Raw genomic sequence first — 70,449 nt, 5'->3', positions numbered from 1 at the left:
CTCTGAAAATGTTACAATTACACCAGAGTTAAAAGCAACTTCCCCAAAAAAATGAACAACTACCATTTTAACACTCCAGATTTTGCTGTTTTATTAAACTGCAATAGAAAATCTCCTTCTCTCAGTGCAGCCGGACTATGTTTAGACTGGCTAGCGCTCTCAAGGGCTAGCATGGCTAAAACTCTCACACTCTTGTCTCTTGTGTTGGTGGAGAGACGTATAAGCCCCGCCCTTCTGCCACCCCCACCTCCGACTTGGCAAGTGGCAGCCAGTCAGCTGATTTGTGCCGCTGCCGCCGCCGCTGCCGGGGGATTTGGTGTTCCACATGGGCTATTTAAAAAAGCCCCCCGCACCTCCCTGACTTTTCCACTCACTCACTTTTGCATCTCACAATTCCAGAACGTTCCCCCTCACCCATTCCCATTCCCATCGATTGCTCTGCGCAATTGGACGCAATATCATCTTGATCAGAGGTGGCAAATCTCGGTCTAGAAAGAAAAAAAACCCTGCCACAATTTGGCTAATTTAGCTAGCTCGCTCCCTAGCAGGAAAAGGAGCACCATGGGAGCTAGCTCGGGAGTTAGCTAGCTCGTGTTAGAGTAGACAACATTAAGTATTGTACTCTTTGCGTGTTCAATTAACTGAATGGTGAGATTCTGGTGAAGAAGTCCCTTTGCAAAGGTATTATAATTATCAGAAGCTTCTGATGACAAAAACTGACGACACTGAAGCCGTGTTCCGTTCAGATTGTGTGTCCTCCACTCCAGCACATCATTATTTATTGAAAAGTGGGTGAATACGAAAAGTCTCCTCCCATCAGCCCACAGTACATTTGTTTACAACTCAGTGAATACAAGAAAATCCCCCCTTCTGTTCCCATAGCTATAAATCAGATTAGAGAAAAACAATAATCAGCCTGTGCCTCCCCTCTTCCGACAGAGACCGGTACCAGACTTCCTTCAAGATAGCAGTGGAAGAAACCCGTTGCCCTTCTTCTGAGAGTGAGACAGATAATACAATTCTATTCATTGAGCCATACTGCTATAACTAAATCCAAAACGGCTAAAATATAAATTGAAACTGAAAAACAATGTTAATAACTCATCACTAGCAAACTGTGGCATAGTTTTTACTTTCTGGACCTGGATTTGCCACCTCTGTCTAAGATCAGGGTGACCAGGTGTCCCGTATTGGCCGGGATTGTCCCGCTTTTTTAGCCTTGGGTTCCGCGTCACGGCAGATTCCGCCAACATCTTTGTTTTTTCCCATTGTTATGCAGGTTCCGTCCCAGGGTCCGGTATTTTGCCATGTGTCGAGATTGATGCGCATGTCAGCCGTCTTTTGCACCCCAACGCTGACGATGAAAAAGGGACTAGCGGTGAAATTTGGTGAAATTTATTGTATATTATATAACATCCCGTTTTTAATCTGGTAAGTCTAAATGTAAAATGGCTCGTTGTGAATGAGTTGTTTTCAAAATAAATTTGGATGCTCTTTGAATGGTTGAATCCACATGCCATTATTTATGGACGCCATGTTATTTACCCGCGTCTCTATTTGCGCTTTCGGCCTGCAGGAACTTTGGTCAGGTTTTTTTGCCAAAAAGGTTTTCTCAGTGGCTGTTAGCGGAAGTGTTACAATTCTTCTCTCTGTCTTGTCAGTAATTTATATTTTGAATGTTTTAATTACACGGCGCTTTGAGTTGCATTTTTTCTTGTATGAAATAAGGTTTGATTTGGCCAATAAAGTAGAAGAAGATCAGAGCTCATTAAAAGGCGACAAGTGCGAGAGCCATTCATCCGTTTCTTCAACTGCTGCGGGAAGATTCGAGTTGCTTCGAATCCTGGCTGCGGCTGGCTCGAATGTTCCCTTTCGCTTCCGCGGCTTCAAATCGCAGTCCAAAATTGCACGTTAATTGAAGACTCCAAATTGCAATGCGGGACTGACTCGAGCAACAGAACATATTATTGCTTGTCATCTTCCAGACATGCGAGACAAACCCAAATTGATACTTGTGTCCTTATTTTCTGTATATTTATATAACTATTTTGATATGTTAATTGTGTAAATGACAGCAAAATGGTAGCTGGGGAGCAGCTGTCAGATTCCATCCTGAAATAAAGATGTGAAAGTCCCCACAAGTTGATGTCAAACACATCATTTTATGGCCCAAACCGAACCAGATTGGTTTGTAAACTATGAGGGACTCATGTTGATAATGGCCAGCAATTATTTTTATTTTTGGGGCAATAGTTGAACGGAAATGAATGAGGATTCGTAAGATAAGCCCCCCGTCTATTATTATTATTATTATTTAAAAAAAAAAAATTCATTGTTTTTTTTTGTTATTTTATTTTTTATTTTTTTTATTTATTTATTTTTTTTTTTTTATTTATTATATATATTTAAAAAAAAACTTTTTTTTTTATGGCTTGTTTTCTTTCGTGTCCTGTCTTGCTCGTTAGGTCTTTAGTTTCCACCTGTGCTCGTCAGCCCGGTCCCTTGTGTCTACCAATCAGCTCCCTCAGCGTCTTTCCAGGTGTTTCTCGTCGTCTCGTTAGTTGCCTTCTATTTAAAGTTTTCTGGTGATGTTCATTGAGTGCTTTGTTTCCTGGTGCTACTTTCTTTTTCGAACTTTGTTGTTATTGTATTTCAAGGTTTCCCCTCGTTGCTTGCTCGTGTTTCTGTTTTGTTCAGGACGCCTGGCATTCCTGTCTTGCTTTTTATTCCTATTTTTAATTCAATTTCGCCACATTAAAGATTCACTTAAATGTCAATTTTCCTGCTCAAATATTCTGTTTGTTATCCAGCATAATGGGTTCACCTCAATGGGACTTTTGAGGCTTCGTATGTATTTGTACTGTTAAGTATTTGTAAAAAAGAAGAAAAAAAATAAAGTATTTGAAACCAAAGATCGTTCCATATTCTTTTCCTTTCTTATCACGATCGTCAATTCGATAAGATAGCGTTCATTTACTTTTGCTTTGAAATGTCTGTTTTGTTTGCAAATGCTTTTAAATGTACTTTTCCATTATGCTAAGCACGCGGAGCGACCACGCGTATGAAATGCGCTACACAAATAACGCCACCTTGCCTTTTTACGTCGATTCTTTTTTTTTTTGTCAAAGCATGGCCGCGATCTTTTCAAAGGCGAAAGCAAAGCTTTCACGAGTCGCGCAAAAAGACATCGGATCGTCTCTTCGTGCAAAAAACGCGCTGTATTTTTTTTAACGTTCGCGCAGCGCTGCCTCGATTTCTCCGTCATCTCGCTTTTTGGGGCCGAGAAGCTTGAATGAGCTCATTGTCAGCCTGTGCATAGTGCAGGTGCGCCTCTTCTTTTTTTTTCACCTCCGACCCTCGGCCCTCGACCCCCACAAAGCCCTTTTGTGAACTCTATTTACTCGCGACTCCAATGAAACTGCAGTCCATTGCCAACATTTCGTCTCTGCCTTTCTCTCTCTCTCTATTTTCTCCTCCTCTCAAGAAACCAATTAGCAACAATACAAGTAGGTTAGAGCCCCCCCCCCCCCATTCAGGCGGGGCATTGTTGAACACAATACCAGGAAGCATTGTGAGCGAACAATTAGCAGCGGCCAGGCAGTGTCGAATGTCACTGACATTGTTGGGAGTTGCACAAGGCGAGGTTTGTTCCCAAAAAAAAAAGGGTGTTTGGCGAGGGCGGAGGGCGCGAGCTCGGGGGCTTCCCAGGTGATCAATTAGCCAGACTCGACGCGTTTGCTGCTCCAAAAATGGCCGCATTTTTTTCAAGTGACCAAACTAGAGTCGTTAATCATCTGATATGATTGTAAGTTACTTTTGATTTGTCATGTAAGTGACATCAGTATTTGCGAGAGTGGACCCCTTTTACCGTCACAGGTATTTTTGCATTTATTAGCTGCCTGCAAGAGGAGCCAGTGAGAAAAGAACACATAAGAATCGGGGGGGAACATCGTGAAATGCATTGTGGGAGTTATTCAAATTCACATTCACGTCTGAGGGAGCGACATCGCTTTTATTGGCACCTTGACGACTCATAGCGATGCAGGAAGTCCCCGAATTGAATTCTTATATTTATAAATAGTGCACATTATAAACGTTGACGTTCTTTTTATTTATTTATTATTATTATTATTTTTTTTTTTAGGTTAAATATGTCAAGTAAATACAACTGCCTTTATTTTGTTTTTGTTTACAGATTCTTTAAAAAAAATATATATTAAAATCAAGTAGCAAATTTGAGTGAAGTTAATTATAAGACAAAAGTATGCTATCTTATTTTTAACGTCACTGTTAAAAACACACTTTCAATTAATTGGCGAAGCAGGTGTTGTTCTGTTAAATGTAACTATTAAAGTAACTTGAATCTAAGCTAAGATACTTTTTAAGCCAAGTAATCAATAAAGAAACACAAAGTAAGCTGTAAACTAACTAAGTTACTTGAAAGAAGTAATTAAGTTACTTTTTAAAGGAACTCATCAGTAAAGTAACTCATTTACGTATTATAGAAAGTTATCAGGAAAGAAACAAAATTACTTTATGGAACAAAATAATCAGTAAAGAAATTAAGTTATGTTACAAATCACTTATTTACGTTCTATAGAAAATAATCAGTAAAGTAACTAAGTGACTTTTTCAAGCTAACTGTGCTAACGCTGTGACACGGGACAAAGAAAAACCTCCTCAAGAGGTTTTGCTGTTTCCTTGGCAGATGTTTGAGTTAATGGTCGCCTAACCGTACCTGGATAAGGATTATCTGTGCTTGCTTGCCCGGACGGACGGACGGACGGACGGACGGCTAAGCTGAAATATGCAAATGACGTTACCGTTGGCGCTTTCTGCCGTACGTTGTGCACAAGTGCCATTAGTTTTGTTCTTTGTAAGCCGTGTGAAGATTCCGACAAAGGAGGTGTTGGCTCAGGGTCTTCCCCTGACCCCCCTGGCCTGCGGGTCAAGACCCCCCGGGCCATTAACTTATGCTAATGCTAACGGCAAGCTAGTCGCCACGTGAAGGGTCCCCCCCCCCCCCCCCCCGCTGCTCCGTGGAGGGGCGTGCCCGACGAGTGACTGCGTGCTCGAAGGTCACCAGCGAAAGGTTAAAGGTTCAGTCATCATTGTTGTCCTGTCCTCACGCCGTCCACTCAAAACGCACCTCCTGACACGTCCCCGCTGCGCGATGACATCATACATTCAGTTCGTTCGGGGAGTTCGGGGGAGGAAGGCTCGACACGGAGCAGCGATTGATTCTTTTTTTTTTTTTTTATATATAAACTGTCATCAGCATTGTATGACGCCGTATTCGGGGATAAAAATAAAAAGAGTCATTTTGGACCAAATAATCGGACGGCCAAAATCAAAACATATAAATTGATAATTTATATGGCATGATTTTACCTGTCCGACCCACTTTGTCTTACATTGTCCTCCATGTGGCCCCTGAGCTCATATGAGTTTGAGACCCCCGATCGAAACGCTACCAACGTGTGACTTTTGCTCATGTGACGTTCGCAAGTTGAGCCTTCGGCACTGTGATGTCATTTTCAGGCAACAGCGAGTGACAAAATGGCCGCCCCCTACAATAGATTAAAGCAGGTGGATTTGGTCGCTTAATTCATATTCCACAAATACAATATTCATCAAAATACTGTCTTTAGACGAGTGGGATGCATAGAACGTTTTTTTTTTTTTTATTAAAAGAGAAAAAAAAAAAATTTGACTCGACATCAACTTTAAGAATGCACATTGACTGATTCAGCGCAAAATGAGTATTTAATTAGTGATGCAATAATATGAGAGCCAACACGCCCACGCGCACATACATACACACACGCGCGCGCGCGCGCACGCACGCACGCACGTAATCCCTCCCTCATTAGATGCATTGTGGGGATGCTGATGTAATGCAAGTTAATCTGTTGGCCTCTGGTTGGCTCGCCGGCCCAGCCGGAGCTCTTTGTGCAGGACATTACCCCGGTCCCGCCCCCCTGGAGACAGATTCATTAAGACTGACGCTGATACCCAAGTACCCAGGTCTTTTGTGTGTGTGTGTGTGTGTGTGTGCGTGTGTGTGTGTGTGTGTGTGTGTCAGTTATACCAGGAACAATGCAATGAAGACGCAGGCCATAAAGGCATTACTTTCTCAGCATGTGCCCGAGAGCACGTAGGCCAGACGTGTCGTGCGTGCGTACGTGCGTGCGTGCGTGTGTGCGTGCGTGCACCGCCTAAAATTGTCAGATGGAATAAAATAAAATAAAATAATGAGTAACTACAGTTTGAGGTAGGAATTTAATATTTAAAATTCCTTTTTAATTGAAAAAAAAAAAGACACCCCCGAGATCGGACCTGCAACAACATAAGGTTCTAAACCCGGTCCAAACAGGATCTCGCGTCACCCTCGGAAAATCTTTGGTGCTCAGCTTTTCATTCTGTTTTAATGAGATGCACACAATCCACATTTTGAGCCACAGTATATAAAATAGACTTTTCAGCTCTGGCGCGATCGAGTGGATGCGCAAATTTGCATATAAATGTTCAGCTGGGAAGAAACTTTGTTGCAAAAAAAAAGGGGGATCCATGCGGTGTTGGGAAAGTAACGAGTAACGCGACAGAGTGCGATTTCTGCAGCAATTGCGTTGGAACGCTACATGCTAATTAGCTGAATGCTAATCTGAATGCTTATGAAGTAAATTGAAAGATATGTTACGCGAAAATGACAAAGTATGAATTGTAGTTAAGAGATAAATGAATAAAACGAACACTTGAAGTGCAATCTGTCCAAGGTGTGATTCGAACCATCGCCTCCTGTCAGATTTGTAAGTAATTATTTTTTTCAAGCAAGATATTACTGATCTTGAGTAATCCGAGTAACCCAACACTGTCCATAAGTGGCGGTCGTGGGGAAAAAAATACAAAGTTGCGGCTGACAAGTTACAACGCAAGCGACGTCCGCTGAGCCCAACAAAATGAAAAATGGAAGCCAAACGATTTGCAGGCCGACCTGCGTGCTTCTCGCGTGCGAGACGACAGCGGCACGCTTGGCGCGATGCTGGAAATAGCGACGTCGAATAAAAGTCGGAGGAGGAGGAGGAGGAGGCGGCCAGGGATCAGAGGCGGAGCTGCGCGAAAGGCATTCCCCAACGGAAGCCGGCATTCGGATTTACAAATACCGTCCCGTGCGATCGCAATTCCAGGAATGCCATCTTGCCGGCGGCAGCGAGCGGCGGCCGTGAAAAGCGATCCGCCAGCTGCTGCCAACAGAAAACGCAACAGGAAGCTCAAGCGGAGGTCCGCTGTTGTGCCAAAGTAGTTACCCCCCCCCCACTCCCCCCCCCCCCCAATAAATGGTATCCCCTACCATGAACCATCAACTTCAAACATGTGGAGGAAAACCGAAAGACATTAACATTCATCAGAGCTTTTTCTGCGTGTTCTTAGATTTCCTACTGCGTGCGTGGTCATTGAACGCACCTCGAGTCCATTGCGGAATGCGACTGTGTTCTTGCTTTTCTTTAGTTTATCTGCGATAAAAATGTGGGGATGCCAAAAAAAAATCGGAGGTAACACCTGTTTTTGTTCAGGGGCAAAATGGTGGCACGAGGATGCGAGTCTTCTTCCTCAAGATCTTCGCTGCAAAAATTTTGAGCTTCCAAAAAAGAGACTTTTCACGTTTCCTTTTACTTTGCCTGCTCTTTTTAATTGCCTGTTAAATGACTATTCTTTCTCATCCTTTTAACTTTTTGGACGGCCTTCTTTGTGTGCAGGCTGTGGGAAAGTTTCCTGAAATAGTGAGGTCATCCACCACCGACACCCCCCCCCCCCCCCCGCCTCCCCCGTCACCGTCACCCCCCCCCCCCCCAGCCCCTTCACACACTCTCACAGCATCGCATCGCATCCCCCCCCCCCCGGCCCCACCCCACCCCAAATTCACATGCTGTTCCCCTTTTTCCTGACCTGCGTCTCTGTCCTATTTCCACTTCCACATGGCGGATGTTGAATATAGATAATAGTCGGATTATCTCTCCTCTCAAAATGTCAAGTATAAGAGATAAAGGCCTTTTTTCCCTTGTCTGCATCTTTCTTACATCTTGGAAGTTATTCCAATTTTAAATGTCTGTCTGTGAACTGAGTTTTTCTTAAATCCGAGGGCCATCAATTTCACAACGCATCTGAATTGAGTCGTCCACTTCCATGTTGTGGAAAAAGTGACTCTACTGCCACCTATTGGCAACAAACCTGTAAATCACCTTGATAATGTTTGAAAGGCAGGACGTTTTGTCCACGTAAAAATGTCTTCTTCTCTTTTACTTCTGCCAAATGTTGTGTCTATCTGGGCATTGTTTTGTTTTATAAGAAGTGCATAAATGAAGTTCAAATGTGTCAAACAAGCTAGTCGAAATGAACAAATCAGAAAGTTTTTCTTCTTTTTACATCGAACTTGACAAAGACACAAATGATTTTCTTTAGCATGTTCCTCTCTCATTATTTGCAAGTGCATTTTACAATGCATTTAAAGTAGACACGCAATCCAAGCTTGAAAAGTGGAGCTTAGAATATTTTCATTACGAGACGGAATGCAAAATAATTTTTTTCTCACTATGACTTGTGACGCTTAAGTTTCAATAAGATGGGCAAGAAAATATTTTGCTAATTTCTGCAATCCTGTAACGCATTTCACATGAAACTGACGACTGCTGTATACAATAAAAGATGAAATCCAAAACGGGCATCTTGTTTGTGTTTTTAATGATCTGCAGAATACATCAGATAATATTAAAAACATGTGACATAGCAATTGCATGAATCCTGAGTTACATTGTCTATTTATCATAATGTACAGAATAATAACATCATAGGCTATATACAAAAATACAGTTGGTGACATAGGAAGAATATTTAGGAAAACTACTTTCAAACATCTGGATAAATATTTTGAGAAGTGTAAACACAAAGAAAAATATATCTCATATACAAGGAGAGAAAAAAATTACAGTTCTTTTTATTAAATACGCATTTTAAACTCACTTGACACATACATTTACAGACACATTTGTCTTTCATATGATATTTTTTATTGCTTGCCGTGTATATTAATAAGTAACGTATTATATGTAGTTTCCACAATAAGTGATCACGTGTCCCATCTATTTAGCAACGATGCTAATTGCTAACGCTTCATCCAGCTGATGAGTTTACAATACACATGATAGCGTTGGCGCCCTCTAGCGGCAACATCGGGAAGCACACTCAAAATTTGCATCAGTTTAAGTTTGAGCTCTGAAGTCCTCGTTAGCTGCTTGTGTTATTGTTCATGTTTTGCTTTGTGAATTTCACCAAGCGGGAATGTTTCATTTTTCATTCCATACATTTATGATGCTTAGTTTCGCCTTCACTTCTTGTGTGACCCGATCATGACCTTTGAGACAAAGTTGACGATAGCGCTCGCCGGCTGCTCGGGGTCGTGCTCGGCAAACAGATGGCAAATATTTTCAGTCTCGCTCTGAGATTTCCTTGCTACAAAGCCAAATATCCTGGGAAAAAAATAAGGATATTCAAATATTACAACAGCGTTTTTGAATCAAGCTAAATGATTGTGAAAGGGGGAAATGTGCCGTATGCACAAACACATAACGTGCACATGCAGTAATTATAATAATAATAAAAATAATATATTTATGGTACGCATTCAGTCAAAACGCTGTACAGTTGACAAAAAAAAACAAGTACAGATAAAAATGCAAACAATAAATTTTTTTGTAGTTTTGTAGATAAAAGACGACACAAATAAAACACCGCATACTATTAAAACAAGGCACCGCGTAAGAAATGAACAGAGTGATCGCCATGATTTGGGGCACAAATAGAAAAGGCTCATTTACAAAAAAAATGGATGTCAAAATCCGAGTAGAATTTCCCACCGGGTTCCAGGAACTATTTGATCGGATTTCCGATGACACCCCATTACATGTTGAAATTACGCATTTGTGAATGAAAAACTTACTTTGCAGTGGAAGCACTTCCTCTTGTCCATCTGTGTGGAACAAAATATATTCATTAGGGACAGCCATTCGAAAATATCAATGGCAAATTGTCATAAGATCTTCTTAGGATGTAAAATGTGGGTGTGTATATATATAAGCACAAAAAATGTATATATATATATATATATATATAAATAAATGTCGAAATAAATCCCAAAATAAATAAATACTGTTGTTTTTATTTCCATTTAAATTAATTTTTTGGATTTAATTTTTTTTATTGAATTATTTTTTAATATCCATTTTTATTTTAACTTTTATTAATTAATTAATTTATTTATTTCTAATTTCGGCAGTTTTGGTTCTCCATAAAAAAAACTCCCTGAGGAAATATTGTACTTATTCATTTTATAGAAATACAAAATGACTCTTAAATGTTGAATGACATTGCAAAATACTATCAGTCGCACGAAGATGACTGTTTAATTAGTCATGCGTGTGATAAATGTCAACTCCATCCATTACTCTGCTCGTTCCTGAACTGAAATTGTGAACATGTGGCGTCTTGTTGCACGCACACAGTAAATGTCACATGACTCACCTCCTGCCTTGCGGGTCCAAGGAACAGAAAATGACGGTATTGACTGCATAGTGTCGTCTGAAAAACAGCCTGAGGGGGACAACACAAGATTTGTTTTTTATGTTTAGGCGTGACAGATGTGATGTGATTTTTCAATTTGTGTATTTAGTCACTACGATGGTTCTTGGAGTGAGTTGGACGGAACCCCAGGGGTTCAGTGAGTCCGTCTCGACACGCCTGACTCAAGCGATTCCTGATGAGACATCCTTCGGTCATTTGCTTGGTTTATTTCTATCCTATCTCATACTATGTCGAGCAAAAAAAAAGGAAAGTGGTGGGACGAATATGAATTGACGTATAACATAATGTATGGTGTTCCACAGGGTTCCATTCCGGGGCCTCTGCTCTTCTCATTGTATCTGCTGCCACTGCCACTCAATCTTAAGAAAACAGCAGCTTTGGTTGTTTCCAAGCGCTCTCTCTCTCTCTCTCTCTCTCTCTCTCTCTCTCTCTCTCTCTCTCTCTCTCTCTCTCTCTCTCTCTCTCTCTCTCTCTCTCTCGCAATGGAGGTCAAGAACGGCCGCTGTCCAAATGTAAATACTCACTTCCTCTGGTTATCTGTGAGCGTGATGCCCTGCGCGGACACTTTGAAGTGGACGACGGTGGAGGCCGGCGGAGGGTCCATGGCGAGCGTCACCGTGGTGGCTTTCTGAACGGCCTGGTGTCCCGTTAGAGACTCCAATTCCACAGAGCCGAGGTACCACACGTTACATGCTAACAAAAAGTGGTTGTTTTTTTTAATTATATATAAACAAAAAGCTATCATGACTGAAATGCACTTGTAATATTTGGTTATTGAGTTAGATCAGAGTTTGGGGGGGGGGGGGGGGGATACGTGTTCAACTGCACAAACCACAATTACAGTTAATTACACTCCAATTGAATTGTAATTAAAATGACATTTTTTTTGTTGTTGTTATTTTAGTACCTGCTCCTTGCTTGAGAAGCTCAGCTGCCGAGTTTGTTGCCGTCTTTGCAGGAGAGTCACTCATTTCCTCAAACGGGTCTGACAGAAAAGAAAATGCCGCATAAGAAGTCAACGACTACATTTTTGGGAGAATTTCAGCAAGCGCAGTTAAAACTCTTGTATCGTCTCAAACAAAGTCAACGATCCTCTTCACGCCGTTATGATCAATTTGACATTCCATGTAAGTTCAAATTGTTACCTCTGTCTGGCAGAATAAGTTTGCAGGGTAGAGCCAAAGGTGTGATGGAGTGCTGACACACCAGAGCAGTGAGACTCCCTGACAGGAAAAAAAAAAAAAACAAGCAAAAAGAAGCACACGAGAAATGTTGAAATGAGGCACTTAATGGTTGCGCTGGTTAGCAGTAACCAGTAGGGGGCAGCAGTGAGACACGTAACGGTACAGCACGGTTGCTGGTCGTAAAGTGGTTCCCGTAACTGATTTGGGAATGGATGGATAGGATGGAAATGTTTGTATGAAGTATCAGTGGAGATATAATGTCCAGTACATGTGATTTGGGGGGGATATTATTTTTCTGATCTCATATCAGTCTGGCGGAATCTTTCCTCAAAAAAGCAGAAATGTGACCATTGTCAGTTCATTTTGCATCTTGTGTTAGACGATCAATAAGTATTTGACACATATCATTGTTGTAAAATGGCAGGCCCGGGTAACAAAACGCACCTGTCAAGTCCCCCCCCCCAACAACAAATGGATTCTCACCAAAGAACGGCTCATCGGGGCAGCCTTTGAGACGGACTCCTTTCTGCGTACACTCGATCAGGAAATGTCTCACCAGCTCATTGGACGGATCGACAACTGCAAAGACACAAAATGGACGTTGTGTTTACATTCATTCATACGGTCACAAAAAAGGCTTTCATTCAACTTTCATTGAACTTTGCCCTATATCACAATTCCGCTTTGCTTCCTGTCGTGACAGGAAGTAACGAGGTAACGTGTACTCATGTAACAAATCGGATCATTTTTTGTTTTTGATTTCATTTCAATCATTTATTTCACTCTTTTGTAAAAGAAAAAAAAAGACAATATAAAACAATATTCTTCATCGTTGAATGAAAAGGAGCAGAAAGAAAAGACAAGTCTTGTTGTATCTGCCCCGTTTCTACCCGGAGTTCATTTACAAGGTAAAGTAATTTTTAAAAAAAAACAAGAGCAAATAAATACAATTTATTAATAAATAAAATGTATTAATAAATAAAATGTATTAATAAATAAAATGTATTAATAAATAAAATGTATTAATAAATAAAATAAATAAAATAAATAAATGAAATAAATGAAATAAATGAAATAAAATAAAATAAAATAAAATAAAATAAAATAAAATAAAATAAATAAAATAAATAAAATAAATAAAATAAAATAAATAAAATAAAATCACACATCTGTACTCGGTTTACAATATGGTTTTGTGACATTCGTAACAACAAAATTGACAGTGGCAAAATGTTCATACTGAATCTGGTTTTCCTTGTGAACGTACCTTTTTTACTTTGATGCAGCACAGACGCCGGCGGAGTTGCGACTTTCATCGCCAAGCCGTAAGCCCCGCGGAATGAATGACTGTCTCTGACAATAAAAGAGCCGGGTTCTTTATCCTTTAACACGGAAATGGCTAGGAGAAGGTCAAGGGTGAAGGGGCAGAAAGATAAAACCCTCGTTGGAATCGTACGCTTCGTGCCTGACATGGCAAAACGCTTTTCACAAGCGCGTACGATCTGTTTGCACATGACTGCCAAAAGATGAATATTTACTCACACGCACACACAAAGATGAATATTTACCTTGATCTCTGGAAATGTCGGGCTTGTACCAGAACTTGGAAGTGTCCTGAACGAACTTGACAGTGTCCTGCTTATTGCCAAACTCTGAAACAAAATAAAAGTGAGACGTCAAGGGTTCGTAAAATCCCATTCAAAAAGAAAATGTTGATTCATATATGGAAGACATCACGTGAATTCAACCAGTATTAAAATCCACAAGCGATTATCATTATGGACGGAGACACCATTTTTAGGTTTCTTAGGTTTTATTTTGAGCTACTGAGTCCGAAATTGACATCCATTACTTTGAATGGCCTCCATTTTTTTTTAGATATCAATATCTTTGACCATTAATTGATTGAGAATTCATGTGCTTTGACTGTTTATGAAATTAGAAACAGAAATGAGTGTTTGTGCTTTGACGTCAGCTGTTTTCTCATTTGTTTACTGCTATTATTGGCAACATTTTGGCATCTTTAGTTTGTATTAGTTTTTGTGTTAGCTTTTGTTTTTTCTTTAAAAAATACCGGTATGCAATATTTGTCAAGTACAAGATAACTTCTTTTTTTTTTTTAGTTAACCGAGTACTGCGTAATAAAGTAATTTAAACTATAATTCCCAAATGAATGTTGGACCTTCTGTGTGGCCCAACAGTCATAACGAAATGAATGCATTTAATATGAACCTGAAAGCTCATGTATGACATTATAGACAAAAAAAGTGAAAACGGTCATTATAGTTTTAGTTAGTTTAGTTAGTTTTACTCAGTTTTATAAACATAACATGTAGTTTCAGATTTTGTTTTTTCGTTATTTCATTTTTGTGTGTGTTAATTTTCGCTCACTTTAAAAATATTTTCTTAGAAAGATTTTTACAGCCTCATCAAGAGAATAACAATGCGATTCATTTGAGTGTTATCATCACTTTTTTTAAGCAAAAAAAAAATAATGGAATATATTAAAAACTAAAGCCATCAAAGTCATCTTTGGATTCAGGGACTTGAAAATACCCGAAAAGCGTTGAAACGTTCTCGGCTGGCACCAAAATGTGCGTTGACCACTGCTATCACTTGTGTTTTCTAAAAGCTAAAACACTGTAAGTGCTCTCAGTGATATTTGTACCTGCTCCAGGTGATGGCGTCCCACTTAAACCTTTGAAGGGGTCAGGGGTCAGCGATGAGAAAGAAAGGCTGATGTGGCTAAACCCACTCGGTGACGGAAAGCAGGAGCCAAGGTCCCCGCCTTCGCCCACTTTCCTCTTTTCAGGCAACAGCGGAGGAGGGACGTCCCCGTCCCCGTCCCCGTCCCCGCCCAGGCTCAGGACCCTCAGGTCGCCCGTCAGGTCCCCCCTCAAGTCCCCCATGGCCTCCAGCAGGCTGCGCTCCAGGGTGCCGTTCACTGTCAGTAAGGAGGACAAGTCCGTCTCCGGCACGAGGACCCCCGGACGCGCAGCAAGTCCTTTGGGAGCCGCCCGAGGTGAACTGTGGGCATTCGGAGTGCTGCACTTGACGGGAGTCGACGACTGCGAGGAGGTCGGCGTCTGCTGCGGCCACATGGGAGGCGGCGTGGAGCTGAACATTGGGAATGAGGAAAAACACTTGACAACAATCCGAGTTTCTCAAGTTGAGCTTCACCTCGAACCCAGATCCAATTGACAATTACATTTGAAAAAAAAAAGGTTCTTTCTATCTGTTTCCGTTTTGCAGTAATTAGCGTTAGAATATAGCTACACTCTAAAAACAGTTGGGTCAAAAGTAACCCAATTATGGAGCAAAAATGGACCGATCCATTTTATGGGTCAATTGGACCCAACTTTCTCGGGTTGTTTTATACAAAATGACCCCATTTTTTGACCCAAGTAAAAGATCTTACCAATATTTAAGAGTTGTTTTACACTAAAAGACCCATTTCTTGACTCAAAGTTGGGTCAAATTGACCCAAGTAGAGGATCGGTCCATTTTTGACCCATAGTTGGCCTTTTTTTGACCCAACTGTTTTTAGAGTGTCAGTTTCATCGCAAGTCTTTTTAAAACACTGGGAAAAAGAGCTTGTTGCAACATGGCTGATCTCTCATACTCTACTGCTACCTGCTGGCCGTTTTTTGTAATAACTACCATTGCTTTAAGCATCCTCTTCAGGTCATAGGCTGCATCAAAGCCTTCTGTATGCTCTAGCATTTACAATAAAAATAAAATAAACAACGTATAAATACGTTTTGGGGACCATGGCAATATTTAAAATAGAACGTTTTTATACGTTTTTGGGAGCAAATGAGTTCAAAATCTGAAAATGAGCAAACCTGTCCATGTGTGGGACGGGGCTGCTTGATGACACAGAACACATGGAACCAAACGTCCGCGGACAGGAAGCAGAGCTCACGGAAACATCGGATCGGAACAATTCTCCGTCAACAGAGCTGCCCGTATGGTTTGCGCTGTCCAGGAAACTTCGGGAATCTAGAAGAGAGAAAAAAAGAAGACAGCAAAGGTCATTTTTTACCATTTTTGGTTCTTTTACTCAAATGCTAACTGGGCATAAATACCGCAGAACTGCAAAGGATTGTCACTTTTCTATGAATAAAAATGACTTCAAAATAAATAACCCCAATTTTTTTCGGTTTGTCTCAATGCTGCGTTATAAGCAATCAAATGCAGTGCAATGGTGACATGTTGTCTCACCATCGGGTAAGTTGTCACACTGAATTTTACAACATGAAATATCATGACAATGTGACAACTTAGCCACGTGACAACAAGCCCCAGTTGCCCCATATTACTCCAGCTCAACTTTAATCAATTAAATTCAATGCCATCATAAAATATTTAAAACTTAAACAGCCTTTTAATAGCCAAAAGAATCTTGACTGACTTTGAAAACAAAATTTGTTTACCTCACAGTGGAAGCGCGACGTAACAGAAAGAAAGTGTTCGGTCCGCTCGAAACGTCTTTTTAGTACAGCGGCTGACAAAATCTGCTCGTTCCAAAATCGCCTGCAATTGCACGGCAACATCGCGCGCTGGTTCTGGTATGACATCATCGCGAGCGGCAAGCAGGCTCAAACATCCAATCTGACAATCTTGACATTCAAACAATGTGCGTCATGCAGAAGACACAAATCCAGGCGTCCTCAGGCCACAAGCGGGCCTGGAGTACTATGAGTCACTGCAAAGGGAGTCAAAGGGGCTCCTTGTTCTGACAGACGAGCGGACCCCCCCCCCGCCGTCCCCCCCCCCCCCCCCCCACTTACCACTCCCACCACTCATTTTATTCAAGGAATCCGAGATGGAGGAATTTGCTTTTGAGACCAGCCTTGTTTCAAAAGAGCAACAAGTGACAATGCATCACCTTGAGTGGATTTTTTTAAGCGCACGTGTGCCGCGCCGGAATTCCTTCTTGAGAGCGTCCGTCAAGCGCAAGGCGGCTTGAAAGGCGTGACAAGCAAACACAACATATTTCATCACTTTCGTATTCTCAACGTTTTATTGATCCTTTTTGTCACATCCAGGCAAATGTTTCTCCCGGCATCTCTTATGCTCGTCTCTACTACTTTTCGTCTTGCTTCTTGTTCGAAGCTGTTCTAAACCACAGAACATCCATTTTTCCTTGGTCAATAACCAGGGGTGGCAAATGCAGGCCCAGAAAGTAAAAACCCTGCCACCGTTTGGCTTTAGCAACCTGGTGCTAGCTTGCTAGCTCCCCGGCTAGCTCCCATGGTGCTCGCGCTGCTTGGTTTGTGCCGACCGAGTTTTCGCTAACCCGCTTGCAGATGGCAAAACCAAAAAGGGCCCGCTCATCCAAAATGGACCCAAACATAAACAGGAATCCAACAATACACAGAAAATGTCAAAATATCAACCAAATTGGTGTCCATGTATTGAAATGAAATAAAAGCAGCGTTGAGGATTTTAGCCTGCGCCACTTGAGACAGCGATGGTCCAAATTCAGTAAAAGTCAATCAAGCTCAGGGCCCGCCGGGCCTTCCCGTCCTGCTGCTACCCAAAGTGTTGCAACTTAGCAGTCCAGTAAGCAAGCGTGCATCGGGTTTCCGCTTTGTTACAGCGCCAAGTTACACACGCAGCTGAGGAGGGAGGGAGGAAATCGTACGCGCGGGACAGATGACGAACGTGGCCAACGGTGACGCGACACAAAAAGTGAACAGAAACTAAATATTCACGGTCGCAGATGACGAATCGCTTCTCGAAATTCGATTCCAAATATCAACCGTCAAGAGGTTTGGTGTTGCGCAATGCCGTGCTTTTATTGATGTCACGTTAGCTCCATGAGATGGACTCAATTTATGACGTGGGGAAACGGTTCCAGACGTTTGAGCACGTTTTTTTCAGCAGGGTCCAAATTCCACAGTCGTTGCCCATCTGCTTAGGTCATCATGGCGGATGGACGGGGGGGCCTTTTAGCATTGGGCTCTGCAGGCGCCTCTTTATTAGGGAAAGCCGAGTATTTTTAAAGCTTGGATCAATGCGGATTTCAAAGCCGCAAAATCAAATCAAAACTCACGAGTTCCTTGAAAACAGTTTGGATTCCGTAACAAGCGGTAAACTCAAATGAAAACTTTGACTGGATGGATTTACGGTTACAGTTCGTTTCTGCTGTCCGGCGGTGAAATGGAAAAACAATAAATCGGCAAACGACGCTCACTTAGTTGGACGCGATTGTTTTAACATTTCAAAATAGTCTTTCAATGTCACTGCAAGAAATCCAAGCAACCCTCGCGGCCCAACACGAGCGAACTTGACAATCTCCAACAAATGACAGTCAGCTGCCAATCGACTCACGCAGAACGTCGGTGGGGCCGCCTTCATTTTCTCCATCCGTCTTCAATTAATGATCCATTTTACCAATCACGACATCTGACACTCAAAAGTTGCTCTTTTGGTGACTCGGAGAGTTAAAAAAAAAATATGCCAGCATGTTCTAGACCAGGGGTGCTCAAGTTTTTATTTTTATTATTATTATTATTATTATTTTATTTTTTATTTTTTATTTTTTATTTTTTATTTTTTATTTTTTATTATTATTATTATTATTATTTTATTTTTTATTTTTTATTTTTTATTTTTTATTTTTTATTTTTTATTTTTTATTTTTTATTTTTTATTTTTTATTTTTTATTTTTTATTATTATTTTTTATTTTTTATTTATTTAATTTTTTTTATAAAAACTGTAGGGAATTTCCAGTGTCGCATCAGTTTTATAAAGTGGAAAGTTGAATAAATCCATCAATTAAAGTTCCCTAAATATCTCAGTGAGCGACAAATGCATGCCAATGTCGCTAATTTGGGGTTTCCGTCAGGGTTTGAAAAAAGGTTTCGAAAAGACGGTGAAAAAAGGTCTGAATATGCTCGGAATGGGTTTTGCAACAAGTAAAAACTGTCTGTGAACAAATCCTGATGAAAACCCTCAATTTGCGACGTTCGCAAGCAATCAGCGCTCAGTGAGATACCAACTTGGTCGGCTTTTATTTCATCATCATCATCGTTCGTGCCCTCAAGTGGGAGAGAGAGAAAAGGCACGTTTGTGTTTAACGTTTGTGTAACGTTGCACAAGAAGAGAATGAAAAGAATACGAAGAATTTTGTAATCTCTGCCAGATGAGCGCGTACATACCAAGCGATGCGGTCATGATGTGACACTACGCCGGTTTCCTGTTTGCTCCCGAACCCCTGCCTCTTTCTCTTTTTGGTCTGACTTCCAGTGTGAACGGAGGATTCCCGACAAGCGCGCTTTTGGTCTCCTCCCGTCGACTTCAGAAACCGGAGCCGGTTCCGCTCGCGCTCTTTGTCAGGGCCCGGATCGCCGGCGACGCCATGGCCGATTCCTTTCCGATCCGCAGATGGAAAAAGAAGCTGTGTGTTCGTTGCTACGTGTTGTGACAGCGCTCCACTTCCATGGAGGACGGCGGGACCGAAGGAAAGGGGGAGGGAGGGAGAAGTGAGAGCCGGAGACGAGAGCCCACCCTCCCCTCCGGCCTTTTCCACTGATTGACCACTGAGCATTGTTCATTCTTGGACACTGTGGGCATTTTCCCCCAATCGGAATGAATTACACAGCCGGGGTCAAAGGTCGCATGTGGCCTTTTATGGGCAAAAGAGAGAAAAGGGGGCGACGGTGCTGGTGAATTGCGAGGAAGGGGGTGGGGGGGGGGGCGTCATCTAGGGGGGGAGGGGGGGGGTGGCCTTCTGCTTACTACAAACACTGAGACAAAGGCATGCAGACACAAAGTCTCCCGCCAGGCGTCAAATCGGAGCACATCATAGATTTCTCTCAAAAGCTCCTGACAGAATTGTCTTATGTTCACCTTTTGTTTTGGCGAACGCATGTGCCTTGGGTTCAAGCCCTTTTGACACTGGTAATGAACTGAAAAGTCCATCTGCCTGAGCGACAATACCGCCACCAACCAGTCAGAAAAAGGTAAAAAAAAAAAATCAACTTATTATTGAGTAATAATATAACAAAATCTCTCATATAGTGGCTAAAAATCACTTTAACTCATTCACTGACTGAAGCAACCCCCTTTGCTCCCGGCTGTTTTGCTGGATTTGGACTGATTTTGCAAGGCCCACACAATATTGTGTTCTATTGCTATAAAAACATGGAACCTACCAAAAGAAAGACTTAAGTCTTTTCTTTCATCAGGAAAAAAAAAGCATATTTCTATCCTTTTCCGTTTTGCAGCAATTAGCAAGTTTTATCATTATTCACATTCCTGCTGAAAACACTGTCAAAAAGAGCTTGTTGCAAAATGGCTGATCTCTTATACTCTGCTGCCACCTCTGGCCGTTTTTTGTAATAACTACCATTGCTTTAAGCCACCTTTTCATGTCAGAAGCTGCATCAAAGCTTTCTGTATGCTCTTGCATAAAAAAAATAAAATACGTTTTTGGGAGTGAAGGACAAAGTATGAAAAAACATGTTTACACGTTTTTGGGTTTGAATGAGTTATAAAAGATTCATTCAATGAATTGTTCAAAGACATCTCCCTTGCGTGCTTGAGCAAATCATTTAATTTGGTGCTGCGTTCAAAATATTTTTTTAATGAGGCTTCCTAAAATATAATCCGTATGCTAATATGCTAAACTCATGTTGCACTTCATTTGCTCAATGTTTATTGAAATAAAAGCCCGTAACTGAAAAGCCAAATTACATTTTCTATAGATCCCACAGTAGAATAACTTTTAAAATATTCATTTCAATTCAATTGTCAGAGTGAGACATGGAAATTAGTGGTGCCGATCGATTGGCAACCGATTGTGATCGAATGGGATTTCCGTGTAAAAGTATGTGATTTGCATATGCCGATCAATGCCTTTCATTGCCAATCACAAAAAAAGCGATCATCTCTGCAAATTTCAATTTGAAAGATTTTGTCTCATTCGTCAATTAACGGGATAGAGAGAGAGAGAGAGAGAGAGAGAGAGAGAGAGAGAGAGAGAGAGAGAGAGAGAGAGAGAGAGAGAGAGAGAGAGAGAGAGAGGGAGAGAGGGAGAGGGAGAGAGAGGGAGAGGGGGAGAGAGGGAGAGAGGGAGAGAGGGAGAGAGAGAGAGAGAGGGGGAGAGAGGGAGAGAGGGAGAGAGAGAGAGAGAGGGAGGGAGAGAGGGAGAGAGAGAGAAAGAGAGAGAGAGAGAGGGAGAGGGAGAGGGAGAGAGGGAGAGAGAGAGAGAGGGAGGGAGAGAGAGAGAGAGAGAGAGAGAGAGGGAGGGAGAGAGAGAGAGAGAGAGAGAGAGAGAGAGAGAGAGGGAGAGGGAGAGGGAGAGAGGGAGAGAGGGAGAGAGAGAGAGAGGGAGAGGGAGAGGGAGAGAGAGAGAGAGAGAGCGTTCAAATGAAACACTTGAATTTGACAACGATTAAAAGCTAACGTCAATGTCCTGATGATCGTACATTGTAACTTTCCTGTCGAGTTGAGTGACGGCTCCTGCCATTGCCTCGGGTCATTATTTGTGATGACAGTAATCACTGTAAACATGACATGGAAATAATTGAAGCGGGAATGTAAGTGTCCTGAAGGGTCACATTCTTTCCCAGACATTCATCTGACTTTCAAGTGGTAAACAGGAAGCAGTTGTCTTTCTGAATTGACGGTGTTGTGGTTTTGTTTCGTCCAATTATTTTTTTTTACAGTGTACAGTATATCTCATTAGATGTCCTTTCAAAATAAATGTTAGTATAATGAATGCTACCATCAAAAGGACATTAAAGAATTTGTAGTTATTTTCACTTTAAAATTTTTTGAAATTATGGTAAAAAATTATGAATTTTTACTGTTAATTTCTCAGTACATTACAGTTTTTTTCTCTTTTTTAGGGTTTTAAAATTGAAATTTACATTTTATTCCATTAAATAACAGACAAATATTTGTGAAATTACGCGACATTTGTGAACGTATAATCAATCAATATATATATTTCTAATAGCAGTTTTTTTTTTTGTAAAATAACAGAAATATTGTGCGCTTTTACAGTTACCGTGATTTCATGTTGTTTTACATTTGACATGCAAAAACAGAGTTTATTTTTGTATTAAATGATATTTTTAAAAATACAGAAATAAACTGTAAATCAAAAAGTAAAATTCTGTTATAGTAAAGTTTTGTTTTTGTTTGTTTACAGTGTATCAAATGCTCTCTGGTTCATTTCTGACATAAGTGAAAAAATTCATACACTGGCCTCTCCGGATGTCCCGGCAACAAAAGACCCCATCTCGCGTCCCCGCCCACAACAGGATGTGTGTGGACATCCTGTCAGCAGTGGTCTTCCTTTATCAGCCCAAACTATTATTAGACATCCAGCGTCAGCTGTTGTGCCCGCGGCCGCGCTACGACAAAATACCCCAAGGATCAAGAATTACAGCACAAAGTAGAACTCAGACAAATTTGAAAATGGAGGTGCGGTCTCAAGTGAGATGAACGCTTTGTCACTCACGGAGACGAACAGACGGCAACTTATCTTAAAGCCGCCTAATTTTCACTTGTGTGTAACTTTCTGTACCGTACGTAGCATCACCAAAAAACAAAACAAACGCACACAAAAACATCATCAAATAAATTCTCACTTGTCAGCAGAAAAAGAAAAAATCTGCCCTGGCATTTTGAGAAACTCGAAGACGGGACGCATGGCTCGCCGAAAGGTCAGAAATGGTGTAAATAGGATGCATGCTAATCGGGGTAATAATAAAAATAATAATAATAAAAGTGGGTGAAATGACGAGTATAATGTAACCTGTTACGTTGGCTTATATTGTACTTCAATCTCGTGCGTTTGCTAGCTGACAGCCAACCAGGGAAAATCTTCGCCCATTTTACTGCCTAAGGAAATCAGCGTGGACGTTCGGCGAAACTATTGTCTAAATTTGGCTGAATTCACAATGCTTTTCTCACAGACACATTTCCATAACTTTACAGTATTTGGTGGTGTCATTTCACACTTAACTCACACTTCACTGAAGCAACCCCCTTCACTCCTGGCTGCTTTACTGGATTTGGACTGATTTTGCAAGGCCCACAGAATATTGTGTTCGATTGCAAAAACATGGAACCTACCAAAAGAAAGATTAGACTCTCTTCTTTCATCAGAAAAATAAAAGTATCTGTTTCCATTTTGCAGCAATTAGCATTAGAATATAGCTAAGTTTCATCATTATTCACAAACCTGTTCAAAACATTGGGGGAAGAGCTTTTTTTGCAACATGGCCCTGGTTGATCTCTTATACTCTGCTGCCACCTGCTGGCCGTTTTTGTAACAACTACCATTGCCTTAAGCGACCTCTTTATGCTCTAGCATTTAAACAAAAAAATACATTTTAGGATGAAACGTATAAATACGTTTTTGGGATGATGGCAATATTTAAAATAAACTGTTTTTGGGAGCAAATGGATACACAAACAATTTCAGTCAATTTGACATATGTTCTTAACAAACCGGTATATACATGAATAAAGTAAGGCAATCGTGACAAAAGGAACAAGACCTTTCCCTGCCTTGAACTCGACCTGATTTACCAAAAACAAAGTCGTGCCCACATTGTCCACCAATAGCAACAACATCCTTGCCAGGTGTGCGCGTGCGTGTGTTATGCCAAGACAACATTCCAGCCATCTCTTGAACCCTGTCTGGCAGCAAAGCGGGCTCTGTTTGAGTTCAAACTTCCTTAGCAGTCAAGCAGAAAATCGTGCCTACACGCTTGCATATATAAATGGTCATGTGCCGGTGAGAAAGCTGACCTTGTGTCCAGCAGCTGCGTTGGGCCCACTGGCCGCCCGTCCTCATATGAGAAAACTCGGAAATGCTTTCCACTGGGAAAAAGAGAAAGGACACGGATAAGATTGCAAAAACGCAGCGACGAGCGCTCCCGCGGTGTTGACGAGACGACGTCGTACCATACGGCGTTGGCGGAGACACTGGAAAAGATGGAGTTGGCGGCGGGACGCATTCAAAGCTGCCACTTTGGCCGCGGCAGTCCACGCAGTTCAACTTCTTCTTACAAGGAGGAGGAAAAAAAGAAGATCAATATTTTTTTTTTTACAGTCTTATGAGGTGATAAATGCACACGTGCGTCAGCAGATATCAGTCTTGTGATGCGTGTGCGTGTGCGTGTGCGTGTGCGTGTGCGTGTGCGTACAGACTGTTTCCGTGTAAACAGGCAGGCTATTCATGCCAGCCGGCAACAGAAGCGCATGAAAGGTCAATTCGCAGAAAATGACAAAAGTCAGCAAAATGCAGTGAAAATGCTAACGTTTTGCAACCTTCGCATTTGTGGGTTTTCATGTATAATCATTCCGGAGGATTGACCGTGCCGCCATTGATGTCATACTCATTCAAAAGAAATGCCGTTATCACCAAAATGGAATGTTGTTTTTTCATGCCTTTTGCCCTACAAAGTTTTATGCAAAACAATGTTTTTGTTTAACCATAGTTTAGGATGGCTGCGATGAAAAAAGATTGTTAAAACGAAAAGGCATGATTTTCTATTTCTACAAATCATGGAGATTTCACGAATTTAATCGAGAGGAAATGATCGCTGACTGTATTCCGTGACATAAATCATCTTTTTGTTTTTGGATCATCGCATTTTGCAACACTCAGGTAAAGTCCAAAATTATTCCTGCTCAAGTCAAATTTGGAGTTAATGGGTTTTAATATTTGGTAAATGACCATCATTTACCTGGAAATTACTCGAGAGTAAAAAATGCTGTCAAATAACACCGGTCAACAATTTGATTACTATTTCTTCTTCGTCTTTTTTTTTTTACTCAAAGATGCAAGTAAACATTTCTTAGATAATTTTTGGGTGTTAGTTCATTCTGAATATGCCCTCTTTTTTTATTATTATTATTTTAGCACATGAAGTTTTCATAATAATAACAATATTATAAAAAAATAAACAATATTACAGTGTATGTATATATATATATATATATATATATATATATATATATATATATATATATATATATATATATATATATAAATATACATATATACATATGTATAATAGATTAAACTTAAAAACAAAAGATGCAAATCTATCTATTAAAAAAACCTAATATGCTAGAAAAAGAGCAAATAATATTTTTTTTAATCAGCGCCAACAATCCATTGAGCTAACCATGAAGCCATCTCTGATTAATTGACATATTCATTAGAACTTAAGAAAACCATAAACTACAAAAAAAAAATCTACCTTTTTTTCCTGAAATGCTTCTCTGAACTTCTAGCTTTCATGAGACAACCAAACATTAATATTATACCAATAAGCACATTTTAAACAATGTGCACACTGTGCTTTATTTCGCTTATGACATCATCAATGCTATTGAAAATCAGCATAATCGCGAGGCTAAAAGTGTTGCAACGGTGATATTGGAATACTGTCAGCTTCCATTTGGTGAGATTTGGTGCTCCTGAACTGTTTACCCGCGAGGACAAATGGGAAGGAGCGCTGACCAGGAAGTCCGCCAAGCTTTGAGGTCCTTCCCCGAGACCATGAAAACCCGTCCAGCCACTCGAGTCGTCGCTCACGTCGCTGATCTGCTTCTGCCGCCGCCAGCCTGAACATGAGCAGAGAGATCAACGTGAAAAAGTGAAGATAGGAAACCGGCAGCGTGCAAGGCAGATGAAGGGGAGTCGCTCAGTCGGACAGATAAGATTGTGAAACGCAATCGCTCGAGAGATCAACTCAGTCATGTGACTGCATTCCCACTAACATGTCTATTGTTGTAGAACTTTGAACATGAAATATCACACTCTAAAAACAGTTGGGGTCAAAAATGGACCCAATGTTTTGAGCTGTTAAAATTAAATTAACAATTCACAAAGCAACCCAGTTTTGGGGGTTATTTTGTGGGTTATTCATTTCACCCAACTTTTTTGTGTTAACTGAGTAACCCAATTTAAAAAATGGCCCAACCCTACTATTTGAGTTATTTGACCCAAAATGTTGGGTTAAATTAAACTAGGTACCCACTGTTGGGTTATTCATTTGAACTCATTGAAACAACCCAATTGAACTGGGTCCAAAATGAAATGACCCAACTTTTTGAGTTATTTAAATTTGCCAAAGACATTAAATTAACAATTCACAAAGCAACCCAGTTTTGGGGGTTATTTTGTGGGTTATTCATTTCACCCAACTTTTTTGTGTTAACTGAGTAACCCAATTTAAAAAATGGCCCAACCCTACTATTTGAGTTATTTGACCCAAAATGTTGGGTTAAATTAAACTAGGTACCCACTGTTGGGTTATTCATTTGAACTCATTGAAACAACCCAATTGAACTGGGTCCAAAATGAAATGACCCAACTTTTTGAGTTATTTAAATTTGCCAATGACATTAAATTAACAATTCACAAAGCAACCCAGTTTTGGGGGTTATTTTGTGGGTTATTCATTTCACCCAACTTTTTGTGTTAACTGAGTAACCCAATTTAAAAAATGGCCCAACCCTACTATTTGAGTTATTTGACCCAAAAAAGTTGGGTCAAATTAAACTAGGTACCCACTGTTGGGTTATTCATTTGAACTCATTGAAACAACCCAATTGAACTGGGTCCAAAATGAAATGACCCAACTTTTTGAGTTATTTAAATTTGCCAATGACAGTTTGTTGGGTTGTTTGGTGTTGGGTCAAAAATGGCCCGACACAATTTTTTGAGCTATTTAACCCAAAAATCTAATTAAATTAATAACCCACAAAACAACCCAATCTGTTGGGTTATTCATTTGAACCAACGTTTTAAGTGGACTGAAATAAACCAATTGAATTGGGTCCACAATGAAATGACCCAACTTTTTGAGTTATTTAAATTTGCCAATGACAGTTTGTTGGGTTGTTTGGTGTTGGGTCAAAAATGGCCCGACACAATTTTTTGAGCAATTTAACCCAAAAATCAAATTAAATTAATAACCCACAGAACAACCCAATCTTTTGGGTTATTCATTTGAACCAACGTTTTAAGTGAACTGAAATAAACCAATTGAATTGGGTCCAAAATGAAATGACCCAACTTTTTGAGTTATTTAAATTTGTCAATGTCAATTTGTTGGTTTGTTTGGTTGGTTCTTTGTGGGTTATTCATTTGACCCAAATTTTGGGGTTCATTGAATTAGGTCAAAAATGAACCGACCCAAACTTTTTCAGTGTATTAACCCAAAAGTATGTGTCAGATAACCCACAACGCAACCATTTTTGGGGTAAATTTTTGAGTTATTCATTTGAGCCAACTTTTTGGGTTGGCCCCTTTTTGATCCAATTTGGGTTATTTTCGACCCAAATGTTTTTCGAGTGTATGATCCACTTTTACAAGCAGAAGCAGCATGGGAAATATACTGCAAGGTGATATTGACGTTTGTATGAAACACACACACACAAACACGCAAATCAATCAGTGTGTTCATAAGATTGCGATGCGCCGTCATCAAGATGACGACAGAAGGCATCACTGTGAAAAGATGGCGGAACATAAAAGAACATCTGTTGGGACAAAAAAAGCCTCCTGGTGAAGCCTCAGCGAGCAAACATATTTTTTATTTGTGGAACATTCTTACATTGGCCTGTTGGGAAATATATCAAAATATGTTCTTAAATAAATTGGCTGGTCCTGATAAAGCCAATCAGATCAATGTAAAGAAGTCTAATAAAGGGCCGATGTTAGATTCTGATGATATGATAATCGCGAGCAAAAATATTGCGGAAGCACGCAATTAAAATCACAGCTCTAAAAATGTCCTTATTCTCAATATTTGCGTAAATGAAAAGAGCATTTTTTTTCTGCACATCAATGTATTTTTTCATGATAAATATCAAACACCCTTGAATTGAATGTCCATACGTACCAGTCAGATGCGTATTTCCTTGATTACGGAGGCCGGCGCTTTGGACGGAGGTGGATCGTGACAGCGGGGCGCAGCCGGTCGGGACGGGGACAAAGGTGGGATCCAAATCCAGAATCAGTTGGTTCAACTGCTCGATGGAGTCATCGACGTCGACAGACAACAAAGCAAATTCTGCTTCTTGGGAAACGATTTCATTTGCGAAATGCGCTGACCGCACGGCGTCGAAAATGTCCGACTTTTGGGGAACGCCGCAAGCATGAGCTTCTCCCCGCAGACCTCGCTGCACCGCTTCCTCGCTGCTGCGCCCTCTGCTTGGCGTACGAGGAGCCACAAATGATGATGATGATGATGATGATGATGATGATGATGATGGCTTTTCTGGCCATATTTTGTCCGAGCTGCGCTCTCCATTTGATACGAAGGTATTTTGGGATTCTATTTCCTGTTGAATGCCGCCGTGATTGAAGTCAGCGTGGGCTAATATTGGCTTTCGCGGCTGATTCTCAGTAGGAAGTGAACAAATATGACATGTCGCGCCTGAAGAACAAGCTGCCTCATCGTCCACATCTTCCAATATATCTGTCTCCCTTTGCCCAGGTGAAGACCAGTCAGCAGTCGGCGCGGGTCCCAAGCAAGGTTCATCTTTCGACATCCCCTCCGTTGTGCTCTCGCGTGCAGCCAGCTCAGTCATGGCCGCCAGAAGAGGCTGGCAAATATTGCCACTCGTGTCTTGTGCTGCCAGTTCCCCACCTCTTAGAAGCCGACGCAAAGGCCTGAACGAATGCCGGCAGACGCCGTTTGGTCAGCGCAGCTCAAGGAAGGAACAATCTTCATCATAACTCCTCTTCCTCACCCAGGCAACTCGGCGTCATTCTGTGGCATGAGCTGGAGGTGTTCGGCTGTGAAGACACAAAAAAATGGTTTTCATTGCAGTGATTAAAGGCCAGAGGTGTCAAGTCCAGGTTTCAGAAAGTAAAGGTCCTGCCACGGTTTGGCTTTATCCGCAGGTGCTAGCTTGCTACTGTTAGAGTAGACAATATTTGTATTCTACTCTTTGCGTGTTCAATTAACTGAATGGTGAGATTCTGGTGAAGAAGTCCCTTTGCAAAGGTATTATAATTATCAGAAGCTTCTGATCACACAAAATGAAGACACCCAAACCGTGTTCCGTTCAGATTGTGTGTCCCTCCTTCTCCTGCACATCATTATTTATTGAAAAGTGGGTGAATACGAAAAGTCTCCTCTCCCCTCCCTTCAGCACAAAAAAAAGCATCAAGTTCCCATGAATACAAATCAGATTAGAATTGAACAATAATACATCAGCCTGTCCTCGGACTCTCTTCGACCGACTGAGACCGGTACTAGGCTATACTCCCTTTTAGATAATATAAAAAAGAAACGTGTTGCCCTTCTTTTCTCAGGCGAGAGAGACAGATAAGAATACAATAGACAATACTATTCATTGAGCTATACTGAGTTAACATAATTATACCTACATCTACACAGTTATAACTAAATTCAAAATGGTTAAAATATAAAGTAAAACAGTAAAAATGTTAACAATGTCAACACTACACCACGGGAGCTAGCAACTAGCTTCGTTCACCTGCTCGGGAGCTAGCTCGCTAGCTCGCTAGCTCGCCAGCGTCAATGGCTATAAAGCCAAACGGTGGCAGGGTCTTTGACTTTCTGGACCTGGATTTGCCACCTCTGTCAAAGGCAGACAAAGTGTTTGGTGTGTCGGAGGATGGTGCGCGCATGTGTGTGTGTGTCACGCAAATAACACGTCTGTCACAGAAATCCGCCTGAGGTCAGACCAAGCTGGTTGTTGATTGTTCACACACAGAAAGCGCAGGCACTTAAAGTCACTCCAACTGTCAAACTTTAACAGACTCACACCATCAACACACTTTTGGATTGAAACATGCTAGAAAGTCAAATATAGAGAAAGGCCAATATGTTTTTTTTTTCAGGGCTGATACCGATTAGCCGTGGCCAAATTTAGGCCAATAATTTGGAGCCGGTATTCATTTGCTGTAAAAGGGAAAGTGTTAAGAGTCAAAATGTGTGATAGTGCAAACTCCAACACTTGGTTGAAATTAAAGATGGATCAATGGATTTGGGGGGTTTCCAGGGCCAATACCAATTATTAGTAGTCAATGTGGCCAATAACCCATATTTGTAACCAGTATTTATTTGCAATAAAAGGGAACATACTGGCGGCAAAACATTAGAAATACAAACTCCAAGTCTCACTTTATTGAAATGTCTTTAAGCAGATGTTTATTGAACACATTTGCAAAATGTTGAATTATAAAAAAAATTTTTTTAGATGATTGCAAAAAAAAAGTTCAAGGAGCTCCCAGCGTCATCAGCATGTCTTCAAAATTTTAATGGAAATTCAAACAATAGCTCCCTCTTTTTTTTTTGTTATGTTACATTTTCATTCCGAGAGTTCCCAGGGTCAGCACCATCTTCTATAAAGTTAACAGAAAAATGTACATAAATAGTTTCCACGTGCTTTAAATTGATTTATTATCGGCTGTCAAAATTTTGGAAAAAGTCAAGATGCCGACATTCCTCAAAATACCGATCGAGAATACCACACAGGTTCTTGCGATGAATGCGTTGAAGCTTAAAGTTCATGCACTGCTTGCAACAATACATCGAGTGCATACCAGGACTATATGAGCGCAGCCTCTTAAGTCCAGAGAGGCAATAAATTCCAGACACGCATGGTAAAGTCTCACCGTTGGCCTAATAGATCTCTCACACTTGTTGATGTTCACACAGCACAGTTCATTTTCAAACATCTGTTACAAGATGAAACGTTACATGTGCATCTAATAACAACAACGGCATACTGTACCTGCTGTCAGGAGAAAACGGTCACTATTCCCTCTGCAGACAATCAAAGTACTGCTTGATTTTCCTCAAAGTTGTTGAAACATAAACAGAAGATGACAAGCTCGAAGGAAAAAGACGCAAGGACGTGAAAAAATGCATCGATCGTCTCTTTCCTCGTCCTCTGCCGTCCGTTCGGACTGGCAGGCAGCAAAACAAGAAAGTAACTTACTCTCAAGGTGTTAACGGCCCACCCCCAATGCCCTCCCGTCTGCCTCTCCCCCCCACCCACGTCCCTTCTTCCTCGCCTCCTCCGTCCGTCCCAATCAATCTCCGCCTTCACCGGCGCCGCCGCTTGGAAAAGTCCCTTCCTCTGCTTTGCCTCTTCCTCCCTCTGCATCCTGTCCCACTTGACAAAAGGTATATGCGCTTTTTTTTTGCCATCATCGAACCAGCATTCAAGCACCGTCACATACAAAAAAAGCAGGCACAAAAAGAGTGTTCATACTGCACACGTGATGTCAGCAATCAGAAAATGTGCAAAGGCCTTGAGCTGCTCAAATATGGGGAAGGGAATGTAAACATAGAGGCGGGCACTGTGTACTGAAGGGGGAAGGGACAAATTGCAACCTGCAACTTGAACCTGAAAGGCACAAGAGGAGCACGAATTTACACTCTAAAAACAGTTGGGTCAAAAAGAACCCAATAATGGGTCAAAAATGGACAGATCCTCTACTTGGGTCAATTTTACCCAATTTTCTTGGTGGTTTTAAACGAAACTTTTTTTTTTCCTCAAAATTGGGTCAGATCGTCTACTTTGGTCAGTTTGACGCACCTTTGGGGCAAAAATTGGGTTATTTTCTATAAAACAACCCAGAAAGTTGGGTCAGATGCTCTACTTGGGTCAGTTTGAACCAACTTACTGGGTTGTTTTATAGAAAATGACCCAATTTTTTGCCCAAAGTTGGGTCAAATTAATCAAAGTAGAGGATCTAACCCAATTTTGGGTCATTTGGGGGGGATAAAACAACCCAGAAAAATTGGGTCAGATCGTCTACTTAGGTCATTTTGAACCACCTTTGGATCCAAAATGGGGTCATTTTCCATAAAACAACCCAGAAAGTTGGGTCAGATGCTCTACTTGGGTCAGTTTGAACCAACTTTCTGAGTTGTTTTGCACACACAAAACAGATAATTTTGTATATAACAACCCATACAGTTGGGTCAGATATTTGGGTTAATTTGACTCAATTTAGGTCTTTTTTTCTTTTCTTTTTTTTATAAAACACCCAAGAAAATTGGGTCAAATTGACCCATAAAGTGATCGGTCCATTTTTTTTTTATCCATAATTGGGTTACTTTTGACCCAACTGTTTTTAGAGTGTAGGAGACAGGAGGCAGATAAAAGTGAGACAGAGTGCGCAGCATAGATGGCGAGATAGAAACGAGAGAAGGCGGGCTCAAGGTTAAAGTAAAACCACCTGTGGTTGAAAACAACATTCTTGAAACTGGCTCTCTTGCCGTTTGCCGCACTCATCATGCTTGCTCGTGTGTACTTGACATCATGGCAACGTGCGTTTCCAAGTCCGTATAGGTTTGTTTACATGCTACGCTACTGCGATGCTCTTCTTTGGTGGAAACCGAAATTGCACAGCAGGTCAGAGCAGATTGAGCAATAGCATAAAACAGATGGAACGGCAGTTAAAAGTCATTGTTGCCGCTGACTGTGTGCTTTTGGCTTGCTGTTTTTCTTTGTGAAACTCTGGAGAAAACAAAATAACAAGGTTCTGGTCTTCCTGGCGTCTCGATGAGTGTCACTGGAAACATTGCCAAGGATGTCAAAGACTTTTGTAATCACAACAGTTGTAAACTGTTGACAACACAATTACAGAACGCACAAGACCACAATCCAGCAAAGGCGCATTCATTAATACCAAATAACCAACAAGTCCTATCACGGGTGAATAAATAGCAGTCACTTAAATTGATTTTTTTTTTTTTCACAAGACACAACGTTACATCTACTCACAGCTGTCACAAAAGATCACCTGTTATGCTGTTAAAACATGAAGACACAACAAATGACAGTCGAGAGCAGAGCTCTAAGGCCAAACCATTTAAATTTGGATGAGCAACACATTTGTTGTTCTTCATTAAGTAGCTTCACAATCCAGTATGAGTGAATTATGTCACAGAGGTTTCATGTTCTGACTATTGAACTCGATACCAAAACAGACATTTAAAAAGGAACAGAAAGTGAGAAATAAATGAGCAAAAAAAAGAAAGAAAAGAAAAAAGGAATCATGTTTGTTTCCAGATAACAGGATTCTCCATACCAGCTTTGTCAAGTCACTCCTCTTGAAATGAATCGCGCCGTCCAGAGTCCAAGAGTTCTCGTTCAGTCCAGATTTAGACAACATTGTCTTTTAAACCTCACAAGTTTTGCTCACGCATGCCTTCATCTTATGCAAACGCCAAATAACACCAGTTGATTCGTTGGGTCCAAACAAAAAAAACTATGATGACTGGTTGAACCTGTGCACAGTACCTATATTCAAACACGCTGCAACTTCAATCTCAAGTCCTGTCAAACGTGAATAAGTGTTATTTATATATTTATTCACTACTTCCTACTACCGCCACACTACAATATTGTAGCGCAGCAGTGCCCCCACCTGGGCGTTTGTTGAACTTCATGAATGATTGGTTTACTATAGCTTGCTTGCTTTCTTTCAACATGTTTGCTTATTTTGAACAAGTTCCAATATATTTAATTGAGGATCTTTTTTTTTTTAAATAGATATGTGCTAAAATAAAATAAAAGTAACACAATTCTACTATAGTCTAACAGTAAATGTATCGCACCTTTAGCCTAAAGTCGATTGTAGTTTTTTCTGCAGCTGTATTGGCATCAAGCAGAGTGGAGACACATTTGGTTAATCAATAACAGATTAAGATTGAAACGCACACGGCATTAGTACAGTAGTTGAGACAAGCGCGGTGGAATGTGGACTATGGCTGCGACCTGCAGGTTATGAATGCCTCCACGGGGAAAGTCACATTATGTCTTTGAGAATGTGACTTTTGACAATGAGTTAGTTCCTATCATTTAACATCTGTCGTATGCCAGTAGACAGATCTGGGAAACATGGGAAGGGATTCACGTAACGAGAACATCAATGTTATTCCTTCATGAGTTGAAACAGGACAGTAAAAAAAAATGCAGGGTAAGCAAACGTCAATTACATTTCAGAGAAATGATCATTTGCATTTGGCTCAGCATATATTCAATAACAACAAATGAACAAATGAACAATGTAACTTTAATTATTAGTAGAAAGAATAAATAACAAATAACAATCCTGCATTACTCATTAACACAAAACACTTGGCTGGAGGGCGAGGAAAGCAAATTCTTGTGTGGGTTCTGTTGTTTTAGAGGTTAGAGGTAGGTTCCCAGAACAATACCTGACCTCACAAAGGATTCATCGAACTTACTGTACTCGACCACTCTTCGAGGAGATTTCACCTCACTTTGCTGCAAGTATTTTTTTTTTTTTTTTAAATCACTTTTCCTCGCAGCCAGCGGCTTTGAAACAGATGAACGTTTATTAGGATTTTAAGCACCAGCTAAAGTTAAATGAGGAAACTGGGACGTGTTGACTCGACTGGTTGAAGCCACAACAAGTTTATTTGTTATAAGCATTCTCGAGGTTTAGTTGTCAGCTTAAGGCACATTTTAGTGGCTCTGCATTCTTGGTTTAAATTGGCTGGCATGTGAGCATCTTTTTTCATCTTTGTTTTGACAAAATAACAATCAAGTATATAATGATAATGATAATAATAAATGTATGTTATTATTATTATTATTATTATTATTATTATGTATTATTACTATTGATCAATTGATCGATCGATTGATCGATTGTTTAACCCAGTGCTAATTCCGCCCTTTGGATATGATTAAATTCTGAAAACTCCCAAGTCCATTAAATCGCTCCATGTCCTACCTTGTTTGGACTACAAGCGTAAATTTCGAGCGTTTGTGTGACCCTGAACTCACCATAATTCATACTCAATGAGACCCGCCCTGCTCGGTCGACCGTGACGTCAGTGATCCGTCTGGACTCGACAGGCAGGCGGGACTCGCCTTCTCCCGACTCCCGACTACCGGCGCTGGCTTCCATGGCGACAAAGTAGAGCCGCTTTCGGACCTCTCAGCAAGCCGGTTAGCTCTCGTCGCACACAACAATGGGATGATGTGGCCAAATAAGTCTTTGGAAGAACTACGCAGCACCTTAGCATGCTAGGCTAACGGCGAGTCCCGTTCATTTTAGCGGGAAGGCTGCTAGCCCGAGCTAAAGGCTAGCCGCTAGCCGTGGCTAGCCTCCACCTGCGGGCTGTTGTTGCTAACTGCGCGGCGACGGGGATGGAACGCGTGAAGGAACACGAGTGCGGCGCTCTTTCAACTTCGCAAACACCACAGTGGACGCCAGAGTCGAACCATGACGGCGTCCATGCGAAACCTGTCGGATTGGCAGCATTCTCCGCCGCCAAACGACCATCCATCGGGGAGGACGAGGGCGGAGGCGCCGAGGCGAAACTCTTAGGGAAGGGAATCGCGGCCACCTCCCTTCTCCAGATCGCCATCAGGAATGGGATCTACCAAAACCAAGTTGCTAACGCAATCGGCGGCGCGGCCAAGAATATCAACATGCCCTCGGCGAAGACGGGCAACAGCATTTACAGCATTTCATCCGTCGGCAGCGGCGCTTCGAGCAACTCCTTGCTGAGCAAGCGACGCCAGCGGCACAGGCGGAATCTGTCGCTGGGCTGCCCGCCGAGCAGCTGCTCTCCCGGCGTGCCTTCCTTGGAGGCGGCCGGCGTCGCCCCTTCGGCTTCTCCGCTCAGCACCCTGAGTCTGGATCGGAAAACCTTCCTCAGGCAGAAGCAGTCCAAGCAGCTGCTGGCCTCCGATAAGGGATGGGTGACTTCGGACCTGAAGCGGGGCTGCATTCACGTCCACGACTGGCTCACGCCCTCGTACCCACGCCCGGTGCTGTGCACTGTGGATACTTTGGCCGCAGAGGTGATCAGTAAGCTGCAAGCAAGTAAAGCTGAGGGTGTCTTGAGAGTCACTTGCGATACGAGTGCTGCTATTCATTTTTCCAATGGCGGATCCGATCCCAAAGACCTCAAAGCAAACGAGGCTGTGCTGTTTAACAGCCAGTCAAAACCGTGTTTTGATTCCAACGTCTTGTTGGATGACAACATGGCAAGTAGCTCTTCGTCAGAGGTTTGCCTGAATGACATCGACGTGAACTCGAGTGCGGCCGACTCTAACGGCGTGTACTCCGGATCGGATTTGGAGAGTAGTACTTGTGAGGACTTCAGCCTGGGAGGACCCAAAAGCAGCCTGCAGCAGGACTCGCTCAGCGAAGGCGCAGGTTTGGGGACAGACTCGTCGGCGCTGAGCCCAAACTGTGACAGCGCCGCAGAGGGTCCTGACCCATTTGAGAGCTCGTCCGACGAGTTTGAGCTCACCTCGTCTCCGACACGTTCCCCCGCGGACCCGGCGTACCTCGCGCATGCCCCAAAGCCGGCGGAAGATGCCAGCGGGGCTGCGGCCGGCGATTGCAAAGATTCGCCGCCGCCGCCGGCGAAGCATCGCCACCAATGCTGCAGCAGCTCTCAGACTCGACCTCTGAGCGAGCAAGCGTGGGTGCAGCCCGACCCGGAGATCGATGCGGGGAGCGCACAGCAGATCAATACCAGCCCCACTCGGGCTCTCTTTGTGCAGCTGCACGGCGGCGGCGTGCGCCGTCTGCGAGATGACGAGAAGCCGCTAAGGATATTAAACGAGTACCTCGCCAACCTGGGCTTTGAAGACCCGGGGAGGGTTCAGGAGGAGGGAATGAACCCGGGCATTGGCAGCCTCATTCGCTTCTACTTTGGTCAGTATACCAACAGTGATTTAAGTTTATTATTTGACTTGTGTTATTGTCTGTTCCGTCAGTTGAGTGGAGTCCAACTGTCTCGGAGACGCCAGGTGTGCTTTGGCCTCGAAATGACAATTTTAGGATGTTTTGGTTTCAGTCATCGTCGTTGTTGTTGTCGTCTCGTCTGATAATGACCCTGTTTTGCTGCCGAGCAAAAGATAAGAGGATGGCAAACAGTCATGATCTCTTGTGGGATTAGCACATTTGAATATTGTTTTTGACCTCATTTTTTGCACCCTCAACAAAGATGGAAAATACTTCACGGCGCAATAACGGTATTTTTGTAGTAGGCATAAAGCTGCGGCTCTCGAAAGTACACACATCCCTTTTCCAGGTTTTTGTGGTATAAAAAAAATGAGACCAAGATGAATTATTTACGTGACCTATATTCTATACAACTCAAAGAATATACTTTTTTTTTGTGTGTTAACCAAAACAAAGCAAAACATTATTCATTAGAGATAGTCCGATATGCTTATTTCAGGGCTGATACCGATTATTAGTAGTCAAGGCCACTAATAACCGATATTTGGAGCCGATACTTATTTTCACTAAAAATGAAAATATTGGCATCAAAATTGACACAAAAAAAATTACAAACCCCAGCTCTTAAATTTGTTGAATTTTCAAGCATATGTTTATTAAGCACCTTTTAGGATTCGTCAATTATTGGAGTTCAAAAGTCAAATCAAATCTTAAACATGTAAATTGCTCCCTATTGTTTGACAGTAAATAAAGTTTTCCAAAATTTCAAAATATCTGTGGAACCTTACAGCCAATCACCGGCAGCGCCATTATCGGATCTTGATCATGTGACTGACTTCAGGGTGTGAAAACCTGCCACTGAAAAATGAGGCATATTTCAATACAATCCTGAAACATTTTATTCAGTGCTATAATTTGCACCACGTCATGGCATTCTAAAATATTCGTAGTCGTATCGACAAGTACTCAAATGTACATTTTTGGACTCGTACCTGGTCTGAAAAAAAAAGTGTTATCAGTAGTAATAAAAGTTGTTCTCTTTGCAGGAAAGCCTCGCAGTGTGGGAGGCACGGAGCGCGTGCAGCTTTCCGGGGTGTTCAACGTTCGGAAAGGGAAGCTGGTGCTGCCCGTGAACCGCTGGTCCAAACGCCAGGTCACTCTGAGTGGAACCTGCCTCATCGTGTCCTCCGTCAAACACGCACACACGGGCAAGATCCACATACTCCCGCTTATTGGAGGCAAGGTATGCAATTCCAGGCGTACTCGAACCCATGAATCAAAAATCGTCTGCATCGCAGGTCTGAGGCCGGGGGTTCGAATCCTGACTCTTGTCATTCCTGTGTGGCGTTTGTATGTTCTTCCCACATTCCCGCAACATTCTTGTTGATGTCGTAAAAAAACGGAAATTGTTCGTAGGTCTGCATGCTTGTGATTGGCTGGTGACCAATCCAGGGGCGTGCGTGCCTCTCGCCCAAAGTCAGCTGGGACAGGCTTAGGGAGCACATTGAGGATTTTCATTTTCATTCTGATAAATGGACTGAGGTCAGGAGGTCAGGAGGTCAGGTACCGGTAGTCTTTTTTTTTTTTTTTTTTTTTTTTTTTAAAGTCATCAAATCTCCTGGTCGCGCATACGCAAAGTAGATGAAAAATGTACTTGCATGATCTCAAATTTTAGGGGCAAAATGCCACCTTTGGGGGGGGGGGCGTTGTAGAGCACTGATATTTGTCATTTCATCTCTGACACTATCATATCTTCACATTCATCTACGCCAGGAGTGTCCAAACTGTTTCGTTTGATTGCCGCATAAAGCAAATCAGAAGGATGCAAGGGAATGTTATGAAGAGAAATTGTTTAATCCTAAAAAAAAAAATTTTTTAAATCGTACAAATAATGTGTGTTTACCAAGTTATTTGTAATCTTTTCAACACCCTCCCTTCTTACTTAGACCTCCCAATTTTGAGTTTGGACACGGCTGATGTTCGGTAACCTAAACAATTAATTTCCCTTCTGTGATGCTCTCAATTCTGTTATATTTCTAAAACAAAACTGCATCCAAACTATTCTCAAGACACTTTTTTTTTTTTTTTTTTTTTATGGAACAACACGCCGACTGTCGATGCAAACACTCGCCCGTCCCTCTTCCACATGAATAAGCGCTTCGGTGCTACGAGGCGAGTACAAATGTCACAAAGAAACAGTGAGCAGCAGCGTCGTTTGGACCGGCGGTCTGCTTTCGCCAATTAGGCTGAGAAAGCAGAGAGTCGCATTGTACGGGTTTAGTCGGCGATGTCATCTGCGGGACAATTTACGATGACAATAAATAGTTCAAAAAGTGCATGTCTCGATTTCGCAGGAATCTTAACGCGCGGCTTTAACTTGCTTTTGAAACCGCGTCGAGCGCAGTCGGACGTAACGTTGCTGCGATGCAAAAAGAAACCCGACACCGTGTTCCCTGATCGCAGGTGGAGGAGGTGAAGCGACACAGCCACTGCCTGGCGCTGAGCTCGGCCGGCCCCCAGAGTCAAACCTACTACATCAGCTACGACTCCTACACGGAGCATCTTTGCTGGCACAGAACGGCCTCAAAGGTGTGAGAGGTTTGACCTTCTCAAATAAGTTTCCTCAACGCTGTTGTTGTTTTTTTTTTTTAAAGAGCTCAGTATTGTTCATTCGGAAATGTCATCATCATTGCTTTTTTTATTTTTTATTTTTTATTTTATTTTTATTTTTTATTTTTTTTATTTATTTTTTTTTTATTATTATTATTATTTTTTTTTTGTGTGGGTGAGTATGTGTATGTGCGTGCGTGCGTGTGTATGTGCGTGCGTGTGTATGTGCGTGCGTGCGTGTATTTGTTAGCTCACCCAAAAAAAACCTTGTTTTTAAAATGATCTTTTGGACGTATCGGGTCACTTCTGACTAAACCGACTCGTGTCTGCGCGTGTGCGCCCTCGGCTAAATCAGATTGCGTCCCAGAGGGTGAACTCCGTCGACCTGTCACGCTGCAGCCTGGAGGAATTGCCCGCTCAGCTGTTTCACAGCCAGGACCTCACACATCTGTATCTCCAAAACAATTTCATGTCCTTCAAAGGGCTTCCAGCACTTACCAGGTGACTTTCCAAAACAGCTGACAAACTGCTAGTATGTCCCCCCCCCCCCCCTTCTTCTTTGTCCCTTTCTCTTGGATGTAGAATGTCCTGTCTGAATTTTATAGTCTGTATCTATCGGCGAATTTTTCTGCATTCCGTCATGCCGAGCATTCAGTTTCCTTGTCCAAAAAGTAACGGTTGAACATGCGGCGCTTCACCAGAGACGATTGATGATAGCGCTAGCGGCATTTTGTCGTCCTCATTGCAGGTTTTGTAAACTGAGAACTCTCAACTTGTCCAACAATGCGCTGTCGGAGTTCCCGGTGACCTTATGTGACCTCCCCTCGCTGACTGAGCTCAACTTGTCAGGAAATAACCTTTCATCCCTTCCGGTGGAAGTTGGACTTCTGCACAAGTATGTTGACCAAACACGCTGTGACTTTTCACGCACACACTTTCTACACGTTACTCTCCTTGATGTTTCGATTTATGAGTTGATTTATTTGCCGACACATTTCTATAGCGTGCTTTGATCTTATTTTTTCAAGTCTTGGGTAGTTTTGGACCCGATTACGATCGAAAAGGATCCGATTTGTTTCGCAGCTCACTGTTGATTGTGCTTGCGTTTTGCAGCCCAACATGAGTACAAAATCGTGTGTGGCAGCCTTTGCGGAATGCTGCTCGATAAGCAATCGGGAATCCAGATGAGCTATTTTAATGACGCTGTGACATATTTGTTTGCCTACCAAATTCTGAGTTTTGATTATGGCTATCATCAATAGATGCTTTTTCAGTTATTACTTCTCTTCATCGGTACATCTAAAAACTCCCATTAACACAATGTCGAGCTTTGCCATAAGAAGTTTCAAAAAAAAAATAATCTGCTGGGGGAAAGTGACTCCCATTATTTTCTTGTTGTCAACCAACTAAAAAACAACAACAATGTTTGCAGCCTGCAGACGCTTTTTCTCGACGCAAACGGGCTCCATTCGCTGCCCGCTGAGCTGGGCTGCTTGGAGGCGTTGACCTACCTCGGCTTGTCTTTCAACCGTTTCACGTGCATCCCTCCTGTCCTGGAGAAGATCAAAGACATGGAGAGACTGTGCCTGGCCGGAAACCAAATCTCGGACTTGGACGTGGCCGGGCTGCAGGGGTGGCCCACTCGCCACGTAGATCTCAGGTAAAATGGGGGGATTGGTTATCGATTTAGTTTTAACAGGTGTGCTAGCATTGCTAGAACTAGCTTAGCATCATTTGTTGACAATTTGTTTGTTTTTTGTTTTAAATGGTAGAATCAGAATCAAAATAAGATCACGTTTGCCTGATTGCTATACTGAGTTCCATTTGCATGCTACTACTTCTACGAGAAGATTTTTTTAAATGAAGTAACTCGTGGTGTTCATTGTATGTACCGATAATCAACAACCAAGCGGATTTATTCCCTCTTTTTTTGGTTGCCCACTCGCCACGTAGATCTCAGGTAAAATGGGGGATTGGTTATCGATTTTAGTTTTAAGAGGTGTGCTAGCATTGCTAGAACTAGCTTAGCATCATTTGTTGACAATTTGTTTGTTTTTTGTTTTCAATGGTAGAATCAGAATCAAAATAAGATCACGTTTGCCCGATTGCTATACAGAGTCCATTTGCATGCTACTACTTCTACGAGAAGATTTTTAAAATTAACTAATTGGCGTAACTCGTGGTGTTCATTGTATGTACCGATAATCAACAACCAAGCGGATCTATTCCCTTTTTTTATTATGTCGATCGCGGTGCAGGCTGAACCGGCTCCAAAGTGTGACCATGGGGGACATGCAGCAGCTCGTCCACATTGTGCAGCTGGACCTCAGGGACGCTGGTCTACGGGAGCTGGATGTCCGACCGCTCTGCAAACTGGAGGTTCTCCACTGTGACCGCAACCGACTCTCCCTCGTCAGAGTCGGCGGACGTGCCCTCGAGAGCCTGCATGCCGCACACAATGGTGCGGTGCATCCGCGCACGGCACTTCGCTTTTCGTTAACGCCTAAATGGAATCAGTTCTTTTTTTTTTTCTTGAAGAAATTTATGCTCAGCACTCTATAAAATCAGGGATGTGATTTTTCCGCTAATTCGCGGAATTCCGCCTTTTTTTTATCTCCAAAAATAAAATGTTACAATTTTTTAAGTGGTAAAAAATCCGATTCCGTCTCTCGACCTGCATTCCATTTTAGTGTTTCCGTAACTGAAATGAAACGGATCTTGCGATTGGCCGAAGTCTCCGCGTTGACCAATAAACGCGCTTGTTATAAAGGCATCGGCGTATGCCGTTGTTCATTTCTCAGACGTTTTTGCCGGGTGTTTAAAGAAAGATGTCCGCGATCGAACGCAAAGATGCTCCGCGAGTTAAGGAAATTGACAAGATCGTAAAAAAAAAACAAGTTTCGATGGGACCGGTTAGAGAAGGATATATCTGCAAATGTCGGAAAGAAGACTGTGACGAATTTGTTCGGTGACTTTATTCGGAAGATCGATCGTGCCGGGAAAGCGCTTTGCATTTGGTGCCGTGATACCGTTGACGATGGTGCGAGAGGTTTCAAAGCTCTCGAAAGTCACGCAAAGAGCAAAAAACACGTGAAAGAACTCCAGTCAACAACAACAAATTATTCCATCGCTGGAAGTTTCGGTGCCCAAGCGAAAACTCCAAAACTTTACGGCCTCCATCCCTTATTGACATCACAATCGGAAGCGGTAATCGAGAGACGTGAACCTGCGCCAGTTGCTGACAGAGTCGTGAATTTTGAGGTCGGTGGTAAACGTTTCAAATTAATCGAAATCAAATTTTCAAAAATATTATAACGTAATAAAAATGGCCATAAATATTTAACATGGTTAATCATTGACACAAACTCAAATGAATGCTGCATGTTTGCACTTTTCAGCTTTCAATATGTTGACTGTCTTGATGTATGCAGTTACAGAGATGATCTTAGTCAATCACGCATAAATCCGGCTAAATTTTCAGATAATTTCACTTTGGTCAAATCACATCCCTGTAAAATATATTCATATTACTTTAATGCACTGTTTCAAATAGCAGAGGTGGCAAATCCAGGTCCAGAAAGTAAAAACCCCGCCACCGTTTGTTTTTAGCCCTTGACGCTAGCTATCTAGCTAGCAAGTAAATGAGCACCATGGGAGCTAGCTAGCTGGCTAGCACCTGGGGCTAAAGCCAAACTGGTGGCATGGTTCTTACTTTCTGGACCTGGATTTGCCACCTTTGATTGTCGGCGTTCTAACTATTGATCCAAAGTAAGTAATCAATATTATGTTTATAATTACAGAGCTGAAAGAAGTGGAAGTGGAGCCTGTCCCAGAGAATCTGGCTGTTCTGGATTTGTCCTGGTACTGCGGCTCACTTCAAACATCGAATATGTGCTTGTTTTTTATCTGAATGTTGACTGTTTGTGTTTTCTAAAAAAAAGGAACAAGCTAGCTGTTGTCCCTGATTGGGTGTGTGAAAGCCGTCGACTGGAACTTTTGGACATCTACCACAATTCCGTTACTGAACTGCCTGAACGGTGAGTACACATCCAATAATTGTCTGCCTGTTGTTGAATCAAAGTTAAATGTAGCTCATTTGTTGACAGCACACAAAGAGACTGAGCTTCAGAGGTGGCAAATCCAGGTCCAGAAAGTTAAAAACCCTGCCACAGTTTGGCTTTAGCCCCAGGTGCTAGCTAGCTAGCTCCCGAGCAGGTAAACAAGCACCCGGAGAGCTAGCCAGAGAGCTAGCTAGCTAGCTAGCTCCCGAGCAGGTAAACAAGCACCCGGAGAGCTAGCCAGTGAGCTAGCTAGCTAGCTAACTCCCGAGCAGGTAAACAAGCACCCGGAGAGGTAGCCAGTGAGCTAGCTAGCTAGCTAGCTCCCGAGCAGGTAAACAAGCACCCGGAGAGCTAGCCAGAGAGCTAGCTAGCTAGCTCCCGAGCAGGTAAACAAGCACCCGGAGAGCTAGCCAGAGAGCTAGCTAGCTAGCTTGCACCCTGGGCTAAAGCCAAACTGTGGCAGGGTTTTTACTCTCTGGACCTGGATTTGCCATCTCTGCTGAACTTGGATGTATATGTGTGTCCTAGCTTGCTGTCCAATGGGAACCTCAGAAAGCTGCTAGCGGGTTGGAACGCACTAAGCCAGCTGGGTGAGAGCCTGGAGCTACCACAGCTGGAAATCTTGGACCTGCAGCACAATCATCTAACGGAGCTCCCAAACAACCTGTTCATCAAAGCCCACAAGTGAGTACAACTTTTTGTTTTGTTGATTTGTCCCCCCCCCCTCCGACACTGTTTTGTTTTATGGCTTTTTTGTTACAGCTTGCGGCATCTTAACGCGTCGGCCAATAAGCTGGCGAGCCTCCCGGCCGCCAGCCTATCGGAGGACGCTTCGAGCAGCCTGGAGGAGCTTTATGTGACCAACAACAGCTTGACGGACGATTGCGTCCCCCTCCTGACTGGACACGGCCGCCTCCGAGTTCTTCACATCGCTTACAACCAGCTGCAGAACTTCACTGCCAGGTGACGGTAAACGCATCAATACAAATCTACGTCAACTCCGTCAAGACATCGTTTTCATTTTTTTTTTTTTTTTTTTTAAGAGCTCAGTATTGTTCATTCGGAAATGTCATCATCATTGCTCTTTTATTATTATTATTTTTTTATTTTTTTTTTTTTTTTGTGTGTGTGGGTGAGTATGTGTATGTGCGTGCGTGCGTGCGTGCGTGCGTGCGTGTATTTGTTAGCTCACCAGAAAACCTATTAGAAAAAATCTCATACCGTTCACCTAAACCGAACACCAGGAGACCCGAGGAAGGACCAAAGAAAACCAAGGAAGGTGAAATCCAGCACCGACCCGACACCCCCCACCAGAACTCCTCCCCAGCCCAAGAAACATCCAGACTCCAACAAATCCAAAAAAACATAAAATCAGGGAGGCCTCAAGAGACCACATCGTTTTCATTTTTGATGACATGCGTTGGCAAAATATCGTTAACTTGTTGATTGTCGAAATGAAGCCGCTCAGGGTTCGACGTGGAGGATGTTAAGTGGTTTCTGTCCCCCCCTTTTTAGTAAACTGGCCCAACTGGAGCGTCTGGAGGAGCTGGACCTGAGCGGCAACAGACTGAAGACCGTGCCCACGACCATCTCGAACTGTCAGCGCCTGCAAACGCTGTCGGCGCATTCCAACCGCATCAACGCCTTTCCGGAGGTCCTGCAGCTGCCCGAGATCAAGGTACGACGTCGTCGTCGTCGTCGTCGTCGTCGGGATTCCGTTGGGCCGAGAATCAAAACGTAAAAAAAAAAAGTCGCGTTGCCGCGAGGAGGAGCAAAATTGCGGCTAACGTCGTCTTTGGCTTCGCTCGTCAGTGCGTCGACCTGAGCTGCAACGAGCTGACTGAGATGACGCTGCCGCCGTCCCTCCCCCCAAAACTGCAGGAACTGGACCTCAAAGGAAATCCCCGCCTCAACCTGGACCACAAGAGCTTGGAGCTTCTCAAGTGGGAACCTTCGCAAACCATGACGTTACGCAATATCCAGCTCCAAAGTCATCAAAATGACTTTTTGTGTTGCGTCTTTGCAGTAACATCCGATGCTTACGGGTGGATCCGTCCCGTTCGGCCCCCGGCGCCAGCGAGTGTCACGGGGGGGGGGCCCCTGCCGTCTGGAGTCACGGATACACGGAAGCGTCCGGAGTCAAGAACAAGTCAGCCATTTCCCATTTTCTCCTTTCATGTCGAAGGGCAAGTCAAGTCCAAAATACGAGTGCAAACACGGCATTCTCATTCATGTCGCAAATTGGGCAGCAAATTCCATCTCGGGGGGGGCGGCGGCCATTTTGTCACTTGCTGTCAACTGAAAATGACATCACCGCAAGGTTATTTATTGAGATCATGGAAACTAACAAAAAAGTGCTAACTCAAACGACATTTTTTGTTTACAAATCTAACTTAAATTATAGAAAACATTTCCTTTGTTTTAGTCTTTGGTAATTAATTTCATACATAATGTGATTTTAAATACATTTATTTCAATATTAACTGAAATAAGAACTTTTGAAAGTGTCACACGGAAGTGATGTTTCAATATTGTGCACAAGGAATACACAGTAAAAAAAAAAATACATTTAAAAAAACAAAACTGATACTGAAACTAAATCTAAGCATTTTTTTAAAACTAATAAAACCTAACAGAACCACCATTTTTTTTTTTTTTTTTTTTTTAATTTTAATTATTTATTTATTTTTACTCAAGTTCGATAAAACGAAAATGAAAATTCCAAAACTAACCCCGGTAATAACATTCAATGCACGATTAGATGGAAATATTTATATATTCCAAGGTCAGTATTTGTGTATGTATGAAGTGTCCGGTGGGTTCCGCTCAGGCTGTGTGTGGCCGCTCTCGCGCTGGACACGTTCTGCGGAGTCCGTGAAGCGCTGTACGGGGTTTTCGATGGCGACAGGAACGTCGAGGTGCCTTACCTGCTGCAATGCACCATGGGAGACGTGTTGGCAGAGGAGCGCCAAAGGGTCGGCGGCCGCGGCGACTACATGACCACCACCTTCCTCACCATGCAAAGGTAAACGCGTACCCACAGAAAAACCAAAAACAAAATTCCGCAACTCGGTCGGTCGTACTGAGCGCCGGTTCGCTGTGCCGACGTCGGCGCCGCAGGAAACTGGGCACGGCCGGCCAACGGATGGGCGGGGCGGCCGCTTTGTGTCACATCCGACATGACCCCGTGCCTTCCGGTGAACACGGCGGCTGCTTGACCTTGAAGGCCGCCAACGTGGGCCGATGCCAAGCGGTCTTGTGCCGAGATGGGAAAGCCATGCGACTGTCCGCCGTGATCACCGTCGAGGAAGAGATGGAGCGGCAGAGGGTTCGACAGCACAATGCCATCATCGCAGAGGTAACCCACGCTCACGTTTGAGGTGCTTTTGCTGGTCCTAGCTGACCTTGTTTCCAAGCCAGCAGCAACGCTCTTTACAAACAAGATCAAGGTCGTTCCGTGTCTGATTTGTGAACGTATCACATGAATCATTCGTGACGATTATCGCATAAACGCTGCTTTTAAAAATGGCCGTCTTATTACAGATGACTTGTTTTGCTTTCAACGTTTTTTTGACTTGAAGTGCTGTTGATGCTTTTGTAATCCACTTTGATGCCAAATGAAAACAATCTGATGAATCGATTCTAAAAATACTGGATATTGACGGCACTCATTTTTGACTTGACTTTGATCTTGAACTTTGACCTTCCGCTTTTTGCAGGACAATAAAGTCAGCGGCGTAACGGACTCCACCAGAATGATGGGCTATTCCTTCCTGTGCCCGTCCGTTACGCCGCAGCCGCACGTCTCCACGGTGACGCTCACCCCGCAGGACGAGTTCTTCCTCCTGGGCAGCCGAGGCCTGTGGGACACGTTATCTCCCAGCGAGGCGGTGGAGGCGGTCCGGAATGTTCCCGACGCGCTGGCCGCCGCCAAGAAGCTCGTAACTTTGGCTCAGAGCTACGGCTGCTCCGACAGCCTCAGCGCCGTCGTGGTCCAGCTCAGCATCACCGAAGACAGCTGCTGCTTCTGCGAGCCGTCGCCGCCGGCGCCGGCGCCGCCTCACAGTCCGGGTTTGGGTGCGCACACGCACGCCCACCCCTACTTGGGGAGCGGCGACATCTCGCTGCCGCCCGCCTCCTCGGGAACCGTCAGCGAGCTGAGCAGCGAGCTGAGCGCGTCGGAAATGAGCAGCGAGGTGGGCTCCACCGCGTCGTCGGAGGAGCCGCCGCTTCAAACGGAGCCGCCGGGACGAAGCGGCGCGCGGCGAGCCGCCCGCGCAAGCGTCCAAAGGCAGTTCTCCGGAGCGCTGTCCGATAACGGGCTGGACAGTGAGGACGAGGAGCCCATCCCGGGGGTCTTCTCCAACGGCAGCCGCGTGGAGGTGGAGGCCGACGTCCACAGCTTGCGCCGCCACCCGCCCCCGACGCGTTCCGACCCGAGCCCAAGTCTTCCCCATGACCCTTCGCCTCCGCCCGCCACGCCGTCCTCCCCCTGTCGATCGGGCGGCCGGGCTCGAGCCAACGGTTCCGTGGCGCAACGAGGCAAGAACCAGGATCTCATCGAGGAGGCGGGCGACGCCCCGGTCAAAAAGCAAGGCGGCTACTTTAACGCTCCCGCTCAGCCGGATCCCGACGACCAGCTGATCATTCCGCCCGAGTTGGAGGACGAAGTGCGGCAGATCATCCAACAGCAGCAGCAGATGGAGACGCACAACCAGCAAGCCGCCGCCTACCAGAAAGCCGCCGACTATTTCGTCACGCCGCTCTAACCCGATGCCAGCATTTTTTTTTTTTTTACACTTTCTTAATCGTTGCTTCCTCAGAGGGTTCAAGTTGTTATGGACCAGAAACTGTTTAAAAGAAAATGTGGAACTTTTTTTTTTTTATGACCGTTTTCTACTGTTAACTCTGTGCCCAACAAAAAGCAATGCAATTTTTCTAATACTTGTTTTGATTTGACAGCATCTTTCATTTCAAGAAGCATTCGAAATGCAGATGTGGCCAATCCAGGTCCACAGTTTGGCTTGAGCCCTTATCGCTAATTGTTTCCGTTGTGCTAGCAGGTAAACCAGCACCATGGGAGTTAGCTAGCTAGCTAGCTAGCGCCAGGAGCTAAAGCCAAATATTGATTACTTACTTTGGATCAACAGTTGGAATGCCTACAATCAAAGGTGGCAAACCCAGGTCCAGAAAGTATGAACCCTGCCACCAGTTTGGCTTTAGCCCCAGGTGCTAGCTAGCTAGCTAGCGAGCTAGCTCCCATGGTGCTCGTTTACTTGCTAGCTAGATAGCTAGCGTCAAGGGCTAAAGCCAAACTGTGGCAGGGTTTTTACTTTCTGGACCTGGATTTGCCACCTCTGTGTAAATGTCAAATTTGGACCGTTTTGTTTTGTGGAACATTGAGAAATGGACCACGCATGGTCTCTCATTTGTTCGAGTTAGTGAAATGTTACCTAACTCCTAGGAGTTTTAATACTTTCAAGTGACCTAGTCACCAAAGCATGCTAATGTTCTCTGAGAGAAAAGCAAATTATATATAAAAAATATGTTTTTCCGAAAGCTGTTACTCCATGTTTGTGTTCTGAGTTGTGCTGCAGTGGTGAATGAATGTTGAAGAAAACTCTTCGAACCAGCACATTGAATGTTTTCAGAACTGTTACATATTTCAACTGCACAAGAAAGTTACTTTTGTTAAATAAAATTAAGTTTTCATATTACTCCGCGTTGACTGTTTTTTCATAAATCATGGTCATGAAAAGGACGCAACGCTGACCCGGAATTACCCAAAACGATGTCACATAACTTACAAAGTTTTTTTAACTAGAAAAAAAAGAACTGACAATGTGGACTAAACATTTTTGACTGGCGAATGTACTTGTAGGCTAAATGCTACGAACGTAGCATGTTTTCCTATAACGCCACGGGGTGCGCATGCGCAAGTGAAAGCTGTTTAGTTTTTTTTTTTTTAAATCACGGTTGCTGGCTTCATGTGGGATCGAAATGAAATGATAATATTAAATGCACGTGAACGCCCCCTCATGTCGTATTTTCTACTCGGACAACCGGGATTTTAATTTGATAACCGAGTTTCCGAGCTGAGAGAACTTGTCAGTTTTCAACATGGCGGAGAGCGCCGAAGGATTTGTGAAGGGCAAGAAATATTAACGCTTACGAAGGCGTTAACGTCTGCGAGCAGGTTGTTTTCGATTATCGACACAATTCAATGTTCTGTCCTTTACAGTTATTTACCGTAATTGTTCAGTTTTACGAGAAGAGTACATTAGCTGCTAGCGAAAAGCAAATAGCTTCTTTTTTCCCACGGACTATGCTACGTTTGTAGCATTTAGCCTACATGTACGTACGCGCCGGTCCAAAATGTTTACTACATATTGTTCAGTTGCGCGCTCCGGTAATAAAATGGAACCTACGGTACAATTAAGTACCGTACAATAAATGTAGCCTGCAGTTGACACAAACAGAAGCTGCAGGAGTTTTAAACTGTCATCTCGGAAACTGCACTGCAACAAAATACAGCAAAACACGAAACACAAAAGTTGCGCAACTTCTGTCTTGTTGCATTGTTCCGCAAAAACAATGAGGTTTGTTTTGTGCAAAGGTTGCAGGCTGCTTGCAGAGTAAACGAGCCGCTTAATGCACTTCTTTTTTCTCCTCGGTGAGCAGAGAGGGGAGGGGTGACTGATCTACTGCTTTTTAAGAACACTTATCTAAAACTAACTTTAGGAAGAATAGAAGAGGAAAAAATGTTGTAAAAAACGTATTTGTGCCATTGCATGTAAATGTCAAATCAAAAGTAGGGCTTTCAAATACGCTTATTCAGCCATAGGTACGGGTTTGAGCCTCTGCTTTGCTGGATCGGGGCTTCAAATGAAGGTTTCAAGACAAAATTGAAACCTCCGATGCTCAAGTGCTGCCAAGAACTCGTCGGAGAGATCGTACCGGCTTCAAAACAGTCACTTTTTGCTCAAAATAAATAAATAAATAAATCATGCTTTAGCAACCAGAAATTATTTAATTGATATATAGTGTCAAGCACAACAATTAAATACTAATAATAATATATTTTGTGACATTTTTGTTTGGCATTGTGCCATTTTTTTATTAGTACAAAAATACTAAAAAGCGCACGAGTGTTACAAAATGTCGCATGTTGAAGCTACTGTAACGAGCCAATCGTGTTACATTCACGTGGCGAAAAAGACGTAGTAGTTTCATAAATGACATGTTAATACATCAAGAAGAAGAATTCGACAACTGCTTTCCATAAGTATTGTCTTATTAGCACCGGCTAACAGTTATTCACATAGCTGCCAGGTGAGTCGGCCTCCAGTCACATGGACGCAAACTGCAAATGTTCTCGCGTAAGCGAAGATGTAAACTGACCGGTCCAATCCGGTTTCTGTTCTTCCAACAGGACTTCACAAGCAGCTGGCGGTGAGAGCGTCTGGGGACAAGCTTCTCCTGTCGGTGAATGTCTGGAAGCATCAAAGCAACAGCAAAAGGAAGGCAACAATTATTATAAATAGATGACAAATACCGTTACTGTCGTGTCACAATTATAGAAAACCATCGATGCTAAAAACATAAAAATATGTTGCAATGCAACTGTTCCACATGCATCATTAAAACTTTTTAATAAAATACATCATAGTCACCAGAGATCAAGGCTATTTAATGTATTACATTTTTTCCCCCTCAAATCAACTCATCAATGACAGAAAAATGCTATTGTTGTTGGGAAACAAATTTGAGAGTAGAAACAGCACGATTTATGATGTTTTAAAATTGTTAAACAGAAAAAAAGAGGGCTTCAGACATTTTACAACTTGTCTTAAATACAGGTATAAATTATATGTTTAATGATGTTTACAGGAGGAAAGTTGTATTTTTTTTTTTTAATTTTTATTAAAAGAATTATAACTGTAATTCAACAAAAGATGCTTCTGCCAAATCTAATACTGGGGTCGAAAGAACTGAGTGATAAAAGAAAAGCGGAGTCTTTAAAGCAGCATATAAAGTCCATTTGTTAATTTGTATTTATTTTTTACTCGTTAAAAAGTAGGGACCACCCCACCAAAAGCCCCCCCACCCGGCCCCCGGCCCTATACTAACTGCCTACGAGCTGTATATCGTATAGTTTATACAGTAGTCTGCTCGCGAGATGGGAGGAGCAAGATGGCCGCCCTGTCACTTCAACGGCTTACACGGACGGCCGTGTATGGGCTATCGGCTAATCCAGTCATATTTTCTGATCAGTGCTCTGGGCAGATTAGATTGACGTGGCAACACTTAGGATGAAATCTGATTGGACACAACAAAATCGGACATACGCGCACGTTAGCCTGTCTAAGGTTATTGCATTGTTATGTTAGCAAGAAGCTAGTGGCTTGTCATGAGACGATGTTTGGTTTGGGTGAACATTTTGGTGTTGAAAATGAAAATGACACAATGTGTCATTTTTGTTTGTTTTCTGTGTGAGTTTTAAAATAAACGCATGTTCTTATTTGGACAACTATGAGCCCTTTCATGAAAGAAGGCCGGACACTCACAAGATTGCGAGTTGGACTGAGCGAGCGGGAGCGCATGTAGCTGATCGAGCTTCTGCTCCACTGTAAGCAAATAGGAAGACAAATTACACGTCAGAGCGCCGCCATCTTGCTGCAACTCGCACTCATGCTACTTTCCGTACCACAGCTCCTTCCTTGGTCACGACTTCGCCCTTGGCCCGCACGGTGCCGCCCTGCATCAGGGCGGGCCACACGTGGTACGAGACCAACTGGGCCGAGAGGTCCGAGTCAGGGCTGCGGCGGTACCTGTCGGGAAGAGGGGCGTCAACAACACGGGGTACGTCCGCAGTGTCTGTAGCTGCGCTACACAATTCATTTGTTTGGTAAAGGAGAAGGAAATGCTAACTTCCTTAGCATAAGCTAATCCTTTTGCTATACTGAACAGCTCGGCGTTTTTGTGGCCATACTTGTTGCTGATGTAAAGTTCTCCGTCGCTAGCAAAGGCCAAGTCAACGGGCGGGTCCAACGTCTGCATGGTGAACGCCAGCTTGCACGACTCTCGAACCAGGGGCGTGGCCACGGAAAAGTTGACTTTTGGGATGGAGGCGACGCGAGGGTTGAGGTTTATGGCGCTGAAGACTTCCTGTTGTGGGGGGGCAACGCAAAAGGTCACGACCCCCCGATGGCGGATAATGTGTTTCTATTCCTTCTTACTTCCACGCTGTTCTGCACGTCATAGAGATCCTGGTTCCGGACGATGTAGTCCACCACCGCGTCTTCCAGGCTTTCGGGCCCGAAGTGACACGACGCGAGAGTCTTGCGAGCGCGCAGCCGGAAGAGACGGTGGGCGAGTTTCGCGGCCTTGAAGGACTCCTGACACGCAACAAACAGACACATAAACAAAAATTATATATATATATATATATATATATTAGGGGTGTCAAAATTTGTGCATTAATTTTAAGTACATTTTAAGTTCCTTTAATGCCACAAAAAAAATTTAACACGCGATTAATGATTGCAACTTAGTCTGTCCTGGGGGAATTCCAGTCGCAAGACACGTCCACATCAAAATTTAGCGGTAATAAATGTAATAATAATGCGTATATTTGTAGGTGAAGTTGTATTTTACAAGTTTAAAAATGTGTTATTCGTGTTAAAGATTAGATAGCTCTTAATATGAGAAGAAAAATGCACTGAGCTGTCACCAAGGTCTTACAAATGCAATTATGCTATCTAGTGGCAGAAAAATGACCTCAACACAAATCAATATCACAGTTGTTTTTTTACAGTGCAGTACATATTTTCAATTTGAACGACATTTTATGAATTATTATTAAATTACTGTATCGCTCACTAAAAGATGCAGCCATATTTCTATTAGTTCAACATTTTTTTCCCAATTTTATGTTGACAAGAGTATGAAAACTTAGGGGAAAATTTATTTTATTGTACATTTTATTATACATTTAGAACAGATATATAATTTTTTTTTAATCCTTAACTATTGAAGTAATTTAATTGCCTGACACCCCTAATATATATATATATGTATATTTATTTTAATTAAATTTTTTTGTTTCCCCTCCATAGTCCACTGTTGTAGCCACTTAAGAGCGCCTCATCGTCAGCTAGAGAAAAACAGAAAAGTTAGGCAGATTTTTTTTTTCTTAGGTCCAACTTGACAGCCGGTGTGTGGACCGGGTCTTCAGGCTGGCATGGCCATTTTGGAGTGCCTCGTTGTTGCAGTGCGGAAAAGCCGTTTGACGACATCACAGGTCAAGTAGTATCCGTAATTCCTATTTGCAGTAAATGGAATTGGATTGACAGCTGACGTGCTCCGGATCGGCATCGCGAGAACAATCAAAAGGCATGAAAAGGCTCGAGGGTTCGGTTGGGCTCATTCGGACTCTTACCACCACGGCAATGAAGACGATCCTCTGGACCGTCTCGGCGTCGTTCAAGTAGCCCAGAAGCTGTAACTGCGCCTCGTTGCGCTCCACGTTGTACAAGTCCCTGAAGCGCGACAGCACGCGCATGAGGCGGGACGAGCTGGTGAGCTGCGACCGCGGGATGCCCTCCGACCCGAGGAGGTTCGAAGGCGGCCTCACCGAAATGCTTCTGGCCAGCCTGCCGGACGCGATAGAAGGCATGAGACGGAGACTTTGTTGGGTGCGGACTGTTTCCTGGCAAAAGAGCCATTTTCAGCCCAAGAAATCAAAAAAATAGATCTGCCCGGAGCCGCAATACATTTCAATGACAGGAAATAATGTGTTCGAGTAGCGACGCACTGGAACACTAAATTAGTAAAAAAAGAATTATTGCAGCATCCAATACTTTGCCATTAATTTTCTTCTACCATTCCTCTTTAGTTTTTGAATTATTACTATTATTTTGTGGAATTTTTCATACTTCATTTTTCAATTTCTGAACATTTTATGGTAATTTTTTGCCTCTTTTCTTCCATTTTTTGGACATTTGGTAACTATTTTTGGACAGTTTTCTCTGCTTTTTTGGCTACCAATTTTCAGCAATTTTATGGTCATTTTCAGATTTCTTCTTTTGTTTTGGGACATTTTATAGTTACTGTTTGAATGTTTTCTTTGCTACTTCTTTTTAAATTATTATAATAATACATCTGACTTTTTTGGTCATTCCAAAAATATTTAATGGAATTTTTCTGCCTTTCTTTTGTTTTGGACATTTTAGCTTACTTTTTGAACGTTTTTTCCCTGCATTTTTTTATTCAATTCGCTGACGTTTTTGTTAATTTCCTGCTTTTCCTCTTCCTTTTTGGACATTTTTAGATAATTTAAAAAACTTTTTCATCTTTTTCTGACAACTAAAAAATTTGAACTCTGACATTTTTGGGGGGAATATTGAATATTTGTTTTATTTTTATCTAAAGCATTAATTCATCTGAAGAATATTTTATCAAAAAATACAAATCAATATGTAAAAAATCAAAAAGATTAATTTCGACTATTTGTTTTTAAGAGATCGACAGGGAGCCACAGGAGAGGGGGACGAAAGAGCCACATGTGGCTCCAGAGCCGCAGGTTGCAGACCCGCTGGTTTATAGTGTAAGCGTGTGAGAATACCTCTGTGAGCTCAGATACGACACTTCATCCCTCAACTTTGACATTTGGCGCTCGTAGTCATGATAGGAATCCAACTTCCTCTTGTAAAGTTCATTTTGTAAGTGTGTTGCTCTCAAGCTGAAAAGACAAAACACATGTCACGTTTTTTGAACGAATACAATGCAGGGTAGGAAAAAAATTGCAAAACAGGGACCGTTAAAGGGACACTCCTTCAAAAATAATTTTTATATTATTATTTATATTATTACTTCCCATCAGGAGCTATTTCAGTCTTCTTTTTTTTTCCCGGGGTAGTTCTGCATGCGTATGCGCGCGTGTTTCACTTACTTTTCTTTCAGTTGCAATATTTCATCATCAGTGTCCTGCAGCGAGGTGGCTGTTTTGCTGTTTGTCTTGTTCAGATCCCTGTGAGCGTTATCCAGCCTGGGAAAACAAACACATCCTTTATATGTACTCTATTCCATTCCATTCATTTTCTTATCGAGCTTGTCCACTTTTGGGTGACCTTGGGTGACCTTGGGCGACCTTGGGCGACAGGTAGATCCTGGACCGGTTCGCTAACCAATTGCAAACACGTAACTGCGCTTTCACTGCTAGCTCAATGCTAACACAGAACGCTACCAGTAGTCAAAGAGGAGAACAATTTTGGTGCTGGGTACTTTATTAATTCTTGCAACACCGATACAACTCCACTCTCGACTTACTCTGCCTTGACCGAGTCCAGCTGCAACCGAGTGGAGCAAAGCTGCGACTCCATCCACTGCATGTCGCTCATGTTGCCGCTCGAGACATCTGGAAGCTTCCGCTCCTTCTCTGACAAGTCCTGGTGAGCACACACAAAAATTCCGTCCATTTAACCAATTAGGATCGTCCGGCCTTGGCAGAGGTCATCGTTACAGCCACCGTGAGTTCACTTTGAAGGGCGATGTCGCCTGGAAAGGACTGAAAACGGCGTCTTTGGGGACGGGGAGCCGCAATGGCGCGAAACACGCCCCCAGCCACGGAAGCAAGCGCGTTTTTAGCGTGGACGCGCCGTCTGTGTGTTGACCTGAGTCACAGGGAGAGAATGAATGTCACACACAGCTAATACACGCATACAACATAAAAGGTATATAAAAGGTCGACACACCCCAGTTCAAATGACAGGTTTTTGTCAAAATGAAATGAAGTTTTGTCAAAATGAAATGAAGTTAATACATTTGAGTCATCACACACCTGATGCCATTTAAAGATAAAAAAAATACTTGTGGTATCTGTACTTGATATTGGTATCGGTGACTACTCATAAGTTGAGTACTCGTACTGGTATCGAAAATGGTATCGAACTGCTCTAATTAAAATGTCACAAAAAACAACATGTGCAGACTTCTTGTATCCACAGTAGATGATGTGAAGTGGTTACCTTCAGCAGCTACAGAGTTAAGGATGGCAAAAAGCTGCCCTTGGATTTTGGCCGTAAATTCCATCATCTCACAGCAGCGATTCATGTTCTCGTCACAGGAAATCACCTTGGGGAGAACGAAAATCGCATTCATGAATGTTTGGGGGGTGACGTAATAGTGCTTGACTTGTGAGGGCAATTGTTGCAAACTCACTCTAATTTCCTGCTACATAAATTCATTCAGTTATAGTTGTCTCGTTTTTTATCAAACGCAACACCAGAGCTAAACATCGACCCTAAAAAGGCGTACATTTTAATACAAAGTAAGGATGTAAATCACTTCCGGATTTGCGTGAACAAAACAGGAAGTAACAGCCCATGAACCATCTTTAAAAAAAATCAAGTCGAAGCTCTTTGGAAAACGTCGCGCGGTTGCCATGGCGACTCGTTCCCATAGCAACCAAACTCACATTGTAATTCTGCAAAGTGCTAAAATAAGCGTATTTTGTGGATTTAAAAAAGAAAATAAACTAAAAATGACGAGTGAATGTGTCATTTGAAGTCATACCATGACGCGAGGCTGCCGCCATTACGTGTTATAACGTGCACCTACGTCAGATCAGAGTGAACTTTAAATTCTTGAAGAACTTACATGATACTCTCTTTGCCATCTCTCCAATCTGTCCTGTAAAACATTGAAGTAGGACTGAGTTACCAGGGCGTTTATAGCATCCGCCATTTGTGTGCTCCTCGGAGGTGCAAGAATAACAAAACCAAACCAAAAACCCTGTCGGGTTACGCGAGGGAAAATTATGAAGAAAAAACAACAACTAAAAGAGTTATCCCCGCCTACAGGTGAGTCGACGTCACGTCATCTCCTGGCGACCTTTGTTTCACAGCATCCGGACTTTTCACACGGAGGCTGTGTGGCCGGTGATGTGCTTTGAATCCAGATTTAATCCATTAATGAAACGTAGTTACATGTAGTCAGTCAATCCGCCATTTTAACTAGTTACATGGCGCGAAAGTGCTCTACCTGGATGCTGTGTTCTCTCGAAATGGACATAAAAATGTAATGGCACACCGTCAAATTACACCGAATACTTGAGTTAGTGACAAAAACACATCGGTATTTCCAACGAAAAGAACTAAATGTCTAAACTTTAAAATTATATGCAAGTAAAGGAAAATGCACTAGGGGGCAATGTCGTTTAATTTACACAGTTAAGATCATTTATGAGAAATAATACATAAATAAATATGCAATAAAAGTCAATAATTATGATTAATTTTATATTTTAAATCAAAAGAATGACAACACAGAGTCATGTGTAAACCGTTATTTTGTGTTTAAAGGACTATGCGCATTGGAGGGTCACCAAATTATATATTATATAAATAATTAATTCATTCATTCATAATAAAAAAACAATATACGGTCAAGTTGTCTCGTTAATGGAAAATATGAACAAATGTGGTTTGCTATTTTTGGGCTCTTCCCACCATCGGAATGTACCATTTTACAGAAACGAACGTTTTCATTATTTGAAGCCTTTTAGTAGACACGACAAATATGACAACGTTTCTGTGCTTTCCGTTAAAGCGATACAACATTTAACAAAGTTCGCACCCGGCAAAAAACACGATAAATATGGACAAGACGAACAGCGGAGCCGTGGAAAATGGTACGTCCCTTCACCACACTCCGGTAGGAGAGAGAGGGAGGATCAACATGGCGTCCGAGCAGGTCCGTTATATTCTCAACTTGTTCTTGTTTTCTCATTTTGTGGCACCATTTTAAGTATACTAAGCGAATAATTACTTTCGTATGTGCTCGGTGCACCTGAACTCTTCGTATTTAAACCCAGCGCGCTGTCATTCGAGCGTAATAAGCATTGGCCTTCCTTATCGTAATTGTTTCATAAAGGCTGCGTTGCATGTAAAATGGGATTAAATGTGACACTTTATCAGGCTTGTGTGACGACGAACTAACGCTAAGGGCGCCGATAATGAACGGTTTATTAGATCTGTTTTGATGCTAAATTGGGAAGGGTGTATTTTTAGTGATGGCCACACATGCAGACAGGCTGGCTCATAGCAGACACATTCCAGCACACATAATGTAATGAGAATATGAACAGGATTCATTCGTACCAATCAGAACTTGCTTAAACGGGTCCATTGTCATTTCAGAAAGTAAAAGGTCGCATATGTCCAAATAAGAAAGTGTGCGGTTGTGGACGACCACAATGTACCTCAGAGCACTGGCAGTCCAAGCTGCTTCTTCTCCCCCCCCCCCCCCCAGTTGTATTGCAGCCTTTTCCAGAAATGCCAGCCAAGTGCGGCCGCACAGGTTTTGTACCACATGATCTTTCACAATATCTGCCGTTAACTATTCTCCAGGAGAGCGCCAACGGGCCGGTGAAGAAGTCCATGCGGGAGAAGGCCATTGAGAGACGTGGCGCCAACAAGGAGCACAACAGCAACTTCAAGGCGGGCTACGTGCCCATCGAGGAGGAGCGTCTGCACAAGACGGGTCTTCGCGGGCGCAAGGGCAACATGGCCGTGTGCGTCATCGTGCTGCTCTTCCTCCTCGCTTTGATTAACCTCATCGTGAGTGCGGCGATAACAAAAAATGCAGTGTCTGCCAAAAAACGCGACAATAATACAAATGACACTGCGCAGTATTGTAATGTATAAAAACAAACAAACAAGTGATTTCTTTACACTTGACAGTTAAGAACGCATCCCATACAATGCGTCTGCAACTGTGCCGTTCCATTCAGATCACTCTGGTCATATGGACGGTGATCCGCATCGGTCCGAACGGGTGCGACAGCATGGAGTTCCATGAATCGGGCCTGCTGCGCTTCAAGCAGAAGGCCGACATGGGCGTGGTTCACCCGCTGCATAAAAGCACGATCGGGGGTCGCAAGGACCAAGACCTGCTCATCGTCGGCAACAACAACCCGGTAAGAGGAGATGGAAAAACCAGTCACGAGGGCTCCCTCTAGTGGTACATTAAAGGATCACTGCCTCTACAACTGAACAGTTCAATACATCTGCAGTTAAAAATTAAGAGCAGTTAAAAAAAAAAAAAATATATATATATATATATATTTTTTATATATATATATATATATATTTTTTTTTATATATATATATACATAAAAAATATATATATATATTTTATATATATATATATATATATAAAAAATATATATATGTATATTTTATATATATATATATTTTTTTTATATATATATATTTTTTTATATATATATATATTTTTTTTTATATATATATATATAAAAATATATATATATATTTTATATATATATATATAAAATATATATATGTATATTTTATATATATATATATATATATTTTTTTTAATATATATATATTTATATATATATATATATATAAAAATATATATATATATTTTATATATATATAAAAAATATATATATATTTTATATATATATATAAAAAATATATATATGTATATTTTTTATATATATATATATATATTTTATATATATATATATATTTTTTATATATATATATATATATATATATATATATATATATATATATATATATATATTATTTTTTTTTAGGTGCTACTTTGTGTAAAAAGTCCAAGAAGCACTGATCTCGATGTTAAATGTTGGTTGTTGCAGGTAATCTTCCAGCAGGGCACCTCCAAGTTGAGCGTGGAAAAGGACAAGACATCTGTGGTCAGCGACACGGGGATATCCTTCACGGACCCTCGCACCCAGACCACTTTCTTCAGCACGGACTACGAAAACCACGAGTTCCACCTGCCAAAAGGTGTCAAGGTGCTCAGTGTCAAGAAGGCTTCCACAGAAAGGGTGAGCGTCGCACTCAGTAATCACCTCAGCAAGCTTCAATATCGGTTCCAGGAACTTTTGGTGCTTGATTTAGTTCTGGGAACAAATCATTTCTAATTGGAAAATGTTGCCATAATTGGTCGTTACCTGAGCCCCGAGCAACTGTGATGTCATTTTCAGCCGCCAGGTGGATTTTGCTGCTGAAGTCATATTCCACAAACGCAATATTAATCAGATTACCGTTTTTAGACTAATGGTGCCGCAAAGAAAGAACAATTCATTGTAAACTGAATTTTTGACTTGATCCCTTGACCCTTTTAAACTCATTCAAACCCAAAAACGTATGAATATTTATTTTTTTATAATTTGTCCTGCACTCCCCAAAAAAACCTATTACATAATGCGTTCACTCGCTCAATGCAAATAGAGACAAATAAAATGTTGAGTTTAACGGCAAGCTCTAACAGCCGTTAACTCATTTGCTCCCAAAAACGTATAAATCCGTTCTGTTTTAAATGTTTTAAGTGTCCCAAAGACGTATTTATACGATTTTTATGCTTGAGCATACAGAAGGCTTTGATGCAGCCTCTCAACTGCATAGAACGGTTGAAGAAATGGTAGTTATTACAAAAACGGCCAGCAGGCCTGCAGAGTATAAGAGATCAACCAGAGCCATGTTGGAAAAAAGCTCATTTACCCATAATTCTAAACAGAAATGTGAATAATGATTAAACTTAGCTATATTCGAATGCTAATCACTGTCAAACAGAAAGATACAAATATACTTTTTTTTTCCTGATGAAAGAAGAGACTAATCTTTCTTTTGGTAGGTTCCATGTTTTGATAGCAATAGAACACAATATTCTGCGGGCCTTGCAAAACCAGTCCAAATCCAGTCAAAACGGCCGGGAGCGAAGGGAGTTGCTTCAGTCAAAATGTCTGCCAGTGAATGAGTTCAGTTTCTGGAACGTTTAGTTTTTGGTCCATGTAGTTCCAATTTGTACGCCTCCTCCTCTCCTGTCAGATCACCAGCAATGCCGCGTCAGACCTGAACATCCGCGGGGACAGCAAGGCCATCATTCGCGGCAACGAGGGCGTCAACATCATGGGCCGCACCGTCGAGTTCCGCATGGGCGGCGACATCGAGCTCAGAGCCGTAAGTACACGCGCTCACCCCAATGTACATTTTCACTCGGTTACTTCCAGGGGTGTGAAAGGTGCGTTCGCTCGCTCGCCCGCTCGCAGGAGAACAGCATCGTGCTGAACGGCTCGGTCATGTTCAACGCCACGCGCATCCCCAACTCGGCGGGCGACGTCTACTTCGACGAGGGCGTGGAGCGCTACAAGTTGTGCATGTGCGCCGACGGGACGCTGTTCCGCGTGCAGGTAAAGTATCCCAACATGGGCTGCCAGACTTCGGACAACCCGTGTCGAAACACCCACCAAGGACTGTAACCCCAAGACCCCGCCTCCCTCTCACAAAAGGGGGAAAAAAAAAAACTGTATTCATGGTTTACATGACGACAAGCGTTTGGAAGATGCAGTGTTTCGTTTGACCATCCAGTATTATTTTTATTATTTTTATTATTTATATCCTGGAGGGTTGCACCAGGACTTATTTGGCAGCTGTGCGTGCGTGCGTGCGTGCGTGCGTGCGTGCGTGATGTGTTCACTGACCACTAAGCGATAAGGTGGATTTATGCACTGCAGTCATGCTCAAAGCTCTCAAACTGTCAATCGTGACATTGGCTTCACCGGTTATGGATGTGCTTGCCATACATGTGCACAAGAGCCACAGCAGGTGGTCAAAAATGTTGGACACGGCTCCCACAGCTACGTTGCGGCTCGTCGATATTGTTCAAATAACCCTCCTGTTATACTGCGGGTCAAATTGACCCGTTTTCAAGTTGAAAAATCATTGGAAAAACAGTTTTTAATTTGGAAAATGGATTCAACCTTTCACGTTATTTTGTTCTTTTCTTCCTTTATGTATTAAATTTTTTTTTTATTTAATTGATTGAAAAAATACATTCTAATCCAGTAAAATGTAAGTAATGTAAACAAAATATCAGATAAAATGTATTTTCTTCACATTTTGTTATTTTATATATTTTTCTAAATAATTTAAAAAAAAATGGGTCATTTAACCCACTTAAATGAAATGAAAGAAAACGTGTTTTTCTTGTGTTAAGTTTTATTTTCCCGTTAATCGTACGTTTTTTTTAAATCAATTTGAACCATTTAGCAGGTCAAATTGAGGTGCCTAAAAAATATTTGTTAAAAAGACAATTTCATCTGATGGCCTTATTTGTGTTTTAGTCAAGCAGCTTAAGCTTTTTTACGCATTTTACAGAAACACAACATAAAACAAACAAATAAAACATTAACAGTAATACGATCACGAGACATGCACACGCTTTTGACGTTTGAAGCACTGATAGACGAAAAAGAAGAATCTGCGTCCTTTCAAAAGACGTGATCAAGTTTGCAGAAACAAACATAACAGGAGGGTTAATCCTACCGAATGCGAGTATTATTTGATTTTTGTACAACCTAAACGAGGATGCATCGTAAAACCTGTGTCACATTTGCTTGCCAACATTGTGGTGTGTTTGTTTGAATAAAAACATGGCGTGTCAGCGTCCTTATCGTTTGTTTTGGTTAAAGGTCTCGGGGCGTGTTCCATTCGAAAATGACGGCCTTTTATGATGGAATAGAATGTGCGGGCTGGGCCGTCAGGAACGCACTTATCTCGACGTAGAATGGGGAAGACAGTAAGTAAGGCATTAACTGCACGTAAATGATTGAATTTCATTTCTGGGCGGGGTCATACTTGAGCAGACTTTGGCCACGAAGTTTAAAGCACCTCACATGTGACGAGTCGGTGGTTTGCTGTGGATCGTTTGGATTGGAGACGATGGCTCGGATCGGGATCCTTTTGGTGCTGCTACTCGCCGCCTCCGGGCTCCGCTGCCGCTCGCCCGCTTGCCCGCCGTCCTGCTCGTGCGCCGGGCCGTCCGCGGTGAACTGTTCCTCGGCGGGCCTCCGGGCGGTGCCGCAAATCCCGGACTCGACGGCCCACCTGGACGTCTCTCACAACCGGCTAGAACGGACGCCGCTCGCGCGCCGGACGCTCCCTCGGCTCCGCAGCCTCCGCTTGGCCAACAACAGCATTGCGCGCCTGACGCTTTGCATCCACGGGCGTGTCCAGGATCAAGGGTGCGCCTCCTGGGCCCCGAACCTGCAGCTGCTATCTGTGGAGAGGAATCGGCTACGACGAGTCCCACGGGGTGAGTGAGTCACCAGGTCGTAAATGCTTCATTATGCTCAGCAAAGGTTCTGCCACGCGTGAGAACCAAACAACAGGTTTAGATAGGAAAGTAAAGTTAGGGGTGAGAAGGCAGTGTCACATGCAAAGCAAAGACAAGTGAGTTCAATGATTTGAAAACTCATCGATTTTGCCTGTATCAGCTCCTCGGGTGGGTCGTTCCAAAGTCGAGGCGCTCTGATGTAGAAAGGGAGTTTTAAGCTTCAACTTTGAACCAAAACGAAAGGCCCCTCTCACCTGAGCATCCGTGCCTCATATTAGGTTAAAGGTTCACTTAAATAGCTCCGAGTGAGTCAAGTCATCTTAATATCATCTGTTTTACTGGATTTGGACTGATTTTGTAAGACCCGCAGAATATTGTGTTCTATTGCTATAAAAACATGAAACCTACCAAAAGAAAGATTAGAGTCTCTTTCATCAGGAAGAATAATATTTTGTAGCAATTAGCATTCGAATATATCTAAGTATCATCATTATTCACAAATCTGTTTAAAACACCGGGGAAAAGAGCTTGTTGCAATCTCTTATACTCTGCTGCCACCTGCTGGCCAACTACCATTGCTTTAAGCGCCCTCTCCAGGTTAGAGGCTGCATCAAAGCCTTCTGTATGCTCTTGCATAAGAAACATAAAAAAAGTAAATAAAATTAAAAAAAAAGATATAAATAAGTTGTTAGGACCATGACAATATTTTAAATAAAAAGTTTTTGTTTATACAGATTAATACATGAACTGTTTTACAAGTATACAGTAAAACAATAAACTGTACCACTCACTAACGCAGACGTGCAGAGGGACAATATTTGGGAGGTGAGTCTCTTCACATGATCGGTTTTCCTACCTCGCCATAAGTTGTTTCTTCCTCAATGGTTATCATTAATTGGTAAACTTATGTACTGTATTCACAAAATAAATGCAAAGAAAAAGCTAAATCCAGTTCACCTGTGAAGTGAGTCCTATCGGTTACTTTGCGGTCTGCCATCCTTGAAAGGCTTGAGTGCTCTGGAGTCCTTGGAGGTCCTGCAGCTGTCCTTCAACAGCATCACCGCCATCCAGCCCGGAGAACTGGACAACCTCCGTGGGCTGAGGGAGCTTCACCTCCAACACAACCTCCTTAGTAGCCTGACCCCGCGTGTCCTACGACATTTGCACCAGCTTGAGGTAAGCATTACAATAAAACAATCGTAGCAAAACTATATTATATCTAAAGTATCAATATCGCTGATAGTAGTCCTATTTTTAGTCTTGATCAGAGGGGGGCATCGAGGGCCGGAGTCCTGCAGGTTTTGTATGTTGCCCTTCTTCAACACAGCTGATATATGATCAGCTCATCAGCAAGCTCTGCATAAGCCTGATAACGATCCTGTTGATTGGAATCAGCTTGTGTTGGAAGTGAGAAACCTCGAAAACCTGCAGGACTCCGGCCCTTGAGGACCGAGATTGCCCACCTCTGGTCTTGATGGATATTAAATCCTGCAAAGATTAGCTGCAGTCTTGAGGAGGACGCGACATTATTTGGATCTCAACTACATCATCATCGACGAGACTCTTGTGATGATGATGATGGACCATAATTAAGAAACGCTTAAAGCTGTGCGTTGACCAACATTTGTCTCATGGCAGATCCTTGACGTGAGCTTCAACATGTTGACCAGCCTCCACCCTTCGATTTTCCTCTCTCTGCGCACCGTCGGGGCCGCCGTTAACCTGGCTGGAAACAGGTGGCGCTGTGACTGCAGCATGCGCAGCATAAGAAGATGGCTGGCTTTTGACAGGAGCGCAGGCTCGCGCTCCCGGGATTTGGTTTGCGCTTCCCCGCCCAGTCTCGCCGGTGCGGACGTTCTGCAACTGGAGGACGGTGATCTGAAATGTCGGAGTGCTGAAAAGGAACCACAGCTCCACCAAGATGTGACGGTCTACAGGGGTTCCGAGGTCATGCTGTCCTGTGCCACAGAAGGTAACGGCTGAACAAATCCTCCACATCGTCTAAACCAAATAAATTACTCGCGTGTCTTATTCTTAGGTGCGTCATGGTGGACACCCGCTGGTTTGGCACCTGCAAACCAACCTCGGTCTGGTCTTCTCATCAGTGCAGTCACAGAGAAAAACACTGGTCTTTACGTGTGTTTGTCCAAGGACCACCAGGTGGTGTCTGTCTTTCACCTCCATATTGGAGGAACGAGCAGAAAAGCTCGAAGTGTACCTGAAAGAATCGCAGGTGAAGAAAGGAGCCAAAGCGTGACACAGTCCGACTTGACGTTAGCCGTGTGTCTGTCCGTCTTCATCACCTTTCTGTTCGCCTTCATCCTGGGAGTTCTCCTAAGACCTTGTATCGACATGCTCTGGAAGAAGATCACCAAAAAGAAAACATCCAACTCTGTCTCGTCGGCCGAGGAGAGACAATATGACAACGAGGCCTACTCGGAAGGTGGGGACCCAGAGGAGTTGCGGCCTCACAGGGAAAGGAGAGTCACGTTCAGCACAGAGGACTTGACGGAAGAAAACAATGTTAAATATTACGACACGGAACGTGAGACAAGATCAAATGGTACGGTAGCTGAATGTGAAACAGTCACAGATGGAGATTCAGGAAGTGAGAAAAGTCTGGAGAGGACTGATTCAATGGATGCAAGAGGTCTTTCGAAACAAAACCCAAAGAGTAAGAGAGGTTTATCTGATTCCTCTCTTTCTGACCAGGACCAAAAGGAAGTGGCCACTGTTCAGCAGAACTCAGCAGAATTACCTCAAATTTCCATTCATAAAATTCCAGGATTTTCCTCTGAACCCGTTGCAGATTGTATACCACATCCAAACAACGGCGGAATGTTAGCAGCGGAACCAGAGGATGACGAAGAACAGTTTGACTTCAGCGACTCTGTCCGCAGCTCATCTCCGAAAACCAGCAGCCCCATGGGTTCCTTTAACTACACCAGACAAATTATGCCAAGGCTGAACAGGAAGGACTCGTCCAGCTCCACTTCATACATCAGCGACGACGAACCTTCGCAATACACAGTCAACCCAGACCCGCCGGACGAGGAGGTTAGCAGGAGCTATACTAAAACTAAGGTCTCCAACACCCTTTCTGGTTTGAAACCTACCCTGGATCAGAACACAGAACTTTGGTGGCCTGCAGTCAATCTTGAGCACTCGATGCGTGTCCCGAGACATATGCATATCAAAGTTCGCGATAGTGATGGTCAAACCACGAGCTTCAGCGAGAAGCCGGGGACAGTGACGGTCACAGCAGGAGTTGCCCCTTCAACTTCTTTCTCCAGCAGTGACGGGGAAGAAGAAGAAGAAACAAGGCATCCAATTACACCACCGCCAGTGCTTGATCTTGGGCATACCATCTCATTCCAGAATCGTTTAGATATCAAAGCACCGTCACCAACATCAGATTCATCAACCATCACGGACTCTGAGGATGAATCGATATCTCAAAAGGTGGACAGAGCAGGGCTTCAAAGTCAGGAAGTGCGCCATGAGACACATACAAGGTGGCCTACCATCGACCTTCGGCAGATTCCTCACAGTAAACGGCATCAAAATGTCAAGTCAACACTTCCTGATTCCTCTTCAAGCAGTGACAGTGAGGAGGTCATAAGGGTCAGCATGGCACAGCCTCCATCTAAAGTATCACCAAGTTATGACCCACAAGCACTTTGGCCCTCGATTGATCTCGAAGATTCTTTCAGAATTAAGAGGACTCTAGAAGTCAAACCCCTGCCACTAACTTCGGGGTCAACGTCCAGCATTGACAGTGAAGATGAAACAACATACTACACTCAAAAACAGGAGGAAGGGACTGTAAAAATAACTAGGGACCCCATTAAAGCCACTCCCACACCAAGTTATGACCCACAATCACGTTGGCCCTCAATTGATCTTGAGGATTCTTTTAGAATTAAAAGGCGCCTGGATGTCAAACCATTGTCACCAACTTCAGGTTTAACGTCCAGTAGTAAAAGCGAAGATGGAACAATGTATCACGGTCAAAAACAGGAGGAAGGGACTGTAAAAATAACTTGGGACCCCATTAAAGCTACTCCCACACCAAGTTGTGACCCACAATCACGTTGGCCCTCAATTGATCTTGAAGATTCTTTCAGAATTAAGAGGCGTTTAAACATCAAAGCACCTTCACCACCTACAGATTTATTGTTCACACAAGGAGGCACTAAAGTAACTAGGGACCCCATTAAAGCCACTCCCACACCAAGTTATGACCCACAATCACGTTGGCCCTCGATTGATCTCGAAGATTCTTTCAGAATTAAGAGGACTCTAGAAGTCAAACCCCTGCCACTAACTTCGGGGTCAACGTCCAGCATTGACAGTGAAGATGAAACAACATACTACACTCAAAAACAGGAGGAAGGGACTGTAAAAATAACTAGGGACCCCATTAAAGCCACTCCCACACCAAGTTATGACCCACAATCACGTTGGCCCTCAATTGATCTTGAGGATTCTTTTAGAATTAAAAGGAGTCTAGATGTCAAACCATTGTCACCAACTTCAGGTTTCACATCCAGTAGTAAAAGCGAAAATGGAACAATGTATCACATTAAAAAACAGGAGAAAGGGACTGTAAAAATGACTAGGGACCCCATTAAAGCCACTCCCACACCAAGTTATGACCCACAATCACGTTGGCCCTCGATTGATCTTGAAGATTGTTTCAGAATTAAGAGGCGTTTAAACATCAAAGCACCTTCACCACCTGCAGATTTATTGTTCACACAAGGAGGCACTAAAGTAACTAGGTACCCCACTAAAGCGTCCCCAATACCAAGTTATGACCCACAAGCACTTTGGCCCTCAATTGATCTCGAAGATTCTTTCAGAGTTAAGAGGAGTCTAGATGTCAAACCATTGTCACCAACTTCAGGTTTAACGTCCAGTAGTAACAGCGAAGATGGAACAATGTATCACATTAAAAAACAGGAGAAAGGGACTGTAAAAATAACTAGGGACCCCATTAAAGCCACTCCCACACCAAGTTATGACCCACAATCACGTTGGCCCTCGATTGATCTCGAAGATTCTTTCAGAATTAAGAGGACTCTAGATGTCAAACCACTGCCACTAACTTCGGGGTCAACGTCCAGCATTGACAGTGAAGATGAAACAACATACTACACTCAAAAACAAGAGCAAGGGAACAGTAAAGTAACTGGGTACCCCATTAAAGCAGCTCCAACACTAGGTTATGACCCACAGTCACGTTGGCCCTCAATTGATCTTGAAGATTGTTTCAGAATTAAGAGGCGTTTAAACATCAAAGCACCTTCACCACCTGCAGATTTATTGTTCACACAAGGAGGCACTAAAGTAACTAGGGACCCCATTAAAGCCACTCCCACACCAAGTTATGACCCACAATCACGTTGGCCCTCAATTGATCTTGAGGATTCTTTTAGAATTAAAAGGCGCCTGGATGTCAAACCATTGTCACCAACTTCAGGTTTAACGTCCAGTAGTAACAGCGAAGATGGAACAATGCATCACACTCAAAAACAGGAGCAAGGGGTTGTAAAGGTAACTAGGGACCCCATTAAAGCCACGCACACACCAAGTTATGACCCAAAATCACGTTGGCCCTCGATTGATCTCGAAGATTCTTCCAGAATTAAGAGGAGTCTCGATGTCAAACCCCTGCCACTAACTTCGGGGTCAACGTCCAGCATTGACAGTGAAAATGAAACAACATACTACACTCAAAAACAGGAGGAAGGGACTGTAAAGGTAACTAGGGACCCCATTAAAGCCACGCACACACCAAGTTATGACTCAAAATCACGTTGGCCCTCGATTGATCTCGAAGATTCTTCCAGAATTAAGAGGAGTCTCGATGTCAAACCCCTGCCACTAACTTCGGGGTCAACGTCCAGCATTGACAGTGAAAATGAAACAACATACTACACTCAAAAACAAGAGCAAGGGAACAGTAAAGTAACTGGGTACCCCATTAAAGCACCTCCAACACTAGGTTATGACCCACAGTCACGTTGGCCCTCAATTGATCTTGAGGATTCTTTTAGAATTAAAAGGCGCCTGGATGTCAAACCATTGTCACCAACTTCAGGTTTAACGTCCAGTAGTAACAGCAAAGATGGAACAATGTATCACGGTCAAAAACAGGAGGAAGGGACTGTAAAAATAACTAGGGACCCCATTAAAGCCACTCCCACACCAAGTTATGACCCACAATCACGTTGGCCCTCGATTGATCTTGAAGATTCTTTCAGAATTAAGAGGAGTCTCGATGTCAAACCACTGCCACTAACTCCGGGGTCAACGTCCAGCATTGACAGTGAAGATGAAACAACATACTACACTCAAAAACAGGAGGAAGGGACTGTAAAAATAACTAGGGACCCCATTAAAGCCACTCCCACACCAAGTTGTGACCCACAATCACGTTGGCCCTCAATTGATCTTGAGGATTCTTTTAGAATTAAAAGGCGCCTGGATGTCAAACCATTGTCACCAACTTCAGGTTTAACGTCCAGTAGTAACAGCGAAGATGGAACAATGTATTACACTCATAAACAGGAGCAAGGGGTTGTAAAGGTAACTAGGGACCCCATTAAAGCCACTCCCACACCAAGTTATGACCCACAATCACGTTGGCCCTCAATTGATCTCGAAGATTCTTTCAGAGTTAAGAGGAGTCTAGATGTCAAACCATTGTCACCAACTTCAGGTTTATTGTTCACACAAGGAGGCACTAAAGTAACTAGGTACCCCACTAAAGCGTCCCCAACACCAAGTTATGACCCACAAGCACCCTGGCCCTCTGTTAATCTTGAGGATTCTTTCCGCATCAAGAGGAGACTCGATGTCAAAACAACTTCACCAAAGTTAGATGTATCATCCAACACTGACAGCGACGATGAAATGACTGTTCGAATCACAAAACTGGCGCAAGGGACCTTAAAAGAAACTATGTACCCCATTAAAGCACCCCCAATACAAAATTCTGACCTACAATCACGTTGGCCCTCAATTGATCTTCAGGATTCTTTCAGAATTAAGAGGCG

At 42.7% G+C, this 70,449-nt stretch overlaps 4 protein-coding genes across 12 annotated transcripts; 2 read left to right on the top strand and 2 right to left on the bottom strand.

The window, feature by feature from the left end:
* Nucleotides 1-8,722: 8,722 nt before the first annotated feature.
* Nucleotides 8,723-33,136, bottom strand: LOC147166569 (tensin-3-like). Of its 5 annotated transcripts, none has more exons than XM_086090213.1 (16): nt 32,892-33,136; nt 27,712-28,610; nt 25,293-25,426; nt 23,756-23,855; nt 23,600-23,671; nt 15,665-15,821; nt 14,488-14,936; nt 13,388-13,471; nt 13,087-13,218; nt 12,303-12,398; nt 11,781-11,858; nt 11,543-11,620; nt 11,160-11,328; nt 10,576-10,644; nt 9,995-10,024; nt 8,723-9,524 (listed from the first exon to the last, which is right to left on the bottom strand). In XM_086090213.1, exons 2-16 carry the CDS (start codon nt 28,400-28,402, stop codon nt 9,383-9,385), a joined length of 2,481 nt encoding a protein of 826 aa, XP_085946339.1. In that variant the 5' UTR covers nt 28,403-28,610; nt 32,892-33,136; the 3' UTR covers nt 8,723-9,382. The 5 variants fall into 5 exon arrangements, with proteins under 5 accessions (XP_085946339.1, XP_085946337.1, XP_085946340.1 ...); XM_086090211.1 differs by lacking the exon at nt 32,892-33,136 and adding an exon at nt 30,581-30,782; XM_086090214.1 differs by lacking the exon at nt 32,892-33,136 and adding an exon at nt 30,581-30,782 and having other exon boundaries at nt 23,756-23,852.
* A 1,514-nt stretch (nt 33,137-34,650) lies between these two features.
* LOC147166568 (PH domain leucine-rich repeat-containing protein phosphatase 1-like) lies at nt 34,651-48,927 on the top strand. The gene is made up of 17 exons (XM_086088693.1): nt 34,651-36,509; nt 37,586-37,782; nt 39,003-39,128; nt 39,505-39,650; nt 39,898-40,044; nt 40,582-40,809; nt 41,408-41,610; nt 42,950-43,010; nt 43,091-43,186; nt 43,739-43,894; nt 43,973-44,173; nt 44,726-44,888; nt 45,023-45,153; nt 45,237-45,359; nt 46,041-46,235; nt 46,331-46,568; nt 46,930-48,927. Exons 1-17 carry the CDS (start codon nt 34,985-34,987, stop codon nt 47,977-47,979), a joined length of 4,986 nt encoding a protein of 1,661 aa, XP_085944819.1. The 5' UTR covers nt 34,651-34,984; the 3' UTR covers nt 47,980-48,927.
* Nucleotides 48,928-50,369: 1,442 nt separating this feature from the next.
* spata18 (spermatogenesis associated 18) lies at nt 50,370-57,201 on the bottom strand. Of its 5 annotated transcripts, XM_086089488.1 has the most exons (13): nt 57,071-57,157; nt 56,870-56,902; nt 56,239-56,344; nt 55,751-55,884; nt 55,541-55,659; nt 55,164-55,259; nt 54,837-54,953; nt 53,652-53,865; nt 52,450-52,608; nt 52,203-52,378; nt 51,918-52,041; nt 51,778-51,837; nt 50,370-50,703 (listed from the first exon to the last, which is right to left on the bottom strand). In XM_086089488.1, exons 3-13 carry the CDS (start codon nt 56,321-56,323, stop codon nt 50,647-50,649), a joined length of 1,341 nt encoding a protein of 446 aa, XP_085945614.1. In that variant the 5' UTR covers nt 56,324-56,344; nt 56,870-56,902; nt 57,071-57,157; the 3' UTR covers nt 50,370-50,646. The 5 variants fall into 5 exon arrangements, with proteins under 5 accessions (XP_085945614.1, XP_085945617.1, XP_085945613.1 ...); XM_086089491.1 differs by lacking the exon at nt 56,239-56,344 and having other exon boundaries at nt 57,071-57,201; XM_086089487.1 differs by having other exon boundaries at nt 56,870-57,188.
* Nucleotides 57,202-57,875: 674 nt separating this feature from the next.
* On the top strand, nt 57,876-62,071 carry sgcb (sarcoglycan, beta (dystrophin-associated glycoprotein)). The gene is made up of 6 exons (XM_086088768.1): nt 57,876-57,964; nt 58,621-58,830; nt 59,004-59,189; nt 59,904-60,095; nt 61,099-61,230; nt 61,320-62,071. Exons 1-6 carry the CDS (start codon nt 57,950-57,952, stop codon nt 61,527-61,529), a joined length of 945 nt encoding a protein of 314 aa, XP_085944894.1. The 5' UTR covers nt 57,876-57,949; the 3' UTR covers nt 61,530-62,071.
* Nucleotides 62,072-70,449: the final 8,378 nt, after the last annotated feature.

The sequence above is a fragment of the Leptonotus elevatus genome, chromosome 11 (genome assembly GCF_054856555.1).
Source record: "Leptonotus elevatus isolate MCC_2025b chromosome 11, RoL_Lele_1.0, whole genome shotgun sequence".
NCBI lineage: Eukaryota > Metazoa > Chordata > Actinopteri > Syngnathiformes > Syngnathidae > Leptonotus > Leptonotus elevatus.
The sequence above is the reverse complement of the archived record's forward strand: the minus strand, read 5'-3'. Positions and strand labels throughout refer to the sequence as shown.

Bases quoted from the DNA above. Each gene is read 5' to 3' on its own strand.
- spata18 (XM_086089487.1), bottom strand. From the start codon at position 56,956: ATGGCGGATGCTATAAACGCCCTGGTAACTCAGTCCTACTTCAATGTT. The intron at 52,379-52,449 runs GTAAGAAGGAAT...CCCCCACAACAG, and splicing joins ACGTGCAGAACAGCGTGGAA to GAAGTCTTCAGCGCCATAAA. The intron at 51,838-51,917 runs GTACGGAAAGTA...ATTTGCTTACAG, and splicing joins TGACCAAGGAAGGAGCTGTG to TGGAGCAGAAGCTCGATCAG.
- LOC147166568 (XM_086088693.1), top strand. From the start codon at position 34,985: ATGGAACGCGTGAAGGAACACGAGTGCGGCGCTCTTTCAACTTCGCAA. The intron at 39,129-39,504 runs GTGTGAGAGGTT...CGGCTAAATCAG, and splicing joins GGCACAGAACGGCCTCAAAG to ATTGCGTCCCAGAGGGTGAA. The intron at 46,236-46,330 runs GTAAACGCGTAC...TCGGCGCCGCAG, and splicing joins ACCTTCCTCACCATGCAAAG to GAAACTGGGCACGGCCGGCC.
- sgcb (XM_086088768.1), top strand. The intron at 58,831-59,003 runs GTGAGTGCGGCG...CGTTCCATTCAG, and splicing joins TCGCTTTGATTAACCTCATC to ATCACTCTGGTCATATGGAC. The intron at 59,190-59,903 runs GTAAGAGGAGAT...TGGTTGTTGCAG, and splicing joins TCGTCGGCAACAACAACCCG to GTAATCTTCCAGCAGGGCAC.
- LOC147166569 (XM_086090213.1), bottom strand. From the start codon at position 28,402: ATGACTGAGCTGGCTGCACGCGAGAGCACAACGGAGGGGATGTCGAAA. The intron at 23,856-25,292 runs GTAAACAGTTCA...CCTCCTTGTAAG, and splicing joins CTTCCCATTTGTCCTCGCGG to AAGAAGTTGAACTGCGTGGA. The intron at 11,621-11,780 runs GTAACAATTTGA...CTTTTCTGTCAG, and splicing joins ACTTATTCTGCCAGACAGAG to ACCCGTTTGAGGAAATGAGT.